The 72,089-nt window shown below is 48.1% G+C and overlaps 1 pseudogene across 1 annotated transcript; it reads left to right on the forward strand.

The window, feature by feature from the left end:
• Positions 1-20,113: 20,113 nt before the first annotated feature.
• Positions 20,114-48,571, forward strand: LOC308045312 (olfactory receptor 14A16-like; annotated as a pseudogene). The gene is made up of 2 exons: positions 20,114-20,159; positions 47,618-48,571. The product of its transcript is annotated as an olfactory receptor 14A16-like (transcript).
• The last annotated feature ends 23,518 nt before the right edge of the window (positions 48,572-72,089 follow it).

The following is a 72,089-nucleotide window of genomic DNA, read 5'->3' on the forward strand; positions in this document are numbered from 1 at the left end:
ACAGCCTTGCTGGTTCTCTACGGGCTTGTATCTCTGCTGTGGAGAAACTGTGTGAAAAATCTGATGACCGGTTTGAAAAGCTATTGCAAGAAATCAAAGAACTCAGAGAGGACACATACCATTCACGACCTGCACAAACCTATGTTTCAGCTATTAGGAAAAGGCGTTTCCAATCTCGAGAGAGAGGACAGAGGCAGCCCACAAAAAGAGGTTCACTGTGGTTCTTCCTGCATGAGCAGGGAGAAAACATGAATAAGTGGCATGGGAGACCTACCTCAGAACTTCAAGAACGAGTACGTGAGATAAAAGGAAAAACTCCTAGGAAGGTGGCTGCTCCAGTTTACAAAAGGAGCAGAAGAGATTCTGATGCTCTTGAAGGAACCTCTAATTCACACCCAGAGACTGTGCAAAACAGAAATTAGAGGTGCCCTGCCTCCAACCAGGTGGAGGAAAGGGATAACAGAGTTTACTGGACTGTACAAATACGATGGCCTGGTACAACACACCCCCAGGAGTACAAAGCTTTAGTGGACACTGGTGCACAGTGCACAATAATTCCTTCTAATTATAAAGGAACGCAATCCATCAATATTGTTGGAGTGACTGGGGGATCCCAGGAACTGACTGTTGTAGAGGCTGAAATGAGCCTAACTGGAAAAAACTGGCAAAAGCATCCCATTGTGACTGGTCCAGATGCTCCGTGCATCCTTGGCATAGACTACCTCAAGCGAGGGTATTTTAAGGACCCAAAAGGGTATAGGTGGGCATTTGGTATAGCAGCTGTAGACACTGAGAAAATTGAACAGCTGTCTGATTTGCCTGGTCTTTCAGATGATCCTTCTGTTGTAGGACTGCTGATGGTTGACGATCAGCAGGTGCCAACTGCTACCACGACAGTGCATCGCCGGCAATATCGCACCAATCGAGACTCTTTGATTCCTATCCAGAAGTTGATCCGTCAATTGGAAAGCCAGGGTGTGATCAGTAAGACTCGCTCATCTTTTAACAGCCCAATCTGGCCAGTGCGTAAGTCTAGTGACGAGTGGAGACTAACTGTGGACTATCGTGGCCTGAATGAAGTTACGCCACCACTGAGTGCTGCTGTGCCTGACATGCTAGAACTGCAATTTGAACTGGAGTCAAAGGCAGCTAAGTGGTATGCTACAATTGACATTGCTAATGCATTTTTCTCTATTCCTGTAGCAGCAGAGTGCAGGCCGCAGTTTGCTTTCACCTGGAGAGGCATCCAGTACACGTGGAATCGCTTGCCCCAGGGGTGGAAACACAGTCCTACCATCTGCCATGGACTGATCCAGACCACGCTGGAGCAAGGTAAAGCTCCAGAACACTTGCAATATATTGATGACATCATCGTATGGGGCGACACAGCGAAAGAAGTCTTCGAGAAAGGTGAGAGAATAATTCAGATTCTTTTGGATGCTGGTTTTGCCATAAAACGAAGCAAGGTCAAGGGACCTGCACGAGAGATCCAGTTTTTAGGAATAAAATGGCAAGATGGCCGTCGTCAGATCCCAATGGACGTGATCAACAAAATTGCAGCAATGTCTCCACCTACTAATAAAAAGGAGACACAGACTTTCTTGGGCGTTGTAGGTTTTTGGAGAATGCATATTCCTGACTACAGCCAGATTGTGAGCCCTCTCTATCGAGTGACTCGTAAAAAGAACCAATTTGAGTGGGGCCCTGAACAACGACAAGCCTTTGAACAAATTAAGCGTGAGATAACTCATGCGGTGGCCCTTGGACCAGTCCGGACTGGACTAGATGTTAAAAATGTGCTCTACATCGCAGCCGGAGATAATGGACTTACCTGGAGCCTCTGGCAGAAAGCACTAGGAGAAACCCGAGGTCGACCCTTAGGTTTTTGGAGTCGAGGATACAAAGGATCTGAGGCCAACTATACTCCAACTGAAAAAGAGATACTAGCAGCATATGAAGGAGTTCGAGCTGCTTCAGAAGTGATCGGTACTGAAGCACAGCTCCTCCTGGCACCTCGACTGCCGGTGCTGAGCTGGATGTTCAAAGGGACGGTTCCCTCTCCACATCATGCAACCGAAGTTACGTGGAGTAAATGGATTGCACTGATCACGCAACGAGCTCGAATTGGAAGTCCCAACTGTCCAGGAATCTTAGAAGTGATTACAGATTGGCCAGAAAGCAAAGACTTTGGGATGTCTCCAGATGAGGAGGAAGTAAAACGTGCTGAAGAAGCACCACCGTATAATACGCTTTCAGAGACTGATAAGCAGTATGCACTGTTCACAGATGGATTCTGTCGTCTTGTAGGAAAACATCGAAGGTGGAAAGCCGCTGTGTGGAGTCCCACACGACAAGTTACAGAAGCCACTGAAGGACAAGGTGAATCTAGTCAATTTGCAGAAGTGAAAGCCATCCAGCTGGCTTTGGACATTGCTGAACGAGAGAAGTGGCCAATACTTTATCTCTACACTGACTCATGGATGGTAGCAAATGCCTTGTGGGGGTGGCTACAGCAATGGAAGAAAAGCAACTGGCAGCACAGAGGTAAACCCATTTGGGCTGCCACACTGTGGCAAGACATTGCTGCTCGGCTAGAGAGCCTGCCTGTGAAAGTTCGTCATGTAGATGCTCATGTGCCTAAAAGTCGAGCCACCGAGGAACATCTAAACAACCAACAAGCAGATCAAGCTGCTAAGATTAAAGTAGCTGAGGTGGACTTGGACTGGCAACATAAAGGCGAACTTTTCCTAGCCCGGTGGGCCCATGATGCTTCAGGGCATCAAGGTAGAGATGCAACATATAAATGGGCTCGCGATCGAGGGGTGGATTTAACTATGGACACTATTTCACAGGTTATTCATGAATGTGAAACTTGCGCCGAAATCAAACAAGCAAAACGGTTAAAGCCTGTATGGTATGGGGGGCGATGGTTAAAGTATAAGTATGGAGAAGCTTGGCAGATTGATTATATTACACTTCCACAAACACGTCAAGGTAAGTGTTATGTACTTACAATGGTGGAAGCAACCACTGGATGGTTGGAAACATATGCTGTACCTCATGCTACAGCCCGAAATACTATCTTGGGTCTTGAAAAGCAAGTCCTTTGGCGACATGGTACACCATAAAGAATTGAATCAGACAATGGTACTCATTTCAAAAACAGTCTTATAGACAATTGGGCCAAAGAACATGGTATTGAGTGGGTATATCGTATTCCATATCATGCACCAGCCTCTGGGGAAATTGAAAGGTACAATGGTTTGCTAAAAACTACACTAAAGGCACTTGGTGGTGGAACCTTTAAAAACTGGGATTCACATTTAGCAAAAGCCACTTGGTTGGTCAACACCAGGGGATCAACCAATCGAGCCGGACCTGCCCAATCAGAAATTCTACAGACTGTAGAAGGAGATAAAGTCCCTGTAGTACACATGAAAAACATGTTAGGAAAGGCAGTCTGGGTTACTCCTGCCTCAGGCAAAGGCAAGCCCATTCGTGGGATTGTTTTTGCCCAGGGACCTGGCAGCACCTGGTGGGTGATGCTTAAGGATGGAGAAGTTCGGTGTGTACCTCAAGGGGATTTGAGCTTAGGTGAAAATATTCAATACTGAACTGCATGATGTGAATTGTCGTACTAACAGTATTTAATAAGTGTCTTTCAGATCAAGACAGTGATGATGAAACAAGAGCTAGCTTCTTCGAGTGGCGCCTGACAACTTCCTCAAAGTTGATGTCTTTAACCCACAAACAGTGGTCATGAAATGCACTTGTACCATTTTTCCTGCCCTGGGAGACTGTTGTGACAAAATGAACTTAATGAACTTTTCAAAGGATGGTCCACTGATTAAGATTAATTACTCCTGGGTATATATGTACATATGTGTATATATATATAGTAGTAGTGATTAATTAGATTGTATTGATAGATTGTATTGATAAGGTTTAAGCATTCAGTGAATGGCATATTATAAGAGGTGGAATGTCCTGGTTTTGTTAAAAACAAGTTTCTCTTTCAGTGAATTTTGCCTGTCAGCTAAAGCCTTCATATTAACTGCATTTTCCTGGAGAACCAGACACATGTTTTGGTAAAACCTAGCAATGGAATGCAAACTTATTGATAAGCATGGATGGACATCTCGCGAGAGGGGCGGCGAGGAACAACTGACCAACTGTGTATAACATTCCATTCACGTGAATACTTCATATAAAATGGGAGATCACGAGGATCTCGGCCCTCCTTTTCCCTTCTGCTTATGGCCGACATTAGGAGAGGACCTTGCTAGTCGTCCCTGCGAACTGAGGCCTGGTGAGAGACTGAATCCAGCTCTGGTTGGCTGTGGAGTCTAATCCAGGACTTTGGGTGCCGGCTCTGCAGTTGCTGAGACTTTCAAGATTGGTTTTGTATATTTTGTATTATTTTCTCTATTCTTATTAGTAGCATTAGTAAAACATCTTTAATTTTTTCCAACTCTCTTCTCTCTGTCCTTCTTTTTCCTCCCAATCGCCTGTCCTGAGTGGAAGAGGGGAGAGGGAGGGGCAAAAGGGGGAAGTCGGGAGGAGAGGGGGTTAACAATACATCTGCCAGGGTTTTATTGTCACCCCGCAATCTTAACCCTCGACAAGGTGTTTTTGAAACACACACAGTCAAGGAGGGGTTGTGACACACACGCTCTCCAATGGGGTTTGTGACACACACGCTGTCCAATGGGGTTTGTAACACACACACTGTCCAATGGTCTTTGTAACACACACACTGCCAAATGTGGTTTTTGTCACACACACAGACCAATGGGGTTTCGAACAGACACATTGTCCAATGCGGTTTGTGACACACACGGTGTCCATTCGGTTTTTGACACACATGCAGTCCAATGCAGTTTCTGATACACACACAGTCCAACAGGGTTTGTGACACAAACCTTCTCCAATTGGTTTTGTGACACACACACTGTCCATGGGAGTTTTTTGACACATATACTATCCAATGTGATTTGTGACACACACGCTGGAAGGAGGCATTGTGACACACACACCTCCCAATGGGTTTGTGAAACACACACTGTCCCGTGGGGTTTGTGACACACACGCTGTTCAATAGTGTTTTTGACACACGCTTTACAGGGAGGTTTGTGACAGACACGCTGTCCAAAGATTTTGTGAAAAACATGCTGTCCAATGGGGTTTGTGAACACACACGCTGTCCAGGGGTGTTTCTGACCCACACGCTGTGCAATGGGTTTGTGACACACACACTGTCCAGACAGGTTTGTGACACACACACTGTCTAATCGGGTTTGTGACACACACAATGTCCACTGGTTTTTGTGTCTCACAAACTGTCAATTGAGGTTTGTGACACACACTTTGTCCAATGGGGTTTGTAACACACACACTGTCCTATAGGGTTTGTGACACACACTTTGTCCAATGGGGGTTGTAAAACACACTGTCCAGGAGGGTTTGTGACACACACAGAGTCCAATGGTGTTTGTGACACATAAAATGTCCAATGGTGTTTGTGTCAAACACACTGTCCTATGGAGTTTGCGACACACACGTTGTCCAATGGAGTTTGTGATGCACCCACTGTCCAAGGGGGTTTGTGACACACACATTGTCCAATTGGGTTTGTGCCACACACACTGTCCAGGGGTGTTTGTGATATACAACCTGTCAAGGGGGGTTTTGACACACACTGTCCAATGGGGTTTGTGACACACACACTGTCCAATTGGGTTTGTGACACACACGCTGTCCAATGGGGTTTGTGACACACACACTGTCCAATGGGGTTTGTGACATACACACTGTCCAATGGGGTTGGTGAATCACACACTGTCCAAGGGTACTTGTGACACAGACCCTGTCCATGGGGGTATGACACAGACACTGTCCTTTGCGGTTTGTGACACACACGCTGTCCAGGTGGGTTTGTGACACAAAGACTGTCCAAAGGGGTTTGTGACACACACACTGTCCAAAGGGCTTTGTGACACACACACTGTCCATGGGGGTTTTTTGACACATATACTATCCAATTGAGTTTGTGACACACACGCAGTCCAGAGGGGTTTCTGACACACACACTGTCTAATCGGCATTGTGAGACACACACTGTCCAATGGTGTTTGTGTCACACACACTGTCCTACGGGGTTTGTGACACACACTTTGTCCAATGGGGTTTGTGACACAGACACTGTCCAATGGGCTTTGTGACACACACACACTGTCCAGGAGGATTTGTGACACACACAGAGTCCAGGGGGGTTTGTGACACACACACTGTCCAATGGTGTTTATAACACACACACTGCCAAATGTGGTTTTTGTTACACACACAGACCAATGGGGTTTCGAACAGACACAATGTCCAATGTGGTTTGTGACACACACGGTGTCCATTCGGTTTTTGACACACATGCAGTCCAATGTAGGTTCTGATATACACACAGTCCAAGAGGGTTTGTGACACACACCCTCTCCAATTGGTTTTGTGACACACACACTGTCCATGGGGTTTTTTTGATACATATACTATCCAATGTGATTTGTGACACACACGCTGGCAGGAGGGTTTGTGACACACACACCTCCCAATGGGTTTGTGAAACACACGCTGTCCTGTGCGGTTTCTGAAACACACGCTGTTCAATAGCGTTTTTGACACATGCTTTACAGGGAGGTTTGTGACAGACACGTGGTCCAATGGTTTTGTGACACACATGCTGTCCAATGGGGTTTGTGAACACACACGCTGTCTAGGGGTGTTTCTGACCCACACGCTGTCCAATGAGTTTGTGAACACACACGCTGTCCAGCGGTTTTGGTGCCCCACACGCTGTCCAATGGGTTTTGTGACACACACGCTGTCCAACGGGATTTGTGACAGAAACGCTGTCTAATGGGGTTTGTAACGCACACACTGTCCAAGAGGGTTTATTACACACACGGAGTCCAAAGTAGTTTGTGACGCACACACTGTCCAATGGGTTTTGTGACACACTCGCTGTCCAGGGGGGTTGTAGGACACACACTGTCCAAGGGGGTTTTGAGGCATACACGCTTTTCAATGGGGTTTGTGACACACACACTGTCCAATGCGGTTTGTGAAACACACACTGTCCAAGAGGATGTGTGACCCACACACTGTCCCATGGGGTTTGTTACACACACGCTGTCCAATGGGGTCTGTGACACACACACGGCCCAACGGTGTTTGTGACACACAGACAGCCCAACGGTGTTTGTGAGACACACGCCGTCCAGTGCGGTTTGTGAAACAGACACTGTCCAGGGGGGTTTGTGATACAGACAGTGTCCAATGGGGTTTGTGACACAAACTGTCCAATGGGTTTTGTAACACACACATAATCCAGGGGGGTTTGTGACACACACACTTTCCAATGGGGTTTGTGACACACACGCAGTCCAAAGGGGTTTGAGACGTACACGCTGACCAGGGGGATTTCTGACACATACGCTGTCCAATGGGGTTTGTGAAACACACGCAGTCCAAATAGGTTTGTGACACACACGCTCTCCAATGGGCTTTTTGACCCACACACTGTCCAATAGAGTTCGTGACATACACGCTGTCTACTGGGGTTTTAACACACACGCTCTCCAGGGGGGTTTGTGATACACACACTGTCCACGGTGTTTTGTGACAGTAACACTGTTCAATGGGCTTTCTGACACACTCACTGACCAGGGGGGTTTCTGACACATACGCTGGCCAAAGGGGTTTATGAAACACACGCAGTCCAAATGGGTTTATGACACACACGCTCTCCAATGGGGTTTGTGACACACACACTGTCACGGGGGGTTTGTGACACACACTCTGTCAAATGAGCTTTGTGACACACACACTGTCTCATGGTGTTTGTGACAGACACTGTCCAATGGGGATTTGACACACACCCAGTCCAGGAGCGTTTGTGACACACACACTGTCCAATAAAGTTAGTGACACACACGCTGTCTACTGGGGTTTTGACACACACGCTCTCCAGCGGGGTTTATGATACACACACTGTCCAAAGTGCATTGTGACACTAACACTGTTCAATGGTCTTTGTGACACACTCACTGTCCAGGGGGGTTTCTGACACATACGCTGTCCAATGGGGTTTGTGAAACACACGCAGTCCAAATAGGTTTTTGACACACACGCTGTCCAGAGGGGTTTGTGACACACACACTGTCCAGGGGGGTTTCTGATACACACACTGTCCAAGGTGCTTTGTGACACTAACACTGTCCAGTGGGCTTTCTGACACACTCACTGACCAGAGGGGTTTCTGACACATATGCTGTCCAATGGCGTTTGTGAAGCACACGCAGTCCAAATGAGTGTATGACACACACGCTCTCCAATGGGGTTTGTGAAACATACCCTGTCCAGGGGGGTTTGTGACACACACGCTGTCCAATGAGGTTTGTGACACACACACAGTCCCATTGTGTTTGTGACAGACACACTGTCCAATGGGGATTTTACACACACCCAGTCCAGGAGCATTTGTGACACACACGCTGTCCAATAGGGTTCGTGACACACACGCTGTCTACTGGGGTTTTGACACACATGCTGTCCAGGTGAGTTTGTGACACACACACTGTCCAAGGTGCTTTGTGACACACACACTGTCATATGGGGTTTGAGAGAAACACACTGTCCAATGGGGTTTGTGACAAACACCCTGTCCAATGGATTTTGTCTCACACACACTGTTCAATGGAGTTTGTGTCACACACTGTTCGATCGGGTTTGTGACGCACATGTAGTTCGAAAGCGGTTCTGACACAGATACTGTCCAGGGGTGTTTTTGAGACACACGCTGTCCCATGGGATTTGTGACACACACGCCGTCCAGGGGGGTTTGAGACACACACGCTGTCCAATGAGTTTTGTGACACACACACTGTCCCGGGGGATTTCTGACACACACACTGTTCACGTGGTTTTGTGATACTGACGCGGTCCAAAGGGTTTGGGACACTCACTGTCCAATTGGGGTTTGTGACAAACACACTGTCCAGAGGTGTTTGTAACACACACATAATCCAGGGGGGTTTGTGACACACACGCGTTCCAATGGAGTTTGTCTCACACACACTGTTCAATGGGGTTTGTGACACACACACTGTCCAAGAGGGCTTGTGACACACACATTGTCCAATGGGGTTTGAGACTCACACGCAGTCCAAAGGCGTTTGTGACACAGATACTGTCCAGGGTTGTTTTTGACACACATGCTGTCCAATAGGGTTTGTGACACACACTCAGTCCAAAGGGGTTTGAGACACACACGCTGTCCAGGTAGGTCTCTGACACACACACTGTTCAAGGGGGGTTTGTAACACACACATAATCCAGGGGGGTTTGTGACAAACATGCTTTCCAATGGGATTTCTGAAACAGACACTGTCCAATGCGATTTGTGACAAACACGCTGTCCAATGGGGTTTTGCCACACACGCTGTCCAATGGGGTTGCTGACACTCACACTGTCCAAGGGGGTTTGAGACACACACACTGTCCAAAGGGGTTTGTGAAGAGACACGCTGTGCAGGGGAGGTTGTGACACACAGGTTCTGCAGGGTGGGGTTGTGACACACACTGTCAAAAGTGGTACGTGACACACACGCTGTCCAATGCGGTTTGTGACACACACACTGTTCAAGGGGGATTTTTAACACACACATAATCAAGGGGGGTTTGTGACAAACACGCTTTCCAATGGGATTTGTGACACAGACACTGTCCAATGGTATTTGTGACACACACGCTGCCCAAATAGGTTTGTGACACACACATTGTCCAATGGGGTTTGTGACGTACATGCAGTCCAAAAGCGTTTGTGATTCAGATAATGTCCAGGGGTGTTTTTGACACACACGCTGTCCAATGGGATTTGTGAAACACACGCAGTCCAATCAGGTTTGTGACGCACATGCAGTCCGAAAGCATTTGTGACACTGATACTGTCCAGGGGTGTGACAGACACACTGTCCAATGGGGATTTGACACACACCCAGTCCAGGAGCGTTTGTGATCCACACACTGTCCAATAGGGTTCGTGACACGCGGTCTACTGGGGTTTTGACACACACGCTGTCCAGGGGAGTTTGTGACACACACACTGTCCAAGGTGCTTTGTGACACTCACACTGTCCAATGGGCTTTGTGACACACTCACTATCCCATGGTGTTTGTCACACACACACTGTCATATGGGATTTGAGAGAAACACACTGTCCAATAGGGTTTGTGACACACACCCTGTCCAATGGGTTTTCTCTCACACACACTGTTCAATGGGGTTTGTGTCACACACACTGTCCAATCAGATTTGCGACGCACATGCAGTCCGAATGCGTTTTTGACACAGATACTGTCCAGGGGTGTTTTTGACACACACGCTGTCCAATGGTATTTGTGACACACACGCAGTCCAAAGGGGTTTGAGACACACACGCTGTCCAGGGGGGTTTGCGACACACACGCTGTCCAATGAGTTTTGTGACACACACGCTTCCTAATGGTGTTTTTGACACACACACTGTCCAGGGGGGTTTCTGACACACACACTGTCAAGGAGGGTGGTAATACACGCACTGTCCAATGGGGTTTGTGACACACACCCTGTCCAATGGGGTTTCTGACACACACAATGTTCACGGAGGTTTGTGATACTGACACTGTCCAAAGGGTTTGTGACCCACACTGTCCAATGGGGTTTGTGACAAACACACTGTCCAGGAGGGTTTGTAACACACACGTAATCCAGGGGGATTTGTGACACACACGCTTTCCAATGGGATTTGTGACAAACACGACGTCCAATGGGGTTTGTGACACACAAGCTCTCCAATGGGGTTTTCCTACACTCGCTGTCCAGGGGGGTTTGTGATACACACGCTGTCCAATGGGGTTGGTGACACTCACACTGTCCAAGGGGGTTTGAGACACACACACTGTCCAATAGGGTTAGTGACACACACGCTGTCCAATGGGTTTTGTTACACACACACTATCCAATGGCGCTTGTGACGCACTCAGTGTCAAATGGAGTTTGTGACACACACAGAGTCCAGGGGGGTTTCTGACACACACACTGTCCAATGGTGTTTGTGACAAACACGCAGTCTAAAGGGGTTTGTGACACACTCGCTGTCCAGGGGGTTTGTGACACACACGCTGACCAATGCGGTTTGTGACACACACACTGTCCAAGGGAGTTTGTGACACACACGCTGCCCAAATAGGTTTGTGACGCAGATACTGTCCCACGGGGTTTGTGACACACACACTGTCCAATCGGTGTTGTAATACGCACCCTGTTTATGGGCTTTGTGACACACACACTGTACAATATGGTTCATGACACACACGCTCTCCAATGGGGTTTTGACAAACAGGATGTCCAGAGGGGTTTGTGACACACACACTGTCCAATAGGATTTCTGACACTCACATTGTCCAAAGGGGTTTGTGACACACACGCTGTCCAATCGGTTTTTTGACACACATGCTTTCCAATAGGGTTTCTGGCACACACACGGTCCAAGAGGGTTTCTGACACACACGCTTGTCCAATGGGGTTTGTGACACACACCCTGTCAATGGGGTTTGTGACACACACTTTCCAATGGAGTTTGTGACACACACCCTTTCCAATGGGGTTTGTGACACACACTGTCCAGGGGTCTTTGTGACACATACTGCCCAAATAGGTTTGTGACACAGATACTGTCCCACGGGGATTGTGACACACACACTGTCAATCGATTTTGTGATATGCACCCCGTTTATGGCCTTGTGACACACACACTGTACAATATGGTTTGTGACACACACGCTCTTCAATGGGGTTTTGACAAACAGGATGTCCAGGGGGATTTGTGAAACACACACTGTCCAATAGGATTTGTGACACTCACACTGTCCAATGGGCTTTGTTATACACACGCTCTCCAATGGGGTTTTTGACAAACACACTTTTCATGGGGGTTTGTGACACATATACTCTCCAATGGAGTTTGTGACACACACTGTCCAGGGGGTTTGTGACACACACACTTTCCAATGGAGTTTGTGACACACACCCTGTCCAATGGGATTAGTAACATGCACACTGTCTAATGGGATTTGTGACACACACACTGTCCAGGGGGGTTTTTGAACACACACACACTGTCCAGGGGAGTTTATGACACACAAACAGTCCAACGGTGTTTATGACCCACACGCTGTCCAATGGGGTTTGTGACAGCCACGCTGTGCAATGAGGTTGTTGCACAGATACTGTCCAATGTGGTTTGTGACACACATGCTGTCGTATGGGATTTCTGACACGCACACTGTTAATGGGCTTTGTGACCCACACACTGTCCAATAGGGTTCGTTACACACACGCTCTCCAATGGGGTTTTCACACACACGCTCTCCAGGGGGGTTTGTGACACACACACTGTTCAAGGTGCTTTGTGACACTCTCACTGTCCAATGGGCTTTGTGACACACTCACTTTCCAGGTGGCTTTCTGACATATACGCTGTCCAATGGGGTTTGTGAAACATACACAGTCCAAATGGGTTTGTGACACACACGTTCTCCAATGGGGTTTGTGACACACACGCTGTCCAATGGGGTTTTGAAACACACCCAGTCCAGGAGCGTTTGTGACACACACACCGTGCAATTGGGTTCGTGACACACACGCTATGTACTGGGGTTTTTACACACACGCTTTCCAGGGGGGTTTGTGACAGACACGCTGTCCAGGTGTTTTTATGAAACGCACACTGTCCAGGATGGTTTGTGACACACACATTGTTTAAGGGTGTTTGTGACACACACGCTGTCTGAAGAGGTTTTGTGACACAGACGCAGTCCAATGGGGTTTGTAACACACACACTGCGCAAGAGGGTTTGAGACACACACGCTGTCCAACGGGGTTTGTGACACACACACTGTCTACTGGGGTTTTAACACACACACTCTCCAGGGGGGTTTGTGATACACACACTATCCAAGGTGCTTTGTGACACTAACACTGTTCAATGGTCTTTGTGACACACTCACTGTCCAGGGGGGTTTCTGACACATACGCTGTCCATTGGGGTTTGTGAAACACACGCAGTCCAAATAGGTTTTTGACACACACGCTGTCCAATGGGGCTTGTGACACACACGCTGTCCAGGTGGGTTTGTGACACACACACTGTCCAGGGGGCTTTCTGACACACACACTGACCAATGAGTTTTGTGACACACACACAGTCCCATGGTGTTTTTGACAGACACACTGTCCAATGGGGATTTGACACATACCCAGTCCAGCAGCGTTGGTGGCACACACACTGTCCAATAGGGTTCGTGACACGCTGCCTACTGGGGTTTTGACACACACGCTGTCCAGGGGAGTTTGTGACACACACACTGTCCAAGGTGCTTTGTGACACACACACTGTCATATGGGTATTGTGACACACTCACTATCCCATGGTGTTTGGACACACACACTGTCCTATGGGGTTTGAGAGAAACACACTGTCCAATGGGGTTTGTGACACACACACTGTCCAATGGGTTTTCTCTCACAAACACTGTTCAATGGGGTTTGTGTCACACACACTGTCCAATCGGTTTTTTGACACACGTGCTTTCCAATAGGGTTTCTGGCACACACACAGTGCAAGAGGGTTTGTGACACACACCCTGTCAATGGGGTTTGTGACACACACACTTTCCAATGGAGTTTGTGACACACACCTTTTCCAATGGGGTTTATGACTCACACTGTCCAGGTGTTTTTATGAAACGCACACTGTCCAGGATGGTTTGTGACACACACATTGTTTAATGGTGTTTGTGACGCACACACTGTCTAATAAGGTTTGTGTCACACACTTTGTACCGTCGAGTTTGTGTCACACACACTGTCCGATATGATTTGTGACACACACTTTGTCCAGTCGGACTTGTCACACACACACTGGCTAATGAGGTTTGTCACACACACACTGTTCAATGGCGTTAGTGACACACACACTGTCCAGGGGGGGTTGCGACTCACACGCTGCCCAATGAGCTTTGTGACACTCACACTGTCCAAGGTGCTTTGTGACACACACACTGTCATATGGGCTTTGTGACACACTCACTATCCAAGGGGGTTTGTGACACACACACTGTCCAATGGGTTTTCTCTCACACACACTGTTCAATGGGGTTTGTGTCACACACACTGTCCAATCAGGTTTGTGACGCACATGCAGTCCGAAAGCGTTTTTGACACAGATACTGTCCAGGGGTGTTTTTGACACACACGCTGTCCAATGGTATTTGTGACACACACGCAGTCCAAAGGGGTTTGAGACACACACGCTGTCCAGGGGGGTTTGCGACACACACGCTGTCCAATGAGTTTTGTGACAAACACGCTTCCTAACGGTGTTTTGACACACACACTGTCCAGGGGGATTTCTGACACACAAACTGTTCACGGGGGTTTGTGATACTGACACTGTCCAAAGGTTTTGTGACCCACACTGTCCAATGGGGTTTGTGACAAACACACTGTCCAGGGGGGTTTGAGACACACACACGTAATCCAGGGGGATTTGTGACACACACTCTTTCCAATGGGATTTGTGACAAACACGCCGTCCAATGGGGTTTGTGACACACACGCTCTCCAATGGGTTTTTGCTACACTCGCTGTCCAGGGGAGTTTGTGACACACACGCTGTCCAATGGGGTTGATGACACTCGCACTGTCCAAGAGGGTTTGAGACACACACACTGTCCAATAGGGTTAGTGACACACACGCTGTCCAATGGGTTTTGTTACACACACACTATCCAATGGGGCTTGTGACACACACAGTGTCAAATGGAGTTTGTGACACACACAGAGTCCAGGGGGGTTTCTGACACACACACTGTCCAATGGTGTTTGTGACAAACACGCAGTCTAAAGGGGTTTGTGACACACTCGCTGTCCAATGGGGTTTGTGACACACACACTGTCTACTGGGGTTTTGACACACACGCTCTCCAGAGGGGTTTGTGATTCACACACTATCCAAGGTGCTTTTTGACACTCACACTGTCCAATGGGCTTTGTGACACACTCACTGACCAGGGGGGCTCTGCAATGGGGTTTGTGGCACACACACTGTCCAGGGGATTTGTGACACACACGCTGTCCAATGAGCTTTGTGACGCACACACTGTCCCATGGTGTTTGTGACACACACGCTATTCAATAGGGTTCGTGACTTCATAATACACACAATGTCCAGCGGGGTTTGTGACACACACACACTGTCCAATGGGGTTTGTGACACACACCCAGTCCAGGGGAGTTTGTGTCACACACACTGTTCAATGGGGTTAGTGAAACACACGCAGTGCAAATGGGTTTTTGACACACATGTTGTCCAAAAGGGTTTTGGACTCACACACTGTCCTGGGGGTTGTGACATTCACACTGTCCAATTGGATGTGTGGCACACACGCTGTCCAGTGGTTATTCGACACTCACACCATCCAGTGGGATTTCTGACACACACCCTGTCATGGGGCGTTTGTGACACACACGCTGTCCAGGTGTTTTTATGAAACGCTCACTGTCCAGGATGTTTTATGACACACACATTGTTTAATGGTGTTTGTGACACACACACTGTCTAATTGGGTTTGTGACAAACACTTTCTCCAGTCGGGTTTGTGCCACACAAACTGTCCAATATGGTTTGTGGCACACACTTTGTCCAGTCGGACTTGTGACACACACCCTGGCTAATGACGTTTGTCACATACACACTGTCCAATGGGGTTTGTGACACACAAGCAGTCCAATGGGGTTTTTGACACGCACGCTGTCCAATGGGGTTCGTGACACACACGCTGTCTACTGGGTTATTGACACACACGCTGTCCAGGGGGGTTTCTGACACACACACTGTTCAAGGGGGGTTGTGATACTCACACTGTCCAACGGGGTTTGTGACACACACTGTCCAAAGGTGTTTGTGACAAACACGCTGTCCAGGGGGTTTGTAACACACACATAATCCAGAGGGGTATGTGACACACACGCTTTCCAATACGATTTCTGACACTCACATTGTCCAAAGGCGTTTGTGACACACAAGCTGTCCAATCGGTTTTTTGACACACATGCTTTCCAATAGGGTTTCTGGCACACACACAGTCCAAGAGGGTTTGTGACACACACGCTGTCCAATGGGGTTTGTGACACACACACTGTCAATGGGGTTTGTGACACACACTTTCCAATGGAGTTTGTGACACACACCCTTTCCAATGGGGTTTGTGACACACACTGTCCAGGGGACTTTGTGACACACACTGCCCAAATAGGTTTGTGACACAGATACTGTCCCACGGGGATTGTGACACACACACTGTCAATCGGTTTTGTGATACGCACTCCGTTTATGGCCTTGTGACACACACACTGTACAATATGGTTTGTGACACACACGCTCTCCAATGGAGTTTTGACAAACAGGATGTCCAGGGGGGTTTGTGACACACACACTGTCCAATAGGATTTCTGACACTCACATTGTCCAAAGGGGTTTGTGACACACACGCTCTCCAATCGGTTTTTTGACACACATGCTTTCCAATAGGGTTTCTGGCACACACACAGTCCAAGAGGGTTTCTGACACACACGCTGTCCAATGGGCTTTGTTACACACACGCTGTCCAATGGGGCTTTTGACAAACGTACTTTTCATGGGGGTTTGTGACACATACACTCTCCAATGGGGTTTGTGACACACACCGTCCAGGGGGTTTGTGACACACACACTTTCCAATGGGGTTAGTAACACGCACACTGTCTAATGGGATTAGTGACACACACACTGTCCAGGGGGTTTTTTGAACACACACACACTGTCCAGGGGTGTTTATGACACACAAACAGTCCAACGGTGTTTATGACCCACACGCTGTCCAATGGGGTTTGTGACAGCCACGCTGTGCAATGAGGTTGTTGCACAGATACTGTCCAATGTGGTTTGTGACACACACGCTGTCGAATGGGATTTCTGACACGCACCCTGTCAATGGGCTTTGTGACTCACACACTGTCCAATAGGGTTCATCACACACACACTCTCCAGTGGGGTTTTCACACACACGCTCTCCAGGGTGCTTTGTGACACACACACTGTTCAAAGTGCTTTGTGACACTCTCACTGTCCAATGGGCTTTGTGACACACTCACTTTCCAGGTGGCTTTCTGACATATACGCTGTCCAATGGGGTTTGTGAAACATACGCAGTCCAAATGGGTTTGTGACACACACGTTCTCCAATGGGGTTTGTGACACACACACTTTCCAGGGGGGTTTGTGATACACACGCTGTCCAATGGGGTTTTGAAACACACCCAGTCCAGGAGCGTTTGTGACACACACACCGTGCAATTGGGTTCGTGACACACACGCTGTGTACGGGGTTTTTTTCACTCGCGCTGTCCAGGGGCTTTTGTGACAGACATGTTGTCCAGGTGTTTTTATGAAACGCACACTGTCCAGGATGGTTTGTGACACACACATTGTTTAATGGTGTTTGTGACGCACACACTGTCTAATAAGGTTTGTGTCACACACTTTGTACCGTCGGGTTTGTGTCACACACACTGTTCAATATGATTTGTGACACACACTTTGTCCAGTCGGACTTGTCACACACACACTGGCTAATGAGATTTGTCACACACACACTGTTCAATGGCGTTAGTGACACACACACTGTCCAGGGGGGGTTGCGACTCACACGCTGTCCAATGAGCTTTGTGACACACCCACTGTCCCATGGTGTTTGTAACACACACGCTGTCCTATGGAGATTTCAAACACACGCAATCCAGGAGCCTTTGTCACACAAATGCTTTCCATGGCGGTTTGTGACACATATACTCTCCAATAGGGTGGATGCACCTACCTGGGAGCTTGTGGAAAGCTTTCTGCTTGGATTTCAGTGGGGAATCGTGTGTGTTCACGGGGACAAACAGAAGGAGTAGCAACTAGGTTCCAGCGCAGAAAACGCAACTTTTCCGATGCGCTCTCTTTCTCTCCCTATACCGAGTCGTGTATAGAAACCGCTAAGCCTGCGATCGGCAAGTAAGCTACCACGAAGCATCCCTCTTTGGCTTGGTTTTCAGTGGGGAATCGTGTGTGTTCACGTGTACACGTGCCGCCCTGTGGCGAAACTCGGGTCCTGCAGCGCATGGCCAATGGGAAGAGACGCTGTTTGACCCGCAAGGTTCGCAGTCAGGTCTCTGCGTGTCAGTGTCCGTCCCCCCGATGGGGGTCAGGTCCCCATTTATGTAAAAACGACATCCCTCCCTCGATGGCTCCTTAGAAGGGTTAATCCCAACCCTCGTTTTTTTTGGCAGCGGTGGATCTGTGACCTCGCGGGAAGCCCAGGCTGCTGCACGGAGCTCGTTGGGAGTGGGAGCTGCGGAGGAAGGGCCTCGACAAGCCACAGCTGTGGCAGACGGACGGGGCGCGCTGCGCGGGGGCTGCGTCAGGCGGAGCCGAAGTGACCTGCGGCGGCAACGAACGGGAGCCGCTCGGAGCTGGGGCGGCCATTGGTCGGGCTGTCCCCGGGGAGGTGAGCGTGGGGAGCCTGGCCTCTCTCTCTCCCTCGGGAATCAAACCCGCGCCCGTCCGTGCCCTTCCTGGGGACAGCGGCTAGGCGGGGTCCCCCGGCTCTCCCGGGGCGGCCCCGCTGCGAGGAGGCACGGGCGAGGTGGCAGCGCCTCCTTGTGCCGGGGGGCAGAGGGGAGAGACACCTGCCGGCCGGAGCTGCAGGGTGCGCGGCCCCTCGGGCAGGGTGCTCCCGGTCTCTTGGCCGCAGACTGGGGCTGGCAGATGGGTTCAGGTGCTTTGGCCTGCTTTTTTGCCAGCGCCGCCTTCTCGGTGCCGTGAAGAAAATCCCGCGCAGTTGATTCCGCTCGCTGCTCAGTAGATTCCGCATCTGGGGCCGTGGGCTGAGGAAGAATGTTTGCGAGTTGGAGGACGCTACAAGATATTCCCCGTGGAAGCCAGAGAAGAGGCAAATTGGCTACCAGTGGAGCTGTGTTCTGTGCAGTCTTCAGTTTAGGACATTCAGTTTGTCCTTCCAGAAAAGGAGCAGTCATTGGTAGGCCTGGGAGAGGCCTTTAAGTGCGTGATCAGCATCGAAGCCAAATTGCACTCGACGTTGCTGCTGTCGGTCTTGGCTTTCAGTGGTTTCCCCACGGCTGCCTAGTGTTTGGGAGCTCGGAGGGGGCATTTTTTCTTCCCCAAGGAGAGGCTGTGCTTGAAAAAGAATTTGTTTCCTCAGAGAAGTGCAAGTCCGTGTGTGTAAGCCAGCCAAAATCCCCAGCCTAGTCAAGTTCCGAGTGTGCGTCTGTCAAACAGCTGCTTGATGTTGCCGAGTTCCCAGCTGTGCAGTTGTACTGGCGAAGGGCAATGCAGGACGGAAGGGTTTTTTCTGCTGCGGGGACCCAGCCGCCCCCCTTTTTCAGCGGAAAGCAGGGGAGCGCGGTTTATTGTTCCCTTTGCAACGCGGCTGCTGGCGCGGGAGGGCTGGGGGGCTGGAGGGACGGAGCGCTGGTTGGCTGCCTAGGCACGTCAGTCGCCACTCTGTTCGCCTCTCAGGTTGCCAGAGGGGCGGGCGTTGAGGTCTCCCTACTGCGCATGCCCCAATCGCGAGCACTGCTAGGTGGCAAGAGAGGTGATTGATGTGTCCTAGGCAGCCAACCGGGATGTGGCAAGGGGCGGGTGCTGCGGTCTCCCTACTGCGCATTCCCAAACCACGAGCACCTCGCAGGGTTCGGGGGGAGTGGGGGGGTAACCGGTAGCGAATGGGAACGGGGGTCGGGGCGGCTGCGGAGCGCTCGCTGCGGCCGGGCATCTGGAGGCAGGCGGCTCAGGGCCGCCCTTCGTGAGGTTCCCCGGAGGCGGCAGAAGGGCAGAGGGGAAGGAGGCGACAGCCGTGGGCCTCCCGCCGTGGGGGACTCCGGGGCGCGGTGGGTGTCGGTGCCCGCGGAGCCAGGCAGGATGGCGGGAGAGCGCAAGGGGAACGGAGCGGCGAAAGAGGCGGCAGGTGAGTGCGGCCGCGGCGAGGGTGACCGTGCGGGTGGAACGGGGGGGGCGGGATTTGGTGGCGCGGCGCGGAGGCGTTCGTTTCCGGTTCCCCCCCGCCGAGCTGGCGAAGCTGGTGGGAGGCGTGTGACCCTGTGGGCAGGTGCGCTGAAGGCTGGCGGTCTGGAGCCGTGTCTCCCTCCAACGCAGCGCCCGTGCCCGGTACGGAGGTCCCTCCGGGAGCGACACAGTCCTCGTTAGTCGGGGGGACGTTGAAAAGCAGAGCTGGTGGCGTGGCGAGTGGGGCGCCGCTTCGGCGGGAGCTCGGGGCGAGGCGCGGGGGTTCTGTGTCCTGTAGGCGCGGCTTTCGCGCCGCAGCTGTCTGTGTGCTAGACGCCCTAAGTCCTAAGAAGATGTATCTTTTAGGATTCATTCTACAAGTCAAAGAGAGGAGCCAAATATGTGCTGAATTTTATAGTTAGAACTGATATTCTGTGAAGAAGTGAAGTGGTCTGAAAAAAATGCACATTTCTTAAAAGCTAGTACAGAATTGTGTATCTTCACATTAATTGACTCAAACGTCCCCCCCCCCAAAATAAAACCCAACTCCCCCCAGAAACAACATAGAAGAAACAAGCTAGCAGAGCTCCTGTGACAAAAGGAGGTCAGTATTTTTCCCTAAGTTTTTTCCTTATCTGAAGAAATCAAAGAGAATTTTAGATCGTATTTTTTCCATCTAAATCCAGTGTTGGCGTAGACTTTTGTGTTCAGATAATCAACATTGTCTGTAAAGAATTGTTTAACAAAAACAAGCAGAAACCAAAACCAGGTTCAGACCTGTAAGAATCATAGAATAATTTCATTTGTAAGAGACCATCTAGGGGGGTCATCTTGTTGAATTGCCTTCACAATGAGATCAGGTCACTGAATTCCTTGTCTACTGAAATTCTGAATATCTCCAAGGTTGGGGATTCCATGGGCTCCCCGGGAAGCTGGTGCTTAACCATTTGTGTCACAAAACATGCTAAAAAAATACCTCACTAGTTAGCTTTGTTTTACCATGAGAAGCTTTTTTTCTCTTCATAGGTGTTGCAACCATCATCATTGTGGGTGATGAAGGAGCTTCTGGGGTGGTTGGGATAGCACATTCATCCCAGCATGTTCTGATTGGAGAACCTTCAGGAAATTATAATGGGACTGCTCTTATTAGGCGAGTACATCACTCATTTATCCAAAACAGCTCTGTTTCAAAAGCTATGAGGCTCCACATTTGGCAAGAATTAATTGAATGCTGCATTTCATTATCACTTCTAAAATCATAAGTATTTTTAAAATTAGATGCTTGTTTTTTAAGAAGGGCAGAACATACTACGTAGGTGTCTTTTCAGTATTGCTGAGGAGCTTTAAATATGTCTTCCAATTATTTACAACATTGATTCATTAAAGGAAAGAGGATTCTAATCAAAGGAATAGGGGAAGGCAGTCAATTTTATTTGAAGATGCTTTGTGCTTTTCAGGATTCAGTTCAGGATTGGTGCTTGAACTGAAATTCGGTACATTGTTATGATGATCAGCATAACCAAAGCAGGACTGAGTCTTAGTTGAAACAAGATGCAATTCTTTCACTGCATTCAGTCAGCTGAAAACAAGATGAAGAAATCACAATGTTACCATACCTTCTAACAGAATTGGAGAAAAAGTATTACAAGACTTTCCCTTAGTGAAACAGCAAATATAAGCAAGAAAACAGATTCTCATGCTGCCCTGAGAATCCCAACAGACAAAGGGATGCTTTGTGCAGCACCAGTTTAGAACATGTACTAGATCATGGTATAGACAATTTCTTGCCATGCTTCAGTTCACCGAGAATGTCATGAGTAGGATTAGCCTCTAGGTTTTTAGACAAGCAGCACACAGAACATTTCTCAAGTGATCTCATAGTACTATTCTCGTATCTTTCTGCCTTCAAAACCAAATTACCTCTGGGTGCTACCCGTAAGTCCCATTTCCCTTCTGTTTTGCATGTCTATTTCCTGAAAAGCAGAAAGACAGCTCAGTTTTCAGCTGCCAACTTTGGGCTGTATGCACAAAGAAACTGTAAAGTGCTCTGGGTAAAAATACAGCTCAAGATGCCTCCCAACACGGGGAAGTAAATCAGAACTGCAGACACGTTATTGCTCTGAAGAGGTTATGGTAAAGATCTTAATAGTGACTTAATAGATTAAAATTCAAGTTTCACAGTGCAGGTAACATTTCTTCCATGCACAACAATATCTATGCTTTATATCTCTGGATTTGGTATCAAATATTAAAGGTAGAAGATTAAATCTGTGTTTGCATTCTGCAGCCTGACACGTGGCCCAGGGATTTTTGGTGAAATCATAATATATTGGAATATAACACCTCCTCATCACACAGAATTTATTGAGACGTCAGGGACCTTGACAATGCGAGACAGGCAGTGTGCAGCAGTGGTTCTAATACAGGTACAAGAGATTTTACACCAGTAGCTATTTCAGGTTCTTCCTTTTATCTAGCCAGCATCTTGATTAGAAATTAGTTATACCTATCTACCTGGAAATGGCTAATTGGTTCTTCTCCCTAGGCTGTCGATGATAACCGTCCTGAGGAGAAGCATTGCTACACATTTGAATTAACTGGAATCAGTGATGGGGGACTCATAAATGAATCTAGCAGCACAGCAAATATTACCATGGCCGACAGTGAATTTCCCTATGGAGAGTTTACATTTTCACGAGAAATATTGCTGACAACAGAAGAAGAAAAATGGGTATATGGTTAAAATTACTTCTTACGTAAAATATCAATAGATATCAATATTGTCAGTAGATTTATACTTAACTTTAGGGAAAAAAAAAAAGGCAGAGATTTATTCTGCATTTATCATAGCACAGTCCATCTGAGGCTTTTGGTGTTTTTAATACTCTGAGAAAGATGCCTGTCTGTTAAATTATGTGTATTCTGCACTTACTAGAGCAAATTGTTACCTGACAGAACCGTTGAGAAGGTGCCTATAGAACAGTCTCAGAATGGTGACAGAAAAGCAAAGCCATTTTTTAAAGCAAATGTCCTCTCTCCCTCAGGTTAACATCACTGTTTTGCGTTCAAGGGGATCCTATGGCAAAGTGCGTCTTTGCTTCCAGAGAATAAATGGGACTGCAGAGGAGGGAGTTGATTTCACCCCCACAGTAAGGGAACTGTTATTTGAACCACATGAGGAGAGGAGAATGATTTCAGTTGAAATTCATGATGACGACTTTCCTGAAGGTCCTGAAGACTTTTCAGTGATGATTACCAAAGTGGAACTCCAAGGAAGGTAAAGATAAAATTAATTATAAGATAAAATTAATTAAAAGCAGGAGATCAAACTGTATTTGGAATCTGATCTACCTGCATAAACGCACCGCTGGATTTCAGGTGTTTTACTGTAAAATTTCATATGGCAGCTATAATAGTAATAATAATACAAATTGGATGTATGGCAATCCAAATTCTTTCAACATTAATTTTAAGATTTTGCTGATTAAGATTTATTAAAGCTGAAAGTCCATACATGCCATAGAAGTTGTCAAATCACATGAAACTCAAATAAGAAGATAAAATGTGAAAGAAAAAGCGAAAGATCCACATTTCTGTGAAAAAACTACCAGTTTTGCATATATAGTTTGAAAAAGTGTGACCAAAAATCTTCAGTGGGTAACTGTTGGAAAATAAAAGTATTTGTGGTAATTGAAAATTGTCATACTTGCACTACAATACTTTTGCAAGATTTTTTTTTAATGCAATATTCCTTTTTATGTTCTTGCAAGTGGATTTGATTTCACCATAAAGGAAAATGATCTACAGATAGATCAACCCCCAGTAATAGGAAATATCTCCACAGTACGAGTCACTATAGCAAAAAGTGATAATGCAGAAGGCATCATAGAATTTGATCCACAGTATATCCTTCTACAGGGTAAGTTTACCAGAGGTTTTCACTATGGTTTAGAGGATAAGCCTGTGGCTCTCTCACAAATTTTGAAATAAAATAACTTTTTTTCCCAATTTTTCCTGAAGTGCAAGAGGATGCTGGATTAATCATGATTCCTGTTGTGAGAAAGCGTGGAACGTATGGCGATGTAACAGCCGATTTCCTTTCTCAAAGTATTTCTGCACTTCCGAACGTTGACTACATCATCCATAATGATTCTGTCATTTTTTATCATGGCCAGAACCAGACTTTTATCTATATCTCTATCATAGATGATGAAGAAAGGTAATTATTTTTTTCAGATATTTATTCACTAATCTACTTCTGAGAAACCGTTTTTTAGCACGTGCAGTATGCCTATCAGCAGCGTTTGAATTGAAAAGCAAATTTCTGCAGCCCTGAAATATTTAAAGGGAGGGAAAAGAAGCTATGATTGGAGTTTCATAGTGGCTGTTAAATTTTATGCAGACAACTACATTCTTTTTACCTAGATTATCAGAAAGTTTGGGTGTTAATAGTACTGCTGTGAATAATAAAATATTTTGCTGATTTTTTTTTTTTTTTTAATTTAGCACATGTGGAAAATAAAACAATATTCTTATTTCAGATATCACCATTCTCTGCAAATGGGGGGAATCTTCTGCTGTATGCTTACAGAGATGACTTCTGTATATCTTTAAACAGATCCAGCTGGACCCATGGTTGAATGACAAATCATAATTTTAATTTTTTGTTCTTGTGTGTCTCAGAACGTCTTCTTTTCTGTTTTTGTTTTTGTTTTTTTTTTTCCATGCAGCGAATTTGCAGAGCAATTTGAAATCCAGCTGACGGGAGCCGCTGGTGGAGCAGCCCTTGGGCTCCATCTACTGAGCCAGGTCACCATTGCCAAAAGCGACTCCCCCCAGGGCATCATCTGATTTCTCAGCCAAAGTCGAATTACTCTTCCCAACCCCCATACACCCACAAGGTGCTGGAAAGGACAGGAAAATTGTTTGGGGAGACACAGGTGGGCCCTGGTTCTCAAAAACTGAATGTTTTCCAGTGACAAGGCCAAAAATCTTCTTTTTTTGCCGTCAGGGGCTTCCTTGTGACTGATTTCTAATGGGATAGTTGCAGCTTTTCATTAAGCGTGAATTCTCTATAGTTGCAGAAGAACAGAAAATATTGTTACTTTTTTGATCTTCTCTTTGTCCTCCTGCTTTTCTCCTTTTATTATGGTCTGGTGTACTTTATTTTGAATTATCTCCCAAGCCCATTGAAAATATAGTTAATTTCATGCACCACCGCTAATTTAATTGAACTCAGTTGAATTACTTCCTGAAGCTGGTCAATTTATTTTTATTTTCAGTAAATTGTTTACTATGAGGCCTCTAGACTTTTTTTTAGTCTGTACGTATCACTGCCAAAGTGAAAGTATAAATATGAACCAAGATAAGGCTTCCACAGTCTGGGCAAATGATTGGAAAATTGGCATTAAAGGCCATGAGCTACTGCTCTCCTCATGTGAAAATTGCCGTGGTCTTCTTTGACTTTTCCTAGAAGTCATTGAAGAAAACTGAAAAACAACTAAGTGTCAAAATAATAATTTTAAGATGCTGAATAGAACCCCTTCAAAAACAATCTAATTTGTGGGAAATTTTGAAAATATTCTAGCTTTTAATCAGCCTGAGGAAGTGTGAATCGTGATTTGAGGCATTAAAAACTTCGATTGCAGAAAATATTTGTCGTTTTCAGTCTTGATATCACACTTGCCAGGGAATGTTTCTGGTCAGGATACTTATTTGGTGAGCTTTTCAAAACAAATTGTGAAAGGAAGAGAAAAGTAAACTGGCCTGTGCATTTCCTGTTACGTGCTACAGAAATCTCAGTTGATTTTCTTTTCTGTAACTAATATCTAGAATTTAATAAAATGGCATTGTGGCTAACTAGCACTTCAGAATTTCTATTTTTAATGTTTATTTTTCTCCAAAGGATTATATATTTTCCCACATGTAATCAATTATTAATATGTTGTGTTCTGTAAAAAGAGCACATATTTAAATGTAGCTTGTTAGCAGATGCAAGAATTTTTATGTCGCTTGTGTTACTCTGTCACTTCCCCCGACCCGGGAGGCAGTTATAATATGTCACTACTGTAAATCTGAAACTGGTATCTTCCACAGATTAATTGGGACATCTTGGGACCCAATTCAGAAGAGCTTTTATCTCCCCTGAATAGTGACATGGGTGACCCTGTGAACGGATCATTCTATTTTGGAGAAGGGGAAGGAGGGCTGAGAACTATTAATCTACAAATCCATCCTCGTGAAGAAGTTGAAGTTCAGGAGATCTTCATTATTAGGCTGAGCCTTATGAAAGGTGAAGCAGAACTAGATCCTAAGGCAAACAGCATTACACTAATAGTAAGTCACTATTGCTTTTCTTTCTCTTGAGATCTCTGTTATTGGTATTTATCCTGCAAAGCTTTGAAGGGTAATCATAATGACTGAATAGCTTGTCATTTGCCTCTTTTTTTTTTGCCTCCCCTACTACATGGGTTTGATGGTCGTGGTCAATGGGTCAGAGTCCAGTTGAGGCCTGTATCTAGTGCAGTCCCTCAAGGGTCAGTACTGGGGCCTGTATTATTCAATATATTCATCAATGACTTGGATGAGGGAACAGAGTGACTGTCAGCAAGTTTGCTGATGACACCAAGCTGAGAGGAGTGGCTGACACCGGAAGCTGTGCTGCCATTGGGAGACCTGGACAGGCTGGAGAGTTGGGCAGGGAGAAATTTAATGAACTAGAACAAGGGCAAGTGTAGAGTCTTGTGTCTGGGCAGGAACAACCCCAGGTTCCAGTATAAGTTGGGAAATGACCTATTAGAGAGCAGACTCTCTCAGACTCTCTTCTAAATACTGATATACTCTTGAGTCTTCTTAAGAGGAGAAAACTCAATAGGAAGAACTAATTGATACATTCCCTATAGCATCTAGCAATGAAAATCTCAATGTTTCAAACAAGAATACTATTCACTTTACATTTCTGATTGTTTAATTTTTTTTTATTCAATTACTTCCTTAAAGATACAGAAGTTTGGTGATCCCAACGGAATGGTACAGTTTGCTCCTGAATCGTTAACTGAGAAAAACTTCACAGAACCCTCTGCAGTGGAAGGGCCATAAAATATTACACTGTTTGTCAGACGAATCCAGGGCACCATGGGAAACATAACGGTATTCTCACTCTCTTCCTAATCAACATTATAATCTGAAATAATCCTCTGTATCAATGCATGGAGGGAGATCTTATTCTGTGCCTTTCAATTGCATATTTCTCAAATTTTGAAATGTCGCCTTTTAGACTGAGTTTAGCAAGGGCTCAGCTCTAGTAGTTGTGGTTTGTAGAGTCAGATTCAGTCTCCCCTGGTCAGTGAAAACAACAGAAAACCAGCACTGGAGTGCTTGTCTTGCTTTCTCTCTCCCTCTGCTCCTGTGTTTTTGATGGGAGAACAGGAGAGACCAAACTTTCATAGTGAGCTTTCTTTGAGATCCTCACAATTTACTCTTTTTCAGCCATATGTAAAGGTAAGAATCAGACATTTTAGAATCATCACTTACATTGTCTTTACCTAAAGTTGTTTACAAGTCAGCATTTTCACAAGTACTCATTTATTAAAAAAAAAAAAAAATAATAAAAGCATCTAATGTGTTTAATGAGAACTCTTCACACCTTTCTGTTGTGAGGAATTCTGGAAACTGGAAAAACAGCAAGGATATCTTGGTGTAAAAATAGAAATAATGTCAAGCAATTGTTCAGAGATTCCATATAGTTTTACGTAGGTGTCCAGAAGATATACAAAGGTAATCTTTGCATTCACAGTACTGCTGGAAGAACAACACACCACTTTGTAAGATAGTCTATGTGCTTCTTTCTATGCATACTTAAACAAATTTTTATTTTACCCATTTAAACCCAACCTATTCCGTATGCAATCTATACTGAACCATGAATGTGAAACTTTCCGACTCTGTGGGTGATATTGCCTTCATTTTGTGCATTTTCTAAATAAATTTCAGGTTTACTGGGAAATACGTAGTGAATCTGACATGACAGGTGACTTTCTTAGGACAGAGGGATCTGTTGTCATTGCTGACCAGGAGAGCACAGCTGAGATAATCATCTACCTGTTACCTGACGGTGTTCCAGGACTGGATGAGAACTATGTGGTGCAGCTGATTTCAGTAGAAGGTGGAGCAGATTTAGACCAAGAGAAAAGAATTTTGGAAATCAATGTGTTTGCAAATGATGACCCCTATGGAGTGTTCGCCCTGTACTCTGACCAGCAGTCAGTACTCGTAGAGAGGAACCTGGATCGTCGGTATGTTCAGATCAATGTAACTCGGCATGCTGGGGCATTTGGAGAAGTAATTGTTGAGTACCATATCACATCTCATTGTGAAGAAGCACTAATTGAGCCTGAGAATGAGGTGGGATACCTCACAATAAGAGATGGTGCCAGCTTTGGAGTGCAAAGAGTGCCAATAAGCAACCAGGTCTGTATTATCCTTTTAAGTCATGTGGTATCTATTGTTTCCATTTGTGTTCATCACAATACAAATGTGCTGGAATAAGATACTAAACTCTCAATCCTGTCCACTGTCAAGAAGCAGAAAAGAGAGTTTTGGTATAATGAATTTCCTATTTATGGACTAGAAGTGGGTTCAAATATCACATTTTCAGGTAATAACTGCAAAATCACTCTATGCATGTGTTCAAATATCCAGTGTTTCCTTCCATCATTGCTTTGTGTTACTATCAGTTCAATATTTTGTTATTTTATGTGTTCAAATATTCTTTCAATTTCTCTTTTGCATTGTAAATAGTGATGTGTCAGTGCTGACTCACGAAGCAGCAGATAAATTTACCTGCATTTCCCAGTGTTCCCTGGTTGTTTACTATTATTATTATTACAGTCTTCCATCCACGCTTACATCCTTTTACATTTGTCTTGCATCTTATTAACCCTAAGAGTTAAAATCAAGCTGAGATCCACTATGTTAGATACAATTCATTAAAATGGCAATACTTGTTCTATAAACTCATCTTTCAATTAACTGCTGGTAAATTACAATCACAATATTGCTGTTTTAACTGTGTTTCTTTATAGAAAGGTAATCAACAAAACGCTTGACTTGAAAGCACTGCTTTTTCATGCAAACAACAAAATCTGCTGATTTTTCTGTCACTTAACTCTTTGAACTGGTGGTTATCGTGTTTTCTGTGGAATTACATTTCCACCATTTTAATTGCATTCTTCCTCTCAAAGGCGTTTATTGTACTGGGCTTGAATTTTACCCTGGAACTGACTAACGTAAGCCTGGTTGGGACAAGTGCCAGGGATGTGCCTAAAATATTAGGAAAAGCGAAGTCAGCCATTCTGCTTGTTCCTGAGGAAGCTGCCAATTCACAGGTCAGTAGACTGACTGCAGTGTAATTTTCTACCGCAGAAGGAAGGTACGCTTCATTACAAAAGGCAGCCGCTATAAGAATTCAGTTTGCTCCTTAAAGTTTTCATCATTGCAACCAATTTAATGACCGACAAGACTGTTCCAGTTATTGCTTGTACTGTATATTGTCTTTTCTCTGATACAAATTCATATAGAGATGTGTAAATGCAGTTTGAAAAGGTCTGTTCATCTATAAAATGTAAATAGCATAAATATGATGATTTACTTATACTTTTGTTTACATGAAGTGGAAGTTCTGAGACTTAGAGGAAAATAGCTAGTTCTGGACGATGTTATTCCTTTAAGTACAGCAGCCCCAAAGCAGATAAGAGCATGCATGCAGTATCATGTGCAAAAAGAAGTGGAGGTCATGCTGGGTTTTAATGCAGTTGACAGTACCTTTAACTAATCACTGAGTGGGGAATTTTCCATTTGTCTGCTTTGTATGAGACAGAAAATATATAATATACCTGTTCCAATATGGTATATGTGCTACAGTTCCCTTTTTATGTGGCAAGCAAAGACAACAGCATGCTGAGTTTTTATCTCTTAATTTTTTTTGAAGTTTTTATGTAACGATTTTAATTCTCTTGACACACTGTTTTGTCTTTCAAATTGTAATTGAACTTAATTCAAATGGTCTTTCTGTAAACATTGTTTACTACCATACATCCACTTATAATTTTAGAATGTGTGAATTATCTTTTCATTAAGAAAGGAAAGTACATCATACTATCAAGAATGTTTTTGTGAACAATGTAATATGACAACAACTTACTTTCACTGGATAGACAAATAATACTTTATTTTAGACCTGTGTGTATCTGTATGGTACCACAGCCATTGCATGTGAGCTTTAAGGGCAGGTTGGTTTGTTTTCCTTTTGAATGACAGACACAAGATGCTATATTCAGTGTTTTCAGTACCAAAATGTCATTCATACTGGTTCCTTTTTTTCCCTGATATCTAATTCTCAGAAGTCTAAGATTTAGAAAAGTTGAAGAGTTGTGAAGAAAGCATTTTTATATATATATATATATATATACAGAAACATATATAGACATGTACATACATATAATTCTATGCATGTGTAACTACCGTTAAGATGCCTACCTTACAAAATATAGTACTCTTTCATATATGTTATTGTCCACTTTTATTCCATTTTCTATAACAAAAGCCACTGTGTTTCCACAGGTTGGCTTTGAATCTGTGATTTTACGACTTACAGACATTATAGCAGGGACAGGCCAGGCTGTCATCACCAGAAAAGGAGCTTATGGCTCTGTCATCGTGAGCTGGATCTCAGGATACCCACCAGACCTGATCACTGACTTTGCTCAGTCAGGCAATATTACTCCTCTGTTTGGTGAGTAACAGTCTGAGGAAACAGCTATGGAAGCTGCATAAGTGATGATACCACCTTTTAGTTATATATACCTCTGTATGCTTTCTCTATTAATAAGGAGTCATTAGATTGAAATGGTATGGTCTAATTTTTAGCTATAAGGGATGTGTTCATTTTATAAGCAAAAAAACCCTTCAACTTCATAGATACATGTCTGGGAGGCAGGCACGATGCTGTGGCCATGAAGGACAGCTTCATATAGGAAAGACCCTTATCCAGTTTTCTTCTTCCTAAATGGAGTGGAATTGTGATTAAAGTCTGTACTTTAGCACATTCCCAGATAAAAAGAGGATTCCTACTGGATTATTTTGACTTTTGCTCTCTCTCACTCTCTCTTTCCTTCAGGTACTGTTGCATTTTCCTCTGGTGAGCAAAGTAAAGTGATTTCATTTCAAGCCACTCCAAGCCTAAATAAATGTGAGTCATTTGCCATCACTTTAACAGCAGCGCACAGCAATGTGTCTGGTGGGGCTCGCCTCAGGTAAGGATGCTACTTGTATTTTTGAGTCACACCAATGCCATAAGAATTATGACCTGTGTACAGATACAAAACTTATACAAATCCCTGTTGTTATTATAGGCAGCTAGTAACTTGTAGTCCATTCTTTCATAAATTTGTATAGCTTGTCTCAGGTGAGAACAAAGTGATCTAGATCTGACCTGTTCAGAACTGAGGCTTTTATCCAACTCCAGTCTATTTCATAGGTGCCTAGAATAACGGAGACAGTCAAGAAAATGAAGATCAACAGTTTTAGCCGGGAAGCTGAAGACTGAAAGCAACTCTTAACAGTTTTCACTCGTGTCCCTAAAAATCCATATTTAGAAGGTCTTACATAACAAATTATTTATACTAAGAAAAATAAAACAAGAAATGTTCTGAAAATACCTAATTTATATAAAACCTCCTTTTTATTTTTTAAAAAAACAAAACCATTACGTTTAATGTAGTTTTCCATCTCAGATAAGTTATCTATTCTTCAAGCTATTTTATTTTCATTCATCCTTAGCCATTGATAGCCAGAAGTGGTATAAAAAGAATGGACATGGAGTAACACCACGTATGGAGAAAGGTTTTGGCTTCGCCATGTTACAATTACAGTGGCAAATCTGAAGGAAGTCAGGAGTGAAATGGATGGATAAATCCTGAGATTGAGCCCTTCTCCTGGGCTTGTCTGTCCTGTGGACTGGTGTCCTCAGAGCCCCTATTTACCCTGTGAATCAAATACATTAAGTATGTGAGAATGACCTTTCCTAGAAAACTTAAGATGACATCCCATGGAGGGTAAAGGTGACTTTGAGGAGCTTTTGGCTCCCTTAGTGGTGGAAATGGTCTAGTTTTTTGACCAAAATCACTGTAATTTTAGTGCCATTTGATAGCCTCTAGCACTGAATAATAGGTCAGTTCTGCAGACAGGTATAAGACACAAGATTTAACGAAGAGTTTTGCCTCTATGCTTATTTTCTAATAAGAAAGGGATATATTTAATATGAATGAAGTAGAGCTTAAGTTTATATTGATCATAGGGCTCAGATCTGGAAAAAAAATTCCTGTGAGGGGGCAGTTAGTATTTCAAAGCCCCACTGTAAGTTTTAAAATAACTTCCTCTCATTCTCTAGCTTCCTGGCTCTAACTGTAGATCTGTTCGGATCTGTCTATCCCTCAGTTTTCCTTTGAAATGGGAAGTTTGTTCTATAGATACAACTGGTATTACTCGGGGTGGCTGTATTGTAATATATCTTCTTTCATTGTGTCCACAACAGGAAAACATCATACTTTCCTTTGCTTCTCCATTTTCTCAGGAAGACTTTATTTTATTTAAACTTTACTCTGTATCCTGTGCTGATTTGGGTGCATTGCATCAGAGGAGGGCTGTTCGATCCTATTATTACAAAATCATTTTTCAGGCAATCATGTTACATCTTGCTTTGGTATGGTTGCTATTTCTTCCCTCTGCTATTAGACATTTGTTTAATCCGCTTTCTTACAGCCATCATTGATTGTTCACTGGAAATTATTCTGCTTTAATGCTTTACTTTTCTTCATGCTTCGTATTTCCTCTGTCAACTTTGGTGTCTTTTCTGTTTCAGATCGGGTTTTACAACAGCTGAAATTGAGCCAATGGGGATCTTCCAGTTTGCTCTTAACTCAAGGTCTGTTTCGGTTGAAGAAGGTGTTCGGGCAGTCACACTACATGTCCAAAGATTGTTTGGTTTTCAAAGTAATCTCACCAAATTGACATATCAGACCATTCCAGGAAGTGCCAAACCACTAGAGGACTTTGTATCCATCTACAATGGAGAGCTTATGTTTTTACATTTTCAGACAAATGCTGTGATAGAAATATCAATAATTGATGACTCTGTCTCTGAAATTGAGGAATTTTTTTTTGTAAATTTGACTTCTGTGGAAATTTTGGATGTTCAACCTGTGAATCTTGCCTGGAGTCCACGTCTGAATCCAGCTTTCAGTGTTGCAACAGTTAATATCCTCACTAATGATATTCTTCATGGAATACTAAGTTTGGGGCCAGAGTTTATTTATGTTGAAGAAGATGTGAACAACAATACGCCCAACACAGCGATACTTCGTATCAGAAGGACCAAGGGTTTTACTGGTGATGTTGAAGTAACCATTAAAACCTTTGGGGGAGTGAGTGCACAAAGTGGAGCAGATTCATATCCTTTTGGAAGCGTTTATGGAAGATCCAACTTCACTTGGGCAATGGAAGGGGAAGATTTTGAGGAACAGTCAGTCTCTTTGACTTTGCTGGATGGACAAAGAGAAAGCAGGGTGTCCATAAAGATTTTTGACGATGATGAGCCTGAAGGACAGGAATTGTTTTATGTTTTCCTCTCAAATCCTGAATATGGAGCTCAGATTGTAGAAGGAAAGGATGAATATGGATTTGCTGCTTTTGCAACAGTAATTATTGCAGGTAATATTATTTCCCCGGGAAAATTAATAACAGTAAATGACTATGTCTTCATAGCAATTTTCATGTAAAGATTGGCAATCTATTTGACGATAAGCAGGGTATTCTATTGTGAAATCTTGAGTTTTCCAGAGCAGAGGAAGCATCGAATGTACAAAGCTACTACGCGTCCCTTAGCAACATAGCTCAAAATACATTTAGAGATTATGCTTATCTCTGTTCTTGTCCTGTTTTACTCGTTAAGGGAAAAGACTAATCTTGAGTAGTTTTTATGTAGATCCAGTAGCATTGCAGGCATTTTAGATTTTTACTTTTGCCATTTTGTCACTTTTACATACAATGGGGTTTGTGCAAAGTATCAGTCTCTATATTGACATTCAGCATGCACTGGTAAGTAAAGCCATTGCTACCTGTAAAGGAGAAATCCTTTAGTAACAAGATTTAATGCGACACTGTGAAGACATTAGCTTCCCCTCATTAAACCTGGATTTTTTTTCCATACACTGCTGTTCTGCCAAACATGTTTACATTCCCATGAGAACAGTGAAGTATTGTGCAGCTCCATACTTCAACACACTGAATTAAAGATGCAGAAGAAAAGCCGATGTGACAATTTGGAAAAATTAATGGATTCAACAAGAGTATGAGTGGGACGAATAAGAAAGTTGTCCTTGGAAGGCCATCTTCATCCCGTACCCTACTATATGTGCTTTCAAAAATACTTATTCTACTGGTTAAAATAAAATTTAGAAATGCCAACATTTAAAGTTCTGGATAACTATGTAGTGTAAATTAAAACCAGAAATATTATAATAAATTTTCTCAAGGTGTCCCCAGATGATACTTTGTAGCATTGTTTTGATACCTATTTTAAATTTTTTTTAGTGATTATTCACATGAAGGTTATAATTTAGTCTCAGGATGGGGAACTGCTGGAGGAGGTCCAGCATAGGGCAACAAAGATGATTAAGGGAGTGGAGCAGCTCCCTTATGAAGAATGGCTGAGGGAGCTGGGGCTCTTTAGTTTGGAGGAGACTGAGGGGTGACCTTATTAATGCTTACAAATGCATAAAGGGAGAGTGCCACGAGGATGGAGCCAGGCTCTTCTCGGTGGCAAACAATGATAGGACAAGGGGTAATGGGATCAAGCTGGAACACAAGAGGTTCCACTTAAATTTGAGAAAAAAACTTCTTCTCAGTGAGGGTGACAGAGCACTGGAACAGGCTGCCCAGGGCGGTTGTGGAGTCTCCTTCTCTGGAGACATTCCAACCCGCCTGGACGTGTTCCTGTGCGACCTCACCTGGGCGTTCCTGCTCCAGCAGGGGGATTGGACTAGATGATCTTTTGAGGTCCCTTCCAATCCCAAACATACTGTGATACTGTGAAGCCGCTCTGACCTGCACCGCTAACAACTAAAGCACAACCAACCTACAAGTTTCTTGCAAGTATCGTACCAACACACACAGAGCATCTCCATTTCTTTTTCATCATTTTAAATGGGCAGATGGATTTTTCCACAAGAAAATCCCCAATCTAAGCAAGACTGACTGTTCAGCACACCAGTCCTGCGCTGACTTGCCGGCAATAGGCATCCTGTAGAATATGTTCCATACTACGATTCCTGCCACAATTTTATCCCTGAGGTAGAAAATGGCACCATTGCCATGCCCTTCTCTTTGCTTTTGAACTCGAGGCACAGGGGGAAGACTTGGAGGAATGACAATTTCTGAAGCTTCTGCTTCAGCCTCTTGATCGAAGGGACTTTGTCCCTCTAGCAAAGAGATGTCCAAACATCCAGTGCAGAAGAGAAGCAGCAGCTCTTTGCCGGTGATGTTGAGAGCGGACTAAAGAGCAGGGCCCTGGAAGAGGCTGAGGTGTTTTCTTGGAGTTGCATCTGGCAAAAGTTAAGTTTCAATAAAACGAGAATGAAACCCTCCTGACATGAAGCACAGCGCTGGACATTCCCGACTTCCATCATCAAAAGCAAAAGGCAGAACAGCTGCTTCTTTAAGGCAGCATAGACAAAATAAAGACGCTTAGAACCACAGCAGCTCTTCTGTGCAAAATCTGATCATTTGATTGCTATGGAGGAAATTCAGCCTCCCTGGGAAAAGAAGTCTGAATTTTGGGAAATGAGTTACCCAAGGCCTTCTTGGAGGAACGTTACGTTTGAATCCCATTTGACTATCAAAACCAGCCTCTAAAGCTTGGTGTAGGAAAGAAGCAAACAGACTGATGTCTCCTGGAGCTCTGCAGTGTGATCAGACCAACTCTCTGGGCACTACCCAGCGAGACACATAAACCTTCACGTACGGACACAGCTCCCGAGCACGACTCCAGCCCTCCCTGATTGCTCTCTTGCATTTTTCAGCATGGCTTTTGCTGTTAATTTAGCAAGAACTCCTCCTGTTGGCAAATTACTGTTGGTCATCTACTGTCAACAAGTCCAATGGCTTTGTAGCCTACACTGGGACCCAGATTGCTCCTAGGAAGGACGTGTTGACTTCAGAGAGAACATATAATACAGATTAAAGAGAAGTACACATTGCTGTGTCAACACCTTGAACTGGGCACCTGCTGAATTGGAACTGGGAGGCTTAAAGGAGTCAACGCTGCTGTGATTTAGGGCCCAGCAAGTCCCGTGTGTCAAAAGTGTTTCAAATCGTGCCGAGGAAACAGATGCTTCCCACAAGACGATGTGCGTATATCTAGATGTACATCACTACCTTTCTGGCCACGGCCCCAACTGACTTGTTGCGGCACAGCCCTGCAGCACCAGAACGTGCCGCCGGTCGCGTCCTGCCTGAGGAGCGCAGGTTGGACAGCTGTGGCAAGTTACTTGCTTTGTTCCATGTCAGTTTTACTCCTTTGGCTTTTCATGAAGTGACGCAGTTTCACGTCCACTCCATCATGAAGTTCCAATTTCCCTGAAAGTGCTGGCGTCACCTTATCCCAGAGAAGGACCGCGCTGTGAGCAGGAGGAATACACCGGTCCAAGCCAGGAAAAGAAGGGCTCTGCTCCGGGGACGTGGCGGTGCTGTGCTTTGTCCTGAGCCTCCGGCCGATCGCAATACAACTCTGCCCTTCCCAGGCAGAAATTCCTCGCAGGGCAACTGGGCAGCTGGAGGCTGGGGAGAGAGATGCTGCTGCTGCCCGGTGCTGCCCCAGTCATTGCAATCAGCTCTGGTTCTGTGCAGTGCACGGGGGTGCTGGGGAAGAGGAGGATGCTGCGAAGGCTGCAGCCTGGGGCATGCAGCAGCCATGGCTGGTTTGCAATGCGCCACGCAGGGATCAGCAGCTGCTGCGGCTCTTGGCTGACGGGGTTTATACCTGAGCCTCCCTCCATTTTGGGGCCCCAGAAACCCAGTGCAGAATAACTCGCATCTGAGACGAAGCTCTGAGCGGGTGGATTTCTTCTCAAGACCTGCACTGCTTGCAGCGCTTCTCCCCGGTGTCTCAGGCCTGAACGTGCTTTCGTGATGCTGGAAGCCTTGTTCAGAGATGGATCATGGCTCAGATTTCCAGCAAGGGAGCGAGCAGCCGGCTCTTCCTGACTTGGAAGACCCTCGGTGGAGGTGAGGGACCACATGTGGGCTTGGACGGTCTCGTCTGTATCAGCTCATGTAGGTGCTCCAAAAGACCCCTGCAATGGGGAGGTTCCTTATGAGATGAAAGGGATGCCGTACGGTGCAGGTCAACCAGGCCAAGTCAGCAACAGATCTCAAATGTTCCAAGTCCTGGACTGGAATTGGAGACAGGCGGGTGGGAAGGGAGCCTGAGGGGGATCCAGCCGAACTGCCGGCTTGCGGCAGCACCAGCCCAGGGCTTCCCGCAACCAATGCCGGGACACCCCGAGGACAGAGATTTCCTGCAGCCTTCTTTGTCCCGAGGTGGAGCAGAAACAGATGAGCACAGGGGGAAAACTGTCATTTTTTTTTTAATTGGCTTTATTGATTTCTGAAAACAATCCAAGGACGAGCAGAGGCTGGCAGCACCACGTCCTCAGGGCAGGTGAACGCCGCTGTCACCGTGCATGCACCCATCCCTGGCGTGGCACCCTCAGACGCTCCCTCTGGATGCTGCACAGGCTCAGGACCAGCCGCATGTCCAGGCACCCGCGTGGCGCTGGCAGCCGGGCTCTACTCCTCTTGCTGTCCCGTGGTGCAGCTGCAGCGGAAAGCCCTGCGCAGAGCCCGGAGCGCCCTCCTGAACCAGGAAGGCCGTCGCCGTGGAGCTGGGCCCTGCGCTGCGCAGGCCATGTCTGCGCTGGTCTCTCCTCCATGTCCCGCAGGCATTGGAGAAACCGTGTTCTCTTCTTCCTCCTTTGCAGCTGGGACGAGAGGGGCTGTGCTGGCCTGTCCCTCATCCTCTCCAGCCAAGTGAGCTTCAACGGCTTCAGGTCCTGCAGGTGCTGGTGCTGCCACTGGAACATCCGTGCATTGGGCCCGGTGCTGCTGTTCCACCGGTTGCTGGCCAGGTCCCTGGATCTCAGCCTCAGCCCTGCGCACGGCCTCACTGACGATGTACTCCACAATGTCTGCCAGAGCCACATCGTCCTCTGTGGGGCTGTGCTGGGCAGGTGTCGGGCGCTCTGCCTCTGCTGCCACCTCTGTGTCTGTGCAGCTGGTCAAGCCAGGACCCTCCTGGGGACCTGCAGGGGCGTCCTGGAGCTGATCCTGGACCGAGGGCTTGATCCAGGTACTGTGGATGGTGTCTCCACCTTAGCACCCCTCTTTGCTGTTCTTGTCTTGCAAGTCCATGCTCTGGGCCAGGTTCTGCTGTTCCTCCGGCTCCTGGCCAGCTGCCACGACCTCAGCCACAGCCCTGCGCATGGCCTCACTGACGATGCGCAGGGCTGTGTCCCACAGAGCCGCGTCGTCGGCCTCTCCCTCCTGCCCTGTCCCGACCCTCCCCTGTGGCCTATGGAGCACGGGGGGCTGGGAGTGGGCATACGCCTCCTCATCAATGGGCATCTTGGGTCTCGTCTACCACAGAGCTGCGGCGAGCACCCAGGGGAGCTGCTGCCTCCTGAGAAGCTGCTGCCTCCTGAGAAGCTGCTGCTCCTGAGAAGCTGCTCCTTAAATACCCCCACGGTCAGGGCAGGGACCCCCGTGTCACAATGGCTCTGGTTATGACGTCACAGAGCCCGGGCGGTTGCCATGGACACACCCACCTCCGGGCCCGGCTGGGACTGGCTGTGCGTGGCGTGGGGCAGCCCCTGCTTGACAGAGGAGGGAGCAGAGAATGGCGAGGGAAGCTGTGCCCAGCACACAGGACCCTGTCCCCCAGAGCTTTGCTCAGAGACGCTGCTGCCTGCTCCGCTACACCTGCAAGAATCCGCATTCAGAGCTTGTTGGCAGGACAAGCCAAGGGCCACTCTACAGCCTCACCGCACTGATTCTTTGTTTTTGTCGTGGTCTGATCGTGGGGAGACAATCAAAACCGTGGGAGAAGGTTTCCCTTCACCCTTTTTCCCCCTTCGCCCTTCAGGCCACAGTAGTCTACAGTTAATCTCCACTCATCGCTGGACTCGCACACTGGCCAAATTGGGCTACTGAAAGGTGAGCGAGTCTTACTGATCACACCCTGGCTTTCCAGTTGACGAATCAATTTCTGAATAGGAATCCAAGAGTCCCGATTGGTGGGATACTGTCGACGATGCACCGTTGTGGTAGCAACTGGCACCTGCTGATCATCAACCATCAGCAGTCCTACAACAGAAGGGTCATCTGAAAGACCAGGCAAATCAGACAGCTCTTCAATTCTCTCAGTGTCCATAGCTGCTGTCCCAAATGCCCACCTATACCCTTTTGGGTCCTTAAAATACCCTCTCTTAAGGTAGTCTATGCCAAGAATGCACGGAGCGTCTGGGCCAGTCACAATGGGATGCTTTTGCCATTTTTTTCCAGTTAGGCTCATTTCAGCCTCTACAACAGTCAGCTCTTGGGATCCCCCAAGTCACTCCAAAAATACTGATGAGTTGTGTCACCTTACAGTCTGAAGGAATTATTGTGCACTGAGCAGCAGGGTCCACCAAAGCCTTGTACTCCTGGGGGTGTGTTGTAGCAGGCCATCTTATCTGTACCATCCAGTAAACTCTGTTATCCCTTTCCTCCGCCTGGCTGCAACCAGAAACTCATGCAAGAGGATAACTACTGAGATGTAGTTTTGAGAAGTGAGAATGACTGCTGGGAGGGACACTAAAGACCTTTAGTTCAGCAGCATAACCAAGAATGAGGAGTTCCCTGGTGCTGTTATTAGTGATAGTGCCACTGTTCAAAAACATCCTTGAGAATGTCTCTGTCCTCCCTGGGCTCCAAAGCTCATCCTGCTCAGATTTTGACAGGATTGCTGCAAACCCCTGTGACCCAAATCTCTACAACTGTCTCTCTGCTCAACAGTCTTTTATCCCAGGAAGTGGAAAACTCCTGATGCCAACACCAACCCAGTGCCCAACCTGCCTGGAGAACCAGGACAGTTGTGCCACACAACAGCTGCCTCTGAGGGAAGCTGGAAATGATGGGAACTGGAATAGTTCCAACCCAAATCATAGAATCATAGCAACATAGAACCATATAATCATAGAAATATTTAGGCTGGAAAAGACCCTTAAGAACATGGAGTCCAACTGTCAATGAAACACTGCCAAGTCCACAACTAAACCATATCCCTCATCGCCACATCTCCACATCTTTTAAACACCTCCAGCAATGGAAGCTCCAATCCCGAGCTGGCAGGACACTGTTGGCTGCAGTTGGACATAAGATACTGGTCATGGCTGTGAGTTCAGCCCTCGCTGGCAGAATGTCTCACACCCTCACTCAGGAGGGCAGGGGGCTGGGAGATGGGAGCACGTTTCAGTTTACAGATGCCAGCACAGAGCCCAAACCATCCTGCCCTTGGACTCTGGATCCCATTTCCTGAGAAGCAAAGCTGGTGGCCTTCTGAGGATAATCATGTTAAAAGACATGAATAATCCTTCAAGTGTTTGCCTAATTTGTCTAGGAATGACGGTTTTAAAAAGAAAAATAAAAGTTTAACATGCTTATATTTAAATACGTGTAAAATAGTACTCTGCATGTGTGGTAGCCCCTCTGGCAATGACAGTTAAATAGGTATTTGCACTATAAGGCTCCATACCTCATCCACAAGCACATATCTAAGTGGTTCAGATGAAGGGTGGTTTGGCAAATGTCACCCTTTGTGTCCCCAGGTGATGGACACTGCTCATGTGCCTCTGCAGAGAGTGGCAGGAGCTGGATCCCCTTCTCGGGACAGACTCCTTCCAGGAGAGACACCGACACAGGGGGAACTCATCGGGTCTTTACAGCATTTCACTCGGCATCAGTTTTGACATATTGGGTGCTGTCCTGTGACTGCCCTTTCTGCACAAATGATCATACAAACACAACCATTTACTAAGACACGGTCGTAAAGGGCTGTTATGGACAAAAGATGTAACTATGAACACTGAAGAGAGCGAGGAAGTTCATAATAAGCACCAGGAAGAACCAAGAAGCTCAAGGCCTCTTCTGAAGAGCAGGAGGCCTGAGCAGCCGTGATTGGCCATTGTAGGTGTGGGAGAGGGTCAGGACATGTCAGGGAGAAGCAATGAGATGGCTGATGGCTTCAGTGAACCCTTCCAGCCATGTCTGAGCCCAGAAATGGAAAGCAGTTGATGTCTGCAGATGGAAGAGGAAATGGAAAAAGATCTTCTGGGGAATACGGAAGGAAGAAAGGCCTCTCTTGGGCTAATCATATATGGCAGTCACATTTCCATCCTGTGGGCATGGCTGTGCCTGGGAGGTGGGGAACGGCTGCTGCTGGGGTGGCTGTGCTCAGTCATGGCCCATGAGCTGACCCTGCTCTGCTCCTCTCTTACACTGCCCACACTTGGATGGTCCTCAGGAATCATCCATGAACCTGGTGGATTCATGAACCTCCTGGAGTGATGGGGTGTGGATCCAAACAGAGGATTTGAGCAACTGTGGGACTGGGACATTGAGGTGACTGGTGACAATTGCCAGGTGTATGAAAGAAGCTGGATGAATCGTGAGGAGCTCACAGGCATTTCCAACTCCACAGAAAACCAGAGCCTTACAATTAAACCAAGATCAGTTGGCATGAAACTTGCCACCAAAACACAAAACACTCACACTGACCACAGGAAAAGCCTTGAAAATCATTGGAGAAAGATCTACCAGGTCCCAGGGGTCAGGGCTCAGCCATTCTGGTGATGAACAAGCATCAAGGGCTGACATTGCATCAGAGCCACCTCCACATGGCCCTCACCACCTGGAACCACTGTCTCCATGTCTTTCCTTCAGCAGACTCCAGGGACAGGGACCTGCACTGGTTGTTTCCTTTACAGCTGTGTCAGTGATGGCCCTTCATGGGGTCTAATCACCCTCAGAAACTTGGGGTTTGCTTCTGCCTTTCACTTCATTGGAGGTTTGTTCATTCTCTCTCTATCTGCAGTTCAGGCTCATGGCACCAGAGGGCTCATGGACATCTAAAATGCTCTTACAAGCCAAGGCTCTGTGCATCATTTTCCTGAAGGCTTCAAGTCTTGTGTGGATGAATAGAGAGATTTCAGGAATAGCCAAACACAGAGCATTTCCATAATAAATAGCAATAAAGCCAAATTTCTTCTGTTTCCTTCCCTGCTTGCCCTTCCCTCCCTTTCCAGAACAGGTGGTATCAGCAGCCTACAGTCCATATTGATGTGTTGCATCTCCTGATAAAGACTGAATATGTCAAAAAAGTGGGTACCTAAATCACCATGTGAGTGAGGAGAGAGGCCAGGACAGCTCAAGAGGAGTCACACTCCTCTGGACCAAGAGGTGGGTGTTCCTGGGAATCTCAGGTGCCACAGCACAGTGATACTTGTGTTCAGGGAGCTGGTCAAGTGACCCATCTCCTGTTCTGTAATGGTGTTTGAGTTTGCTCAGGTCACCCCTGACTTGAGCCCCATCCACTGCTGGTTTTTCTCCAGACTCCTGCCTTCAGGAACAAAGTCCCAGGAGACCTTGCTGGTGAAGATGGAGGCAAAGAAGCCATGAAGAACCTCAGTCCTGTCTGATTCTACTCTTATGAAGTTCAGCAGCAGGCCCACGTTCACCCTGTCTATTCTTTTACGGCAAGTTAAGCTCTGTCAGCTCATCTTGCTGCCCTTCCCTTGCAGGTATCAAGTCCAGGGCAACTTTGTAATCATCCCGACGTCCATGGACAAGGTTTCTAAATTTCTCCTTTGCAGCTTCCCCTGCTTCCACCTCCTGTGTGCTGCCTTTTTACCCTGGAGCTCCATCAGTTCAGAGGAGCAGCCTCAAGAGATAAATGCATCTTTTCATGTGTGCTTGGAGAGATCATTCTTGTGCTTGTAGCAGGATGTCCTATAAGGATTATCAGATTTCCTGAGCTCCTCCACCCTTCAGACCAACTTCCATGTCTCCACTTTGCCCACCATCCACCAGTATGTCAAAGTCTTCTCCTCTGGATTCCACCAGCCTGTGCTCTGCTGCTGGCCTTCCTTCCTCCCCTCTGGTGCCAGGGACCCCTCTGTGTCCTGCTCATGACAGCCGAGGTGGACACTGATCTTCACATCCCTCACCTGGGTTTGTTTCCTTGTTTCCCAGATCCCAATCCAGGTGAGAACCACCCTTGTTGCCCATCAAGCAGACATGTTAAGAAGTTGGCCCAAGATCCTTTGAAACTGCACCTGCAAATATGCCATGCCAGTGAATGTCAGAACAATTACAGTTTCCCATGGGAACCTGCTCTTTGACTGGTGTTTTCCTCAGGTTGCTGACAGAAGATCTTTTCCAGTACTTCTCCATGATGCAGGAGTTTGTTACACCCAACACGCTGTCACCCTGTACTGGGTTTACATTGCAAAGTCTGAGGGTGTGTGTGGGTGTGCTGCAGTTTTCACCTCTGAGAGGACAACAGGAGTTTCACTGACATCAGACAGAGGGGATTTCAACTGGCTCCAGGATGGATTCACTCCTTGCCAAATCTGAGCCACTCAGTGATGCTGGCAGCACCTCTGGGATATTTTATTTGAGAAAGGGTAAAAAAACGCTGCACAACAGCAGGTGGGAGAGAGGAAGGAGGAGATGTCAGAGAAAAGCACTGCACACACCAAGGTCATATCCCACAGGACCCAAGCAGGTCCCTCAGCAGGCCAAAGTTTGCTCTCCTGAAATCCTGCTCTTGGCCTTGTGATCATCTCCCAGGAGCCTCAGCTCCACTTTCCCATCCCTGACTGTTCCATCCTGACCAACTCTTTCTGGTTTGTAAGTGTGAAGTCCCACAGGGCACCTCACCCCACTGACTCCCCCGTCATCCGTGTCAGGAAGATGTTGTCAATGAGCTCCAAACTCTCCTGGATGGCCAGTACCTTGCAGATATTGGGATATCTCAGGTCTGCCATGAGGACATGGCCTGGAAACATGAGGCTTCTTTCATTTGTCTGAAGGAGACCTCATCTCATTCCTCTTCCTCACCAGTGAGTCTGTAGCTGATGTCCAGTCACCACAACACTGTCCATGTTGTTCTGCCCTCTCATGCTGACTCCTCAACGTTCAGCTGACATTGTCTGTCCCCAGGCAGAGCTCCACACATTCCTGCTGCTCTCCCACATGAAGAGGAAACTCTCTCTTTGACTCCAGACCTCTGGCATTATGAGCACCAGACGCACAAGACCCCACAGTTTCTGCAGGAGATGGTGTTTATAGTGTCCTATAACTCCTCATGCTGTTATGTTGAGAGATACACCTCCATCAGGATAAACAATCTGCATGCAAACTTTAACAGCTGAGCAAATGGAGATTCAGTCCAGGGAGAGTCCAGACCTTGAGAAAATCTGGGATTTACCCAACAGAAAACTCTTAATTTGTAGAAGGAGAAATGGGCAGTGATGTATCAGGGGGGACAACAACCCCATCCATCAGGACAGAGCAGGACCTGACACCCTGAGCAGTGACCCTTAGGAGAAGGGCCTGGGCACTACAAGGTCCCCACACCAGCTCGTGGTGCACGCTCACCATGAACAAGGCAGCTGCACACGGGGCTGCATGAGGAGGAGCGTGGGGACCCAGACACCTGCAATTCTCATCCCATTTGGTTCAGCACTGGTGTGACCCCACACACACGGGTGTGTGCCAGTGTGCGGCTTCCCAGTTTGGAGAAGCAGGGAGGAACTGCAGAGTGCAGGGCTGTGCCAAGGCAGGTTCAGCACCTTGTGCACATGGTGTGGGTTGCTGAGGGACCTGGGCAGCTTTGGCCCAGCAGTGCTGGGGAGGCTGCAGCAGTGCAGGAGTAGCCTGAGAGTGCTTGAAGGGCAGTTTCAGAGATGGTGGAGGTTTTCTGCATAGTGGGAAAGAAATAATGGCCCAAAGTGCAGCTGGGGAGGTCCAGGCTGGACATGAGCAGAAAGGAATGTGAGTGGAAGGGCAGTGCTGTGGTGGAGCGGGTCAGCAGAGGGAGTCTGCATCAGCCCAAGGCTTTGTGCTTTAAGGACCAGCTGGGGAGGATGGAGAGATCTCAGCAAAGGAAGGAAGATGCTCAGACAAGAGCAAGGTGGGGCAGCGGGGGGGATGTCACCAGCCTGCAGGGAAAGAGGTGCAGGGGATGCCACAGCACAGGACAGGCTGTCGTGGAGATGATCACAGGATGTAAAGAGGCTGAAAGCCCCACCAGACATGAGCTCCTTCTCCCCTTGGCTGTGGCTGTTGTCTGCACCTCTGATGCCTGTGAGGAGACACCTTGTCCTTACAGCACAGGGGCCTCATGGCCTCCTTGTCCCCAGCCGGGAACCTGGGAGGTGTGCGACCATAGTCCTGCCCTTGGCCTTGCACAGCCCCACATCACACTGTCCCAGGAAGGGCCCAGGCAACGTGGGAGGGACAGGATCTGACTTCCCATGGTACGAGGTCAGGGCTTGGCTTTTGGTTAAAGAAACACAACCAGGTTTCCTCAGCATCAGAGGTATCTTTACTTTGCTTTTCCTGTCCTCCAGTTTTCTTCTCTAACCAAACCTGGATATTGTTTCTCAGTAGGTTCCCTCAGTGGGGCCCATTAACAGTACAAGAAACTTTGGAGTTTGAATCTAACTTTGACTTCTTGAGAAGTTTCATCACCTTCCTCCAGGGTCTGAAGTTCATGGACTCAGCACCAAACCCACCAGAGGGGTCATTAAAGCGCCTTGTGCTGCTCCTGTGCTGCTGAGCTGGGCTGGGCATCTGGGACACAGGGAGCTCATGGCAGCGGCAGCGCTGCAGAGAGACAGCTCTGCCCAGGAGCAGCTCCTCTGCACACGCAGCAGGGCTGAGGGCTCTGCCTGGGGATCTCAGCAGATGAGCAAGGCAGAGAGAGATTAAAGGTGGTCAGGACTGGGAGGATGACTGAGAGCTCACTGGAGGAGAAACCTTTGCAGTCCTTGCCATGGTAAGTCTCTGGGTGAAGGGCAGTGCAGCTGTAGCTCCTGGAGGCATCTCCTGAAACTGGCACAGGCACAGCTTGTGGGATCTGTAAGGACGGGGCTCTTGTCAGGCCATGTTGAACAGCTGTGAAGCCGGGTGAGCACCCAGGGGTGCCCAGGGCTGTCCTGCAGAGCAGGGTCCCTGCACCCCAGGGCTGTGCCGGGCAGGGACCCTGCCGCCTGCCAGGGTCAGCGCTCAGCCTGCCCGGGAGAGCCCATGGCAGCAGCTGTGGGTGGAAGGAGCGACCCCCAGCAGGGCAGGCAGGAGCTTGTGGGGCTGAAGGGGGCTGTGTGGGTCAGGGCTGCTCAGAGCTCCAGATCCCCCCACAGGCATGGCAGACAGTCCTTCTGAACAAGGACATCGAGACAGCAACAGCTGCAAGGGAAGGAGTCTGTGCTTTCTGTTTTCCACTCTTGGTCAGCTGGGTGTGCAGTGGGAGATGGGGATTTATTTCTCTCTTTGGAGAAGACACTGAGACCCCAGGTCTCGTTAGGACGTGTCTGAGCTGCTCCTGAGCCCCTGTACACACAGAGCTGCCCCTGGGCAGTGCCAGGAGGTGTGAGCAGGACAGAGCTGAGCACACAGCGGGTGGGACGGGGTCTGTGACACTGACAGGGAGCAGACCCAGGGACAGACACACAGCTGCAGGCAGCACAGACACAGGCAGAGAGAGGGAGATGGACCTGAAATGCTGGGGAGGGGACCTCCAGATGAAGGGTTCCTGCAACGTGGTACTCAAAAAAGGTGCTAAAACTACTTGCTCTACAGTGTCATCATGTGAGTGGCAGCAGCACAGCTGGGTCAGGAGAAGGTTTCACAGCATGCCCGTCTGCCTTTCTGTCCTTGCTTTATTTTCTGGTAGCACTGCAGTGTTCTTCCCTGTTTCTCCACCTGTCCCTGGTGCTCTTGCTCTCTGGGGTTGGGGTGGGAGTGTGGGTCACTTCTTGTTCTGACATCAACTCAAGGGGTCTTGCCCCAGAGGTGTGTTCATGGAAACCAGATGCCCAAGCTGCATTTTAAACTGTGATGAACAGTTTTTTCTCACTTGGTAAAAAGAGAGAATGAGCTGAAACCTCCCTCCATCAGGGAAGAGGTTTTCAATGAGAAACAGCCTGTTTATTTTCCCCAGAGAAGTCTTCCCTAACTTGTCACTGTCCTTTCCTCCTTGCACAGGACCTCATGCCCACAAGCAGCAAATGTCCAACAGCAGCTCCACCACCCAGTTCCTCCTCCTGCCGTTCACAGACACACGGGAGTTGCAGCTCTTGTACTTCTGGCTCTTCCTGGGCGTCTACCTGGCTGCCCTCCTGGGCAACGGCCTCATCATCACCACCATAGCCTGGGACCAGCACCTCCACACCCCCATGAACTTCTTCCTGCTCAACCTCGCCCTCCTTGACCTGGGCTCCATCTCCACCACTGTCCCCAAATCCATGGCCAACTCTCTGTGGGATTCTAAGGTCATTTCCTATGCAGGGTGTACTGCCCAGGTCTTCTTTGTATTTTTCTTGCTTGGTGCAGAGTATTCTCTCCTCACCATCATGGCGTACGACCGCTACGTTGCCGTCTGCAAACCCCCGCACTACGGGACCCTCCTGGGCAGCAGAGCTGGTGTCCACATGGCAGCAGCTGCCTGGGCCACTGGGTTTCTATGCTCTGGTCCACACGGCCAATACATTTTCACTGCCCCTGTGCAAGGGCAATGCCCTGGGCCAGTTCTTCTGTGAAATCCCCCAGATCCTCAAGCTCTCCTGCTCACACTCCTACCTCAGGGAAGTCTGGCTTCTTCTAGTCAGTGCCTGTTTAACTTTTGGCTGTTTTGTGTTCATTGTGGTGTCCTATGTGCAGATCTTGAGGGCCGTGCTGAGGATCCCCTCTGAGCAGGGACGGCACAAAGCCTTTTCCACCTGCCTCCCTCACCTGGCCGCGGTCTCTCTGTTTGTCAGCACTGGCGCATTTGACAGCCTGAAGCCCCCGTCCATCTCCCCCCCATCCCTGGACCTGGTGGTGTCTGTTCTGTACTCAGTGGTGCCTCCAGCAGTGAACCCCCTCATCTACAGCATGGGGAACCAGGAGCTCAAGGATGCCCTGTGGAAACTGATGACTGGATTTCTTCTGAAGCTATAAACTGTCTCTATCTTCTTCTACATAAGAGTATATTCTATCTCATTGGAGCTTCATCCTGTGTGCAGTATTTTTTGTCTCTATTTGTGGGGTTTTTTTATTATGATAATATTTTAATTCCCTTTGTAATTCACTGCCTGCTTTTCTTTTCACACCAAGTGGCTGTGTCAGTGTGGAATCGTGTTCTCTGTGTTTAAGCAAAATAAAGGCTCCTTCACCATTTTTTTTTCACCAGCATTCTTTCTCTGGGAACTTTGTGGAGCTGCAGGGACAGTTCCTGTGTGAATGGGTGGAAGGGAAAAGAGCTCTCGCATGGCAGCCCTGCCAGGGAGCACCGGCGCTTGGTCTTCCAGAGCTGTTCTGGTTCCACTCCCACACTCTCCTTCTCATCCCTGGTGTTGGTGCAAGGCCTGAGTGCTCTGGCAGCTTGGTCACCGTCCTGCTGTGTGTCAGTCCTGTGAGCGCAGGCAGGGACAGGCAATGGGCACTTGTGTCACAGAACTGGTCTCAGAACAGCCTTTCCACAGAGAAAGGTGATCTCCTCAGGGTAATACACTATGGTTTATATCTTCAAGCATATGCTTCCTATAGTGTCTCACAGATTCAAACACCACTGTATAGATAAACAGTGTGTGTGTGCAGGGCTGGCACACAGCAGTGTCCTCTCACAGCCAGGCTCCTGCCAGAGACCTGCAGGACCAGCAGAGCAGGGGCTGGGCTGTGCCCCTGTGCACTGGACACCCCACAGAAGCTGCCCCAGGACATTGTCATGGACTGGCCCCTTTTAACCACCATTTCTAGCTCTGGCCTCTCTCCCTCACTCACAGAGGTTGTTCTTTCCTCCATGGAGGGACACAGAATGAGCAGGTCAGAAATTCATGTCTGCATTGTTCTGATGAGATGTGAGCACTCACATCATGGATGTGAGGTGAGATGAACCCAGGTGAACACTAACAACACCAGCTATTCCTGGGGGTTCCATGAAGGCCTGTGGGACAGTCACTGTATCAAGGTCACTTCACGTTGGGAGTAACAGCCCACGGGAAACCACCCACTGGGATCTTCTTCCTTGAACTGAGATCCCCGTGTCCATTCCTCATGACGTGGGACGTCTCAGATGAGTGCAGAGCAGGTGACACACCACAGGACTGAGGTGTCTCCCATCCTTGAGAGTGGCAACAGGAGGCCAAAGGAACACTGTGATTCTTGCCTCTGTGTAAAAGGGACAGCCTCTGTCTCTGAGCATCCCTGGGTGTATAAGAATTCCTGAGACTGGCATTTCTGTGTGTGAATCCAGGAACAATCTCCACAGGCCCAGTGAGATTCTTCTCAGCTGCTGGGACGGCTCATTGCAAGTGCTCCTGTCTGCTACATCACCCTTGCCCGTGATGCTGGATTGTGCTTTCAAGAGTGACAGCAGAATCACAGTCAAGTTCTGAGGTCCTCAGGAAAGGAAGATGTCAAGCCCAGCTTCAAGAAGGGCCTGAAGGAGGATTTGAAGAATTAACGGCTGGTCAGCCTACCTCTCTCCCTGGGAAGGGGATAGGCAGCGTCTTCCTGCACCAGTTTCCGGGAACCTGAAGGAAAAGAAAGGCATTGCTGAACCGAAATGAGCGGAAAACCCACTGAGTCCCAAGAAATGCTCTGGACCCATTCCAGAGCTTTAGACCCCCAGGAAAGAGCTCAGTGAGAGTGCAGCCCAACCAGTTGCATCTGTGTCTCTCACTGAGCAGCACAACCAGTGTGCAGTCACCCCATGGTCCTGCAGCCAACCTGCTCTGCAGAGCATCAGTGCCAGGTTGGGGCCCTGTGGGGAGCACAGGATGGGGCCAGGAGCACCAGAGAGAAAAATGCCTGTCTTCATGCTCTGGTACTTCAGTCCTGGTGCTCATCACATGTCCTTAAGACAAAGTTATGCACCCCTCTTGTCAACCTTACCCGAGAAGTCACCACAGGACAAGGCTCCTGAGCTGGGGCCGAGCTGGAGAACTGGGGTCCAGCTGTGACCACAGGAAGGACAAGGCCTTTCCTGGGTCCTCTAAAGGGCTGGCAGCCTCTGTGGTCTCCACCAGAAAAGGCAGCGTGCAGGAAACTGTAGACCATCCCCATGCCCATTGGAGGCCCTTAGGAAGAGTTCCTCTCTCCAAATATCCAGCCCAGCTGGCTGCTGCATGAGCAACCAGGAGAAACTGCCTGTGGACTCTCATTCCAGACCCCATCTCCTCCACCCCATACAGGCAGTGCTCTCCCCCTTGGCACTGAGGTGATTCCAGGGACCCAAGAGGGGAGGAGATGTTGGGTGGGGATATGGTGTCCTTCAGTGCTCCTCATGGTACCTCCTGCTGGGCTTTGTGCCACTGGTCACAACCCTCTGAGCCTGGATGTTCAGCCAGTTCTCAGTGGTGCTAAACAGGAACATGCCCACGAGCACATTGGGCTGCACTGGGAGGAGCGTGGCCACCCAGACAAGGGCAGTTATTGTCCATCGTGACTCAGCACTGGTGTGGTCACATCTGGAGCCGAGTGTCCCAGTGTGAGATTCCCCATTCTGGAGGAACGGGAGGAGCTGCCGTGTGGCCAGAGAAAGTCTGGGTCATGTGTGGAGTAGTAGTAGTAGTGTGTACTACTGGTGTACTACACCCAGTGTGTAGCCTGGTGAAGTGGAGCCTGAGGAAACGTGCTGTTTTTACTGAAATTGAGTTAATTTTCTTCATGCATTTTGAACATCTCTCCTTCGTAGCCAGTACAATCTTTTGTTTAGATTTCCTGTGAGAATAATGAGGTAACGCTGTTTCTTCCCTGGGATAGAGTTCATTTTGTCTTTTAGCAGCTTTACAGTGTTTGACATTTGCTATGAAAGGAATGTCAGAATTCACTGATATCTTGGCTGTTGTCAAGGAAACCAAGGACTTCTTTGGCCATCCAGCTGCTGGTGCAGATTGGCAGGAGGGGACACAGACAGGACGGCACCTGGATTGACACGCAGGCTGATCAATGAAATATTCCCTATGATTAGCGTCATGCTCAGTCTAAAGCTGGAGCTGGCTTTTAGGGCTTGTTACATCCGCTACTTTGGGTTTTCTAGCTGGTTTGGTCAGTTCCATTCAGAAGTTTCATCCTGTCAGGAGTTCGATGTCAGTTCCGCCTTTTGCCGTTCTGCCATTTTGCAGTTGGCCTTTGGGCCTTTCTGCCTGTTGCCCTTTTGCTCTCTCTTGCTGGGATGGGCTGTTTAGGACCAAGGTGCTCCCTTCTGCAGGACTGGCTGCTCCGTGTGACTGGAGTTACACAGGGGATAGCACTGAGTATATTTTCTTAATTTAATTTATGTATTTCTATTTAATTTACCTGGACTATTGTCAGTGAAACCAAGGACTTCTCTGGAGTCCAGCTGCAGGTGCAAATTGGTAGGAGGGGCACAGACAGGACAGCACCTTGATTGACATCCAGGTCAATCAACGAGCTATTCTCTACCATTAGTGTCATGCTCAGTATAAAACTGCAGATGCCTTTTCCAGCTAGTTTGTTCGGATTTTCTGGCTACCTTGGTTGGTTCTGTTCATTCTGTTGGGAGGTCAGTGTTAGTTCAGTTTTATGACATTTTGTTGTGTTTAAGTTGGCCATTGGGCCTTTCTGCCTTTTACATTTTTGCTTTCTCTTGCTGAGATCAGCGGTTCAGGACCGGGGTGCTCCCTTCTATTGGGTTAGCTGTTCCACATGACTGGAGATCTGTGGGGGATTGCACTGAGTATCATTTATTTTATGTATATTTTAGTATCTGTATACTAGTAGTAGTAGTATTTTATAATTACTTCTATTGTCTTATGAATTTTATTTTCTAAGCCCATGAGTTATTCTCTTCCCTTTCAGTTCTCTCCCTTGTCCCACTTTGGGGATTAGGGCCAGGATGTGAGCAGCTATCAGGGTCTTAGTTGGTGGCTGTGGTAACACCATGACAAGAAAGGGCAGTAGTAGCTTCAGAAATCTTGAAAATCACTTTCCAAGACGGTGACAGTTTTGGTTTTTTGCTTTGTTTTTGTTTGGGTTTTGGTGGGTTTTGTTTTTTTTTTTTGGTAGAGGAAAACAGCATGAGAAAGGAAAACCATCAGAAACTGCAGCTCTGGATGTCCAGAGTGGAGCTCAGGATCAAGAAATGTCATTCTGAGAACAGTGCTGTGGTCATTCAGAGGGACTCTGGATCAGCCATGGCTTTGTGTTTCCAGGAACAGCTGGTGAGGATGGAGAGACAGCAGCACAGGTGGGGACACACCAGGGTGAGAACAAGGTGGGGAAGCACATGGGGTGTCTGCAGCCTGTGGGGAAACAGCCACAGGCCTGGAACAGTGCAGGATGGACTGTGGTGGACATGGCCAAGGGCACTGGCAAGGCTGGATGTCCCTGTAAGAGCCAAGGTTTTTGTCCCCTTGGCTATGGCTGACGTCCTTGCCAGCGAGGTCTAAGAGGAGACACATGGTTGTCATGGCCATGGCACCCCATTGCCTCCTTGCACCCCCAGGGAGTGTCAAACCATTGTCCTGCACTGGGCATCGCACTCCCCACAGCCCCAGGAAGAGCCCTGAGCCACACGTGAGGGACAGGATCTCCCTTCCCAGGGGCAGGGGCTCAAGGCTTGGCCATTGTCCTTCATCAAACAAACCAAGGGTTTTCTCAGCATCAGAGCTGCTGCACTTTGCCTTTGCCTGATGCAATCACTGCCTCCAATTATCTGCTCTAAGGAGTCCCTGGGGAGGCTTTGTCAGTAACAGCCCTCAGTGGGGCCCATTAATGCTTCAAGGTACTTTGGAGTTTCCTTCTGGCTTGGACATCTTGAGCAGACTTTTCAGATTGTGCTTGGTATCTGAGGTTCATAAACTCAGCACCAAATACGCCATGGGGCTCATTAAAATACAGAAAGCCCTAACGAGCAATGTTTCTTTCTGTAATTTTCTTCAGATCTTCCAGACTTGTAGAACTAACTGGAGAGGTTTCAATGGGACACTTGCTGATGAAGATTTCAAAGAAGATTTCATAAAGGAGGGTTTTTTCTTTCCAGGGTATTTTCTGTCATTTTTCAGTGTATGGAAGAAGTGACAGCAGCATTCTACATTGGACATTGATCCCGAGGGTCTCCTGAAGACATCTGGACAGGCAGGAGAACAGTCCTTGAGGCTGGACACTGTATGGACAACCTGGCTCCTCACCCCCACCCCCAGTCTGCCGGTTCCCTCATTGGCCACCAGAGATTGCATCACTTTTCCTCCATCAGACTTCTCCACTGAGCTCTGCAGGAGATGCTGCAGCTCCTGTGCACCAGCTCCACCTGCTCTCCTGTGCAAACAGTTCAATAAACAGCAAAACACTTTCCTCAGCTGTTTGTGTAAGCTGGATCTGATGAGGTCCAGCATCCACAAGGGACACCCACACAAGAACTGGTTTAGACAGAGGGATAGGAAAGGATAGAAATAAACACAATGAACATGTTGACTGCCATGTTAATTAGAGTTCTGAAGAATGGGGCAAGTTTGTAACTCCCTGAAGCTCAAAGCAGAAACCAGACAGTTGAGAGGCCACTGAATGACCAAAGAGCAAGTGGAGGAGAAACCTGAGAGCACTGGGAAGGGCAAATGTCCAGACAGTGCTGGAAAGTTGTCCTTGGACAGGGACATTTAATCAGGAGAAGTGGGAACTCCTGAATGAGGAGGGAGAAGAAATACTGGAGTGTTGGTAATAGAAGTACAGGGGAAGACCAGTATTTCTTCTCCTACCCTTAGTGCATTTCCCCATAATTCACTTTTTGGCTTTTTCTTTTAAATTTTAATATGTTAAAAAAAACCAAATAAACAAAGATCTCCAATCAAACAAACAAACCAAACAAACAAAAGAAACAAAATCCCCACAACACCAAAGCAAAAAAAAACCTCAAACCAATTAAACAATAACAACAATAACAACAACCAAAAACAAAAACAAAACAGCAACAAAAACAACAAAACAAACCACAAACAAAACAACAACAACAAAGTGCACGTTTCCAGACAGACATCAGTCATCAATTGTCTCACCATAAACAGCCAGTGCCATTTTATGGGCCCCAGTGTACCTGAGGTGCTGGCCTGGGATTGGCATCTATCACACAGGACTTGGGGAGACCAGAGCACCTTGCAGTACAGGTGGAGCCTGGGCAAGGGTTCCCAGGGCATCTACACTGGCCCCAGGGGTTTGTGTCCCTGAAGCTGAAGACATTTGTGTCCTAAATCCATGCCCAGTTCTGGAAAACTCTTTCCTTTTCAAAGAAAAGACACCACACCAAAGAAACCAAAAAAAGTATGTTGACACCTTCCTCTGCTTTGGATCTTTGTCTTCAGTTCCTCTTATTTTAATTTTCATTGACATTAACTGACATCTGATGGGCCTGTAGGCATGAAGCCAAGATCATTTTGTGTCTTGCACAGCGCCCCATGCCCTCTGAACCTTCCCTGCTCAGGACTCCTCACACGTTGCCCAGAGCGAGTCACACTGAGGTGTTGGCTGTTTCCCTGGCTGAGATGTTGGTTTAGATGGTCACCTACAGCACAGGTGGGTCTTGCCCCATCATCGCCTGCTCTGCTCCACTTAGAAACAGAGCCCAACATCACAATGGGATCATGAGAGAACTGAGGTTGAAGGGACCTCAGGAGTCTGCAGTCCAACCTGTCACAAACTGGATCACACCAAGGTGTTCAAGCCTTGATTCAATTAGAGCTTTAGCAGGACTAGAGAAGTGATCACCCCTTTGTACTGGGCACTGGTGAGGCTGCACCTTGAATCCTGGGGTCAGTTTTAGGCCCCTCATGGCAAGGAAGACATTGAGGTGCTGGAGAGAGTTCAGAGGAGGGTGACAAGGCTGGTGAAGGGTCTGGAGCACCAGTCTGATGAGGAGCGGTTGAGGGAGCTGGGGCTGTTCAGCCTTGAGAACAGGAGGCTGAGGGGAGACCTTGTCGCTGTCTACAACTACCTGAAAGGAGGTTTTATCATGGTGGGTGTTGGTCTCTTCTCCCAATTAGCAAGTGATAGGACAAGAGGAAATGGCCTCAAGTTGCACACGGGGAGGTTTAGATTGGATATGAGGAATAAATTCTTCAGGGCAAGGGTTTTGAAGCAATGGAATAGACTGCCCAGTGAGGTTGTGGAGTCACCATCACTGAAGGTGTTTAAAAGACATACAGAAGAGATTTTTAGGGACATGGTTTAGTGCCAGATTTAGGTTATGGTTGGACTCGATGATCTTAAGGGTCTCTTGCAACCACAATTATTCTATGGGAAGTCATTTTTGATATTTTCTTTCTCAAAGGACCATGCAGCCTCCCTGAGAGCCAGGACTTTTCTGAGGTGTTAGAGAGATGTCTCATGGTCACACCAGCCAGTTCCACCAGCCCCTGTCTGTCCCTTCCCAGGCCAAACCTTTTCTCCATATCCCCACCTTCCAGGCGAGTTTCTGGGACACAGCAAATGCTGTCCAGGTCCTCTGGGCCTGTTCAAAAGAGAAGAGCAGGCCAAAATGTTGATGGGCTCTCTGTGTACCTCAAAGCTTTCCTGACCATTTTTCTCAATGTCCCGCTTGTACCCAACCTTTCTGGTCCTTAAGCTTTACATGAGGGGATTGAGCAGGGATGTGGGGAAGGTGTAGAAAAAATGGTTTGTCAAACTGTCTTGGGAGGGCTGTTCTGGGCATCCCACAGTCCAGGATGAGGGTGCTGGAGAAAACAGTGGCAGTGGTGAGAGGTCCAGGTGGAGAAGGCCTTGTGCCTGTCTACACTGGGGCAGAGCAGTGATGCATTCATGGGATGCCCATGTGAACAGGAAAGGGACAAATGGCTCTGAAATGCCTTCCAGCCAGTTCTTTACCCATCACAGATACACTATCCAGGCCATGAGCTGCAGCTTCTCCAGGAGATGCTGTGGGACACGGTGTCAAACGCTTTACTGCAGTCTAAGGACACAGCACCCACAGCCCGTGTGGCGGATTCACTGCCCACGACAGACTTTCCCTCATCTGCTCAGCGGTCACCTTGTCACAGAAGGAGATCAGGCTGGTCAAGCAGGACCTGCCTTTCATCAAGCCATGCTGATTGGGCCCAATTGCTCGTCTGGTGTGTGTGACCTCACAGTCCTTTCCCAGCCATGTTCCTGCTGTTGGCCAATCCTCTGCAGAGGCAGAAGTGACCTCACAGTGCCCTCCACAGCCATTGGCTCCCTACTGGACCATGAGCTCCTGAGACACAGTGACCACATGACATCGTACCCACCATCACCCTCCTTGTGGTCCAGTGTGTGAGCAGATCAAACTGAGCTGCTTTCATCAAATGTATCTGATAGATTTCCTATCAAGGGTTTGAGTGGAGAAACGTTCCTCAGAGGAGCTGCTGCGTTTACTCTGGGACATTTTACATCTCTGCTTCTGCCTCTGATTTTGTTCTCCTTCCTCTGTCTATTCTGACGTGAAAGAGCTCTCCAAGGAAAAGATTCAAGGAATCCTACAATAACACAGGATGGAAGAGACCCCCAAACACCATCTCTGTCCCACTAACCTTTTTGGCACCCCAAGGAATAGCTGATGGCATTTATGATCACTTGGGTTCATCTCACCACATGCACACAGTGGACATGCACATGATGTGTATGTTTGCAACTCATCTGCACAATGAAAATATGGACTTTTGACCTAGTATTTCATAGAATCATAGAATGTCTTGAGTTGGAAGGACCCACAAGGATCATGGAGTCCAACTGCTGTCCCTGCACAGGACACCCCACAGTTCACCCCGTGTGTCTGAGGACGTTGTCCAGTGTCTTCTTGAACACTGTCAGGTTGGGGCCGTGACACCTCCCTGGGGAGCCTGTTCAGTGTCCAGCACCTCTGAGGGAAGAACCTTTTCCTCATGTCCAACCTAAACCTCCCCTGGCACATCTTCCTGCCATTACCTTGGGCTCCTTCACTAGTCACCAGAGAGAAGAGATCAATACCTACCATTCCTTGTCCCCTTGTGAGGAAGCTGTAGCCACCATGAGGTCTCCTTTGAGTCTTTTCTTCAGCTCTGTTGGTGAGAAACCCCTTGGTTTGCTTTCTGAAGCAGAAAGGAGAAGACATGACCTCCAGCCTCTTTCCCTGCAGGCTGCAGACACCCATCTCACTTCCCCACCTGCTCTCACCGCAGCATTTCTGCACCTTCACTGCTGTGTCTGCACCCTCACTGCCTGCTCTTTGGAACACAAACCATGGGCTGATCCAGCTCCCTCTGGATCACCTCTTGCACCACAGCACTGCCCTTCCAGTGACATTTCTTCCTCCTCATATCCATTCCTCACCTTCCATATAGACTTCTTTTTTCTCTTTCCTGCTTCTTCCCACTATCAAGAAAAGCTCGACCATCTCATAAACTGCCCTTCATGCAGGGAACCCAACCCGTTAGGCTTCTTGTGGTCTTTTACCTGACCAGAGAGAAGTCACCTCACCATGATCTTCTAAATCCCATGAGTGCTGCTGGCCTTTCAGCTTCTCTGACAGACACGATCATGTCCCTGCCCATGTCCCGTCATGTTCTCAGGTGGGATGGACGTGACAACCCGTCTGTCTTCCTGGGTAGGGCCTGTGGGCCCTTGGGCAGAGGTTCTTTCCCAGCCATGTCCCTGCTGCTGGGCTGTCACTTCCAGAGACAGAACTGACCCCACTGTCCCTTCACAGCCACATGATTCCGCCTGGATTATGAGTGTCTGAGACTCAGCTGACCTCATAATTCCGAACCCATCCATCCCCCTCCCCGTAGCCCAGGGCCTGACAAGATAATAGTAAGCTTGTTGTATCAAATTAAACAAATGTATTTCCCTCTAAATGTTTGAGTGGAGAAACTTTCTTTGCAGTAACTGTTGTTTTTATGTTGACATCATTTCTGTCTCCTCTTCTGCCTCTTTTTTTTTTTTTTTTTTTTTTCTGCAGATATTCTATATTCAAAAACTTCTCCAGGGGAAAGATTCGTTGAATCATAGAGCAAGTCAGGTTTGAAGAGAGCCCTGAACATCTTTTGGCTTCACTCTCCTTCCCAAAGCAGGGTGACCAGGTGAGGTTCTTCAAGGTTCCACTCAGCTTTGCATCATCTCCATCACAGCACAGAAGGGAGAATAAAGACCTTCAGCAGTTTTGGCCCAAATGCTGGTCACTGAGGGATGACACACTAACTGCACAGAGGACACTGCATTGCAAGAGACCATGTCCAAGGCCTGGCACAATTTCACAATCCAGAATCACAGGGCAACTGAGGTGAATCTCACTGAGTCAGTGGGGTTTGTTCCCAGAGTCACACACAGAAATGTCAGGGTTGTGCCAGGTGTCCATAACTGAGTTGGCTTTGTGGACTCTCATCTGAGGCAGAATCATAGAATCATAGAATACTCTGATAGGAAGAGAGCCTTGGGATCTTTGAGTCCAACCACAGCCCATCTCTCGCACTAAACCATGTACCAGAGAACCACGTCTAAACACCTTTAAACCCCTCCAGGGGTGGTGACTCCCCCACTGCCCTGGGCAGCCTGTTCCAATGCCTGACAATCCTTTTTGGGAAATACTTTTTTCCTAATATCCAATCTAAACCTCCCCTGGTGCAAATTGCGGCCAATTCCTCTTGTCCTATAGCTTGCTACTTGGGAGAAGATACCAAGACTCGCCATATTGCAACCTGCTGTCAGGCAGTTGTGGACAGCGAGAAGGTCTCCCCTCAATCTCCTGTTCTCCAGGCTGAACCCACCAGTTCCCTCAGCCGCTCCTCATCACACTTGTGCTCCAGCCGCTCAGCAGCTTCGTCGCCTCCTCTGCAATCTCTCTGGTGCCTCAATGTCCTTCTTGAGATGAGGGGCCCAAAACTGAACACAAGACTCAAGGTGTGGCCTCACCAGTGCTGAGCACAGTGGCACAATCACTTCTCTAGTCCTACTGGCCACACTATTCCTGATACAAGCCAGGATGCTGGTGGCCTTTTTGGCCACCTGGAAACATTCTGGCTCATATTCAGCTGCTGTCGATCAACAGCCGCACATCCCTTTCCACCAGGCAGATTTACAGCCACTCCTCCCTGAGCCTCTAGCGCTGCCTGGGGTTGTTGTGACCCAAGTGTAGGACCCAGCACTTGGCTTTGTTAAGCCTCAGACAATAGGCCTCAGCCCCATGATCCAGCACGTCCAGATCCTTAGGCATGGCCATCCTCATGTCCCACGTCATGAGGAATGGACATGGGGACCTCAGTTCAAGGCAGCACATCCTAGTGCTGTATTCAGGCCTTCATGGAACCTGCAGGAATAGATGATGGTGTTTGTACTAAGCTGGGTTCATCTCACCTCATGTACATGATATCCATACTCATATCTCATCCATACAGTGGAAACATTGGCTTCTGACTTACTCATTCAGTGTCCTTGTGTTGAGGGATGAACAACCTCTCTCAGCTGGGGTGAAGGGCTAGTGCAGGAAAAGGTGGTTATGAGGGGCTGGTCTGTGGTGACTGTCCTGGGGCAGCTTCCCCAGGTTGTCCCATGAACATGGGCACACACCAGCCCCTGCTCTGCTGGTGCTTCAGGGCTCTCCCAGGAGGCCTGGCTGGGAGAGGACACTGCTGTGTGCCAGCCCTGCACACTCACACACTTCAGCCGTTCACTGGTATTTTCTTCTCTGGGACATTTGCCAGTTCAGCCCTCCCACCCCCTCCTGAATTGTGCCACCCCCCTGCCCTCTCCCCAGCCGAGCCCGGCAGAGCAGCCACACTGGAACTGGAACTGGTCCCACAGCAGTGGGGACCAGTGAGAATGAAGGACAGTGAGAATGTTCATCCAGCCAGCAAGCTGAGTGGGTCTCCAGCACAGGCAGCTTGCAGACCCAGGTCCAGACTGGCTCCCCAGGACAGCATGAGACATTTGGCCTAGGGGATCCTGAGGAAGGTCCTGCGGCCACAGTGCCAGGGCCACCTGCCCCAAGCTGCCACCTGCAGCAAAGGGTTTCTCTTTCCATGTCTTTCCTGCACACATACAGTGCCCCACTCTTCTTCTGGAACATCCCATCTCCCCACAGAGCCCTTTCCCAAGAGACCTGAGCTATGCTGACCTGGCCAGCTGTTCCTGCCCCGCTTCCCATGCTCCATACAGCTCCTACCTGGTGGTGCTGCTCTGCAGAGCAAGTGGGCTGTGGTGCCCAGGGCCATGGGTTGAGTCCGCAGGCTCATGCTGGTCAGGGTGGGAGGAAGACCCAGCTCAGGGTGGCTCCTGCTTACTCCCCCACAGCACACAGACATGGCTCCTGCAGCCCCAGAGATCCCAGAGAGAGGATTCTGGGCAAACAAGTCACTGCGGGGTCCTTTATTTCATTTATACACACAGAAAGTACAGCTCTGCATTTACACAAAGAGTATGGGACACACCAGACAGGCAGATATGGACACAGCCATAAGAAGACATAATTTTGCTTGTGGATAGCATTAATACAACCAAAAAAAACAAACACCAAAGAGAAAAACAAACAATGAAACAAACAAAACCACAAAAGCTACAGAACTCAGGTTGAACAATTAATGCGTTATATTACAAGTGACATGCAGAAGCAGGAGGTCACTTCATTACTGCTTTTGAAAATCGAACAGTCATCACTTTCCTTATAGACTCCTTGAGTTCCGTGTTCCTCATGCTGTAGATGAGGGGGTTCACTGCTGGAGGCATCACTGAGTACAGAACAGACACCACCAGATCCAGGGATGGGGAGGAGATGGACGGGGGCTTCAGGCTGGAAAATGCGCCAGTGCTGGTGAACAGAGAGACCACGGCCGGGTGAGGGAGGCAGGTGGAAAAGGCTTTGTGCCGTCCCTGCTCAGAGGGGATCCTCAGCACGGCCCTCAAGATCTGCACATAGGACACCACAATGAATACAAAACAGCCCAATACTACTAATATACTTACCACAAGAATCCCAGCTTCCCTGAGGTAGGAGTGTGAGCAGGAGAGCCTTAGGATCTGGGGGATTTCACAGAAGAACTGGCCCAGGGCATTGCCCTTGCACAGGGGCAGTGAAAATGTATTGGCCGTGTGCAGCAGAGCATTGAGAAACCCAGTGGCCCAGGCAGCTGCTGCCATGTGGACACCAGCTCTGCTGCCCAGGAGGGTCCCGTAGTGCAGGGGTTTGCAGATGGCAACATAGTGGTTGTACGACATGACAGTGAGCATAGAAAACTCTGCTACTATCAAGAAGACAAATGCAAAGAGCTGTGCAGCACATCCCAAGTATGAGATGGTCTTGGTGTCCCAGAGGGAATTGGCCATGGATTTGGGGAGAATGGTGGAGATGGAGCCCAGGTCAAGGAGAGTGAGGTTGAGCAGAAAGATGTACATGGGGGTGTGGAGGTGCTGGTCCCAGGCTATGGTGGTGATGATGAGGCCGTTGCCCAGGAGGGCAGCCAGGTAGATGCCCAGGAAGAGCCAGAAGTGCAAGAGCTGCAGCTCCCGTGTGTCTGTGAACGGCAGGAGGAGGAACTGGGTGATGGAGCTGCTGTTGGACATTGGATGCTTGTGGGCATGAAGACCTGTGCAAGGAGTAAAAGGTTTAGATTGAGACTTCTAGGGGAACAACCAAAGCCATTTCCCAAAGTCTCTCCCACCCCTTCACACAAAGAGACCCATTTTATTATTTTCCAGGAGAACATCCTGGTTGAGTCCTCATTGGTGCTTGATGAGTGTGCAATGAAGAGCAGGGTCTCTACTCAGGGGCTCCTGAGGAGTCAGCCTGGCCCTGTGTGATCGGGTGGGCAGGGGCCAGTCCTGGAGTTCACCTTTGTCAGCTGGAACCGCTCCTGGGGCAGAAGGGACTGTCAGCATCTGTACCCCCAGGCCTGAGAAAATGAGTTGGAGAGGTTTGGTGTTTCTACAGCTCCTTCTCCCCTCCCACCCTGGGGAGTGTTGTTGGGTGTCAGAAACCCTCAGCATTTCTGCTGCACTCAGGGAGAACAGAGCGAGTCCTGCGAGACCAGAGGGTGCCTGTGGGTCAGTGCAGAGTGAGGGCAGCTGCTCTGTCCCTCTGTCCTGCTCCAGCTGCCCTGGGCTGGCACCTTTCTGAGATAGAGGCTGATCACACTCCCATGTTACCCTGAAAAGACACCAGGCACTGCTGAGAGCAGAGGGATCCACCTCAGACCATGACATGTCCCAACCTTTCCTAAGGTGTCAGCACCCCACATTTACCCCAGGACAGACACGGCTCATTTCACAAACCAAACAGCATTTTATCTGTTGTAGCATCTCTGTGCTTCTCCATGGGGCTTTCAGATAACACAGAGATGCTGGAGGAGAGGTTTGCATCCTGGAAGGAAGCTCAGAGCGTGGAAGGAAACATCAACAAGACAGCCAAGAGTCCTAATGATGACATTTGATTGAGGGAGACTCAGCTCATTCCCCAGCCCCACAGACTGCATTGCCCACAGCCCACAGGTCGGAGCAAAGCTGGGACACGTGTGCCCATGGACACACCTGCAGGAAAGGACCCACAAGATCAGGCTGTGACTCTGCAGCTGAAACTGCCATCCCCAGAGAGCCTGACAGCAAGAACAAGATCCCAACAGCAGTGACCCAGAGCAGGGGAGCAAGAAGGAAAATGCGGTGAGGGTGGGTGTGAGAGAGGCCAGGGCAGAGGCAGCCGGGCACTCAGACAGCATCACCCTTCCCCAGCTGTGCAGCCACCTCCCAGACACCAACACTGCCGGGCAGCTGCTCTCAGCCCCTGTGCTCTGCAGAGGAACTGCAGCTCTGGCTGCACAGGAGCTGCTTCATGCCTTGGAGCCCCCGGCCCTGAGGGCAGAGGCTTTGCTGGGTGGGAGAGGAGGCCAGGAGGCTGCTCACAGGAGGGATCTGACCTGCAGGGGGTCACAGGGACTTTTCTCTGTTCTCCCTCCCATAACAATTCCTGGTTTGGTTTCCTCTCATTTCTGATCATTTCCCTGCTGCCTGGAGATTCTCCCCTGGGAGGTGTTTCCCTGTCCATGTCTCTTCCCTGTCAGTGCTCACAGACCATCCCACTCTCTGTGCCCTCCCCCTGGCCCTACAGATCCTGCCTGTTCACAGGGCACTGCCTGGGGGCATCTTCCTGTTTGCAGGCTGGAAAACAGGACAGGTCAGACTAAGTCTGACGGGTCCAGCCAAGGTGATGCAGGTGCTGTGCACAGGCAGAGGGGTGGGGAAGGGATGTCATGAGCCTTCTGGCAGATGTACTGATCACTCACAGTTGCAGTTCAGGAGTCTCAGTGACTTGTTTAAGCATGAGAGCTCATTTTCATTTTATCCTTTCCTGCACCCCCCAGCCCTTGGGAGAGGAAACTGAAAAGACAGCCTCAGGAAAGCTCCTTATCTATCTGATAATCCTTACATTGATCTTGTCATTGGGTCATCTCCTTAGAAAAATCCTGCAGGTGATCTTGAGCTGTGACCAGCCCTGACCCACACAGCACCCTCTCCACAGCAGAAGCACCTTTCCTGCCCTTATCGGGGATGCTCCTTCCCCCCACAGCTTGTCCCCACAGCACCGTGGGGGGTGTCCCCACAGCACCCTCCAGACAGGGACCCTGCTCTGCAGGACAGCCCTGGGCACCCCTGGGTGCTCCCCCTGCAGTCACTCTCAGCAGAAGTTGTCATCATTCCCTGTTCCTGTGACAGTGCAGCAGGGAAGCCCTGCTCTGGAGTGTGTTCTTCTCCTCTGCAACAGAGATACTGTGAGAGAGATCTGACAGATCCTGTAAATTGTGGGATGTACCAGCTTAAGGTCTCCCTCCAGGAAATGCAGCTGCATTGTCCTACAGCCAGAGACTTACCGTGTTAGAACTGTGATTTGTCTCATAGAATCCTCAGCAACCAACCACCCCACATTGCCTTTCCTTCTCTGTGCCTGGCTCCTGTGCCCTTGGTGCTGCAGGCAGAGCCCTCAGCCCTGCTGCGTGTGCAGAGGAGCTGCTCCTGGGCAGAGCTGTCTCTCTGCAGCGCTGCCGCTGCCATGAGCTCCCTGTGTCCCAGGAGCCCAGCCCAGCTCAGCAGCACAGGAGCAGCCCATGATGTCCCTTTCTCTGTCCTCTCTGGGCTGGTGAACCTGGGGCTCCAGTGGCACAACTTAGAAGTTGAAGTAATCAGTGATGTTGATTCTCTCTCCTCTGAAGAGACACTTCTTTCCAGCATTGTATTTTTCATTTTATAAAATAAATTGGTATGACAATCATCTTTCTTGTCCCATCATTAGACAGGACATCAAGAATGTTACAGAAAAGGATCTAATTTTTCTAACCAAGCGGGGGAATATCTTCAGTTGAATGACTTTAGGCATTTTGTTCTGGTTTTACACTCCTAGGTCTAGAGAGACATTCATCAGTCTTTGGTCATGTCATGTCTGTGCTCTGATTCAAAGCCTTTGCACACATGGGCTCTTGGACACTTGGTGCCAGGTTTTTTGTGGCAGGTCAGAGCTGGGCTGGTGCCACAGCTGGGGTGGCTCATCCCAGATGTGAGGCCATGTCCTCAGCCAGGGACCTGACTGGGGGAGCTGGAGCTGTCAATGCTGCAGACAGAGCTGTGACACGGATGGAATGAACTGCCAGGCAGGGTGGCAGGAGTGAGTTCATCTGGTCTGCAAGGACAGCAGCCTCCAAGCACAGCAACAGTCCAGACCAAAGCTCAGTCCAGACCTGTAAGGCAATTCAAGGGCCCCATAACAGAATCACAGAATCCAGGAATGTCAGGGATTGGAAGGGACCTCGAAAGATCATCCATTATAATTCCTCCGCCAAAGCAGGAACACCCAGATGAGGTTACACAGGAAGGTGTCCAGGCGGGTTGGAATGTCTGCACAGAAGGAGACTCCACAACCTCCCTGGGCAGCCTGGGCCAGGCTCTGCCACCCTCACTGAGAAGAAGTTTCTTCTCAAATTTAAGTGGAAGCTCTTGAGTTCCAATTTGAACCTATTATCCCTTGTCCTATCATTGGTTGTCAGAAGAGCCTGGCTCCATCATTGTGACACTCACCATTTACATATTGATAAACATTAATGAGGTTAACCCTCAGTCTCCTCCAAACTAAAGATCCCCAGCTCCCTCAGCCTTTTTTCATAAGGGAGATGCTCCACTCCATCATCTTTGTTGCCCTGCGCTGGACTCTCTCCAGCAGTTCCCTGTCCTGCTGGAACTGAGGGGCCACAACTGGACATAATATTCCGGGTGTGGTCTCCCCAGGGCAGAGCAGAGGGGCAGGAGAACCTCTCTGACCTACTGACCACCCCACTTCTAATACACCGCAGGTACCATTGGCCTTCCTGGCCACAAGGGCCCAGTGCTGGCTCATGGTCACCCTGCTGTCCCCAGGACCCCCAGGTCCCTTTCCCCTATGCTGTTCTCTAACAGCTCATTCCCCAGCTCACACTGGAACCTGGGGTTGTTCCTGCCCAGATCAAGACTCTACACTTGCCCTTGTTATTTTTCATTACATTTTCCCCGCCCAACTCTCCAGCCTGTCCAGGTCTCTGATGGCAGCACAGCTTCCAGTGTCACCCACTCCTCTCAGCTTGGTGTGTTCAGCAAACTTGCTGACACTCACTCTATTTCCTCATCCAAGTCGTTGATGAATTTATTGAATAGTACCGGCCCCAGCACTGCCCCCTGAGGCACTGCACTAGATACAGGCCTCAAGTGGACTCTGCCCCATTGACCACGACTTTCTGGCTTCTTCCCTTCACCAGTTCGCAGTCCACCTCACTACCCACTCATTCAGTCCACACTTTCTGATTTTGGCAGCAAGGATGCTGTGGGAGACTGTGTCAAAGGCTTTACTCAAGTCAAGGTAGACCACATCCACTGTTTTGTCATCATGTATCCACCTCGTTATGTTTTCCTAAAAGTCAATGAGGTTGGTCAAGCACAACTTCCCCTTGGTGAAGCCATGTTGACTGCCCCTAATGACATCTTAAGTCTTGGTGGTCTAAGGGGTCCAGGGATAGAATATTTTAGGTATTGGTGGCCCAAAGTTTCCAGAGATGGGAAATCCTACATCTTGTTGGCCCAAAGTGTCCAGGGGTGGGACATCTTGGGAGCAGAGATGGGACATCTTGATCTGAGTGGCCCAAAGTTTCCAGGGATAGGACATTAGAGGTCTGACATGGGGCAACCTGGCTTGCGGTGGCCCTAGGGGTCCAGAGAAGGGACATTATAGGTCTTGGTGGCCTAAGGGGTTCAAGGATGGCACATCTTGGCCTGGGTGGTCTAAGGGATCAAAGGATTGGGACATTTAAGGTCTTGGTGGCCCGAGATGGCTGCAAATAGGACATCTTGGATCCAGAGTTGGGACATTATAAGTCTGGGTGGTCCAAAGTGTCCAGGGATGGGACGTTTTAGGTCTTGATGTTTAAGGGGTCCAGAGATGAGAGATCCTGGTTCTTGGTGGCCTCACGGGGTCCAGGGATGGAACATCTTGACCTTGGTAGCCCAAGAGGGCTGGAGATGGGACATCTTGGGTGCAGGGATGGGACCTGACTGGGGGAGCTGGAGCTGTCAGTGCTGCAGACAGAGCTGTGACACGGATGGAATAAACTGCCAGGCAGGGTGGCAGGAGTGAGTTCATCTGGTCTGCAAGGATAGCAGCCTCCAAGCACAGCAACAGTCCAGATCAAAACTCAGTCCAGACCTGTGAGGCAATTCAATTTCCCATAATGAGCTGTTACTACTGCAGGAACAGTTAAAGGAGAAACAAACTCATTGTGTGGCCACTGATGAACTTAATAAAAGAAAGAGGTGAGAATCCCTATGTCCTCATGTTCTCCCTCTTGTCCAGCAAGCTCTCCCAGGCCTCTGTGACTGGAGTCAGAACAAGCAGCAGTGGATGTGGATCAAGTCAGGGGTCACTGGAACTAACACAATCCTCTCCAGTCTATGGGACAGCAGGGGCAGCATCCCAGGAGCTGGGACAGCAGGACGATGTCACAGTGAGGCCACTCTCCACCATCTGTGAAAGCTCATGGAGACTGGGGGGACTCCCTGACCACTGGCAGCTCTCACACAGTGTGTGCACTTTTCAAAATGACCCATGGGTGATCAGGGGAACTAAGGGCTGTGCCCCAGAGCATGTCCACTGGGACCCCATTTCTGGGTGTCTGGAAGAGAAGGTGACGGGGTTTGCCCAGGGCAGGTTGTGCCTGTTCATCCTCTTTGCTTTCTGTGAGGAAAGGACAGAGTTGTGGACATGGGGAGAACGTTGATGGTCTGTTACCTGGAAGTCAGCAAGGCATTCAGTCTCATCCCCTGCAATATTCTTTTGTCCAAGGTAGGATATTATGGTCTGTGTCAGTGTGCAAGTAAATGGGTAAAAACAATCTGGATGACTGGGCTTGGAAAGGTGCTGTAGAAAGGGAGAAACTTTCCAGTCATGAGGACAGTCCAGCACTGGAAGCTGTTTCCCAGGAGTGCGCACCCACTCTGTCCCGGAAAGTGACCAAGATGTGTTTGGATAAAGCCCTGAGCAATCTGGTCTGACCCTGCTGTGAGCAGGAGGTTGGTCAAGACACCTTCTGAGGTCCCATCCAGCCTGAATGACGCTGTCCTTCCTTCCCCTTCATGTTTTCAATTAAGACAAAGCTCTCAGGTTCTTTGTGACCACAGGAATAATTCACATGAGGTGCAGGGCTGCTTTACAAGTGCCCCCAAACAGCCCTGACCACAACTTTTGCAACCTTTTTCTTTTGCCCTGACCCAAAATCTTTTTTGTTGTCCTAATGCCTTTTCAGAAAGAACTGCCCACGTTGTTAACCCTTTCAGAGCAGGTTGTTCAAGAGGCGTCAGCATCCATGTACAGAGTCTGCACAACAGCCAGACATCAAATCCATCGTTACAGAAATGGAGATGAGGCTCTTGACCAGCTCCTTGCACCGAGCAATTGGCACAACTTGTCTGCTGAGATTCCAGGGAACATCTGAGCTTTAGGAAAGTGAGAATTTTTAGTCCTCTCTGAGCATCCTGGTTCATCTCCTGACCCATGTGGTGCTTCAGGCTGTGAAGAGAATCAAAACCAACTTCTTGACTGGGCTAGTTCCATTTTACATGGTGCCAAACAGGGCAGACAAATGGGACTTATAACTCCAATCTCTGCTGCACAGTTGGGACTTCAGAGATCAGAAATGTAGGGAACAATGTATTGTCAGTGCACACCTCATAAAGATTCTGGCTTCCTTTGTGCCTCTTCACTAATCTGGGATCTGTTCCTTGGTTTTCTATGGCTACAAAGCAAACGACTCCCCTATGCCACCTGCCCCTCACACCAGAAAAAGAAAGGAGAAAATGTATGGAAGAGGGATGAACTGGGAGAAATTCTGACCAACAGGTGTATTCTTTCAATAATAAAAAAGGTAGAAATGAGAGAAAGCACTGTTCTAAGAACTTCATACAAGAGGCCAACTACTGAAACACAATATGTATTTTGAAAAGTGAGAATGACTGCTGGGAGCTTTAGTTCCTCACCATAACCAAGAATACGGAGTGTTCTGTTACTGTTATTAGAGATAGAACTACTATTCAAAAACATCCTTGAAAACGTCACTGTCATCCCTTGGCTCCAAAGCTCAGCCTGCTCTGTATTTGACAGGACTGCTTCAAACATCTGTGACCCAAGTCTTTTACCCAAGGAAGGCAAAAACTGCCAGTGCAGGCACCAAACCAGTGCCCAACCTGCCTGGAGAGCCAGGACAGTTGTGCCACACAAGAGCCACCCTGGACAGAAGCTACGGTTAGTGATAATTGAAATTATTTAAACTCCAATCATAGAATCACAGCGTTATAGAATCATTTATTTTGGAAAAGACACATAAGAACATGGAACTCCAACATAAGAACTCCACATAAGAACTCCAACAATAAACCATATCCCTATGCACCACATCTCCACATCTTTTAAACACCTCCAGCAATGGAAGCTCCAATCCTGAGCTGGCAGGACACCATTGGCTGCAGTTGGACATAAGATACTGGTCATGGCTGTGAGTTCAGCCCTCGCTGGCAGAATGTCTCACACCCTCACTCAGGAGGGCAGGGGGCTGGGAGATGGGAGCACGTTTCAGTTTACAGATCCCAGCACAGAGCCCAAACCATCCTGCCCTTGGACTCTGGATCCCACTTCCTGAGATGCAAAGCTGGTGGGGCTTCTGAGGATAATCATGTTAAAAGGCATGAATAATCCTTCAAGTGCTTGTGTAATTTGTCTAGGAATGTCAGTTTTACATGCTTATATTTAAATATCTATAAAATAGTACACTGCACCTGTGGTAGCCCCTCTGGCAATGACAATTAAATAGGTATTTGCACTATAGGGCTCCATACCTCATCCACAAACACACATCTAAGTGGTTCAGATGAAGGGTGGTGTGGCAAATGTCACCCTTTGTGTCCCCAGGTGACGAACACTGCTCATGTGCCTCTGCAGAGAGTGGCAGGAGCTGGATTCCCTTCTCGGGACAGACTCCTTCCAGGAGAGACACCAACACAGGGGGAACTCATCGGGGCTTTACGGCATTTCACTCGGCATCAGTTTTGACATATTGGGTGCTGTCCTGTGACTGCCCTTTCTGCACAAATGATCATACAAACACAACCATTTACTAAGACACGGTCGTAAAGGGCTGTTATGGACAAGAAAGCTCACCGTGAACTCTGGAGAGAGCGAGGAAGTTTATAATAAGCACCATCAAGAACCAAGAAGCTCGAGGCGTCTTCTGAAGAGCGGGAGGCCTGAGTAGCCGTGATTGGCCATTGTAGATGTGGGAGAGGTCAGGGCATGCCAGGGAGAAGCAATGAGATGGCTGATGGCTTCAGTGAACCCTTCCAGCCATGTCTGAGCCCAGAAATGGAAAGCAGTTGATGTCTGCAGGTGGAGGAGGAACAGGAGGAAGATTTTCCTGGGAATATAGAAGGAAGAAAGGCCTCTCTTGTCCTAATCCTATATGGCAGTGACATTTCCATCCTGTGGGCATGGCTGTGCCTGGGAGATGGGGAACGGCTGCTGCTGGGGTGGCTGTGCTCAGTCATGGCCCATGAGCTGACCCTGCTTTGCTCCTCTCTTACACTGCCCACACTTGGATGGTCTTCAGGAATCATCCATGAACCTGGTGGATTCATGTACCTCCTGCAGTGATGGGTATTGATCCAAATAGAGGATTCAAGCATGTTTGGGTCTGGGACACTGAGGTGATTGGTGACCATTGCCAGGTGTATGAAAGAAGCTGGATGAGTTGTGAGGAACTCAGAGGCATTTCCAACTCCACAGAAAACCAGAGCCTTGCAGTTAAAGCAACAGGAGTTGACATAAAACCCACCCCCAAAACACAAAACACTCACACTGACCACAGGAAAAGTCTTGAAAAACATTGGAGAAAGATCTACCAGGTCCCAGGGGTCAGGGCTCAGCCATTCTGGTGATGAACAAGCATCAAGGGCTGAAATGGCAGAAAATGGGGTTTGCTTCTGCCTTTCACTTCATTAGAGGTTTGTTCATTCTATCAGTAGCTGCAGTTCGGGATCATGGCAGCAGAGGGCTCATTGACGTACAAAATGCTCTTCAATGCCAAGGCTCTGTGTATCATTTTCCTAAAGGCTTCAAGGCTGGTCTGCATGATCAGGGAGATTTCAGGAATAGCCAAACACAGAGCATTTCCATAATAAATAGAAGTAAAGCCAAATTTGTTCTATTTTTTCGCTGTTCACCCTTCCCTTCCTTTTTAGAACAGGTGGTATAACCACTCTCCTGTTCATATGGATGTGAAACGTGTCCTGAGAAGACTGAATAGGTCAGAAAAGTGGGTGCCTAAATCACCACTTGAATGAGGAGATAATCTAGAACATCTCAAGAGGAGTCACACTCGTCTGGATCAAAGGTGGGTTCTCTTGGCAATCTCAGGTGCCACAGCACAGTGATGCTTGTGTTCAGGGAGCTGGTCAAGTGACCCATCTCCTGTTCTGTAATGGTGTCTGAGTTTGCTCAGGTCACCCCTGACTTGAGCCCCATCCACTGCTGGGTGTTCTCCAGACTCCTGCCTTCAGGAACAAAGTCCCAGGAGACCTTGCTGGTGAAGATGGAGGCAAAGAAGCCATGAAGAACCTCAGTCCTGTCTGATTCTACTCTTATGAAGTTCAGCAGCAGGCCCACATTCACCCTGTCTATTCTTTTACATGAAGTTAGGCTCTGTTAGCTCATCTTGCTGCCCTCAGCCTCCCCTGCAGGTATCAAGTCCAGGGCAGCTTTGGCATGATCCTCACATCCATGGACAAGGTTTCTAAATTCCTCCTTTACAGCTTCCCCTGCTTCCACCTTCTGTGTGCTGCCTTTGTGCCCTACAGCTCCATCAGTTCAGAGGAGCAGCCTCAAGAGATAAATGCTTCTGTTCATGGGTACTTGGAGAGATCGTTCTTGTGCTTGTAGCAGGATGTCCTGTAAGGATTATCAGATTTCCTGAGC

Source organism: Nesoenas mayeri (genome assembly GCF_963082525.1).
Source record: "Nesoenas mayeri genome assembly, chromosome: 13".
In the NCBI taxonomy this organism is placed as follows: Eukaryota; Metazoa; Chordata; class Aves; order Columbiformes; family Columbidae; genus Nesoenas; species Nesoenas mayeri.